Source organism: Anopheles moucheti, chromosome 3 (assembly GCF_943734755.1).
Source record: "Anopheles moucheti chromosome 3, idAnoMoucSN_F20_07, whole genome shotgun sequence".
In the NCBI taxonomy this organism is placed as follows: domain Eukaryota; kingdom Metazoa; phylum Arthropoda; class Insecta; order Diptera; family Culicidae; genus Anopheles; species Anopheles moucheti.
This window is the reverse complement of record NC_069141.1, coordinates 45,154,591-45,218,121: the sequence shown is the minus strand read 5'-3', so window position 1 is coordinate 45,218,121 and position 63,531 is coordinate 45,154,591. Positions and strand designations below refer to the sequence as shown.

The 63,531-nt window shown below is 39.2% G+C and overlaps 5 protein-coding genes across 5 annotated transcripts; 2 read left to right on the top strand and 3 right to left on the bottom strand.

Annotated features, from left to right (window-relative positions):
• Positions 1-4,299: 4,299 nt before the first annotated feature.
• Positions 4,300-10,450, bottom strand: LOC128302747 (uncharacterized). The gene is made up of 7 exons (XM_053039606.1): positions 10,446-10,450; positions 9,491-10,228; positions 8,990-9,415; positions 8,437-8,924; positions 5,404-6,121; positions 4,903-5,328; positions 4,300-4,837 (listed from the first exon to the last, which is right to left on the bottom strand). Exons 1-7 carry the CDS (start codon positions 10,448-10,450, stop codon positions 4,300-4,302), a joined length of 3,339 nt encoding a protein of 1,112 aa, XP_052895566.1.
• Positions 10,451-32,825: 22,375 nt separating this feature from the next.
• On the top strand, positions 32,826-33,892 carry LOC128305469 (brachyurin-like). Its single transcript, XM_053042929.1, has 2 exons — positions 32,826-32,890; positions 32,963-33,892. The coding sequence occupies exons 1-2, from the start codon at positions 32,843-32,845 to the stop codon at positions 33,725-33,727; spliced, it is 813 nt and encodes a 270-aa protein (XP_052898889.1). The 5' UTR covers positions 32,826-32,842; the 3' UTR covers positions 33,728-33,892.
• Positions 33,893-33,948: 56 nt separating this feature from the next.
• On the bottom strand, positions 33,949-47,782 carry LOC128305468 (dnaJ protein homolog 1). Its single transcript, XM_053042927.1, has 6 exons — positions 47,680-47,782; positions 46,875-47,095; positions 36,917-37,263; positions 36,614-36,836; positions 36,177-36,534; positions 33,949-34,895 (listed from the first exon to the last, which is right to left on the bottom strand). The coding sequence occupies exons 3-6, from the start codon at positions 37,137-37,139 to the stop codon at positions 34,659-34,661; spliced, it is 1,041 nt and encodes a 346-aa protein (XP_052898887.1). The 5' UTR covers positions 37,140-37,263; positions 46,875-47,095; positions 47,680-47,782; the 3' UTR covers positions 33,949-34,658.
• Positions 47,783-54,861: 7,079 nt separating this feature from the next.
• Positions 54,862-62,235, top strand: LOC128301257 (uncharacterized). Its single transcript, XM_053037640.1, has 6 exons — positions 54,862-54,912; positions 57,425-57,825; positions 58,727-59,075; positions 59,148-59,542; positions 59,613-59,734; positions 59,829-62,235. Exons 2-6 carry the CDS (start codon positions 57,540-57,542, stop codon positions 60,600-60,602), a joined length of 1,926 nt encoding a protein of 641 aa, XP_052893600.1. The 5' UTR covers positions 54,862-54,912; positions 57,425-57,539; the 3' UTR covers positions 60,603-62,235.
• Positions 62,236-62,434: 199 nt separating this feature from the next.
• Positions 62,435-63,319, bottom strand: LOC128304199 (PITH domain-containing protein GA19395). Its single transcript, XM_053041360.1, has 3 exons — positions 63,074-63,319; positions 62,777-63,003; positions 62,435-62,691 (listed from the first exon to the last, which is right to left on the bottom strand). The coding sequence occupies exons 1-3, from the start codon at positions 63,266-63,268 to the stop codon at positions 62,481-62,483; spliced, it is 633 nt and encodes a 210-aa protein (XP_052897320.1). The 5' UTR covers positions 63,269-63,319; the 3' UTR covers positions 62,435-62,480.
• Positions 63,320-63,531: the final 212 nt, after the last annotated feature.

Sequence of the window (63,531 nt, the reverse complement as noted above, 5' to 3'; positions counted from 1 at the left end):
AAAATATTCCACGCCATATTTTTCCTATTAACAATTGTTGCGCCCCTCACGATAAATCGTTTTCATCGCATGAGCAAAACTGGAAGGTAGAATTTGTGAAAGGAGCTAAAGAGACCTGGGCGTCTCCGCGTCCTTTGAAGCCTACACATTTGCCATTCATAATCTTTTGCTGAAGTGAGGAAGCTGAACAGATCCGAAAATCCATTGCTACGGTTTATTGGAGAAGCAGTAGCAGCAAAAAAAAAACACCACCGCAGGAGATGATGCTGTACTCAAAACAGGCTTTCGATCGTTTTTATTTTTCTTCTGCTGCCCGCTAGCTGTTACAGCGCTGAACAACTTACGAATTTCGCTGAAAGGACTAGCTACGTCAGGAGTTTCCGCCAAAGCACGCGTAGACATGGGGCCGCGAATACCATAGTCATCTGTATTCATCACGCCCTGCACCATTATCATTATCGTCACCATCGCCGCCATCCCTGTTGATGTGTGGTGGAAGAGCAGCAAGAAAAGGACTTGAACCATCGCTACTACTCACTTCGTCGACCGTGTGTCATAAACTTTAGCGCTCCTTGCCTCAATCTGTATCAAACATCGGTATCGCATATTCATGTTCGCATATGAGATTTACCATGCGTATGTGGGTAGATAAGGTTTTGCTTATGCTTATGCCCAAAACCGTCGTCCCAGCCATTCTATTTTCTTGATTCCCATTTTACGCCTCCAAAAGGACATCACGCAGAGAGACACATCAATTGCAGCGCATTAAAGAAACTCCTTGGCCCAAACGAAGGATACCGTAGAATGTCAAAAGACGACTAACTTCCCTACACAACCACCAAGCTACTATTCGCCTTCCCCATACTACCTGCTACACCTACAACATTACCTTTTGCGCACGGATCGAAAATGTGCGCGGTAAGCGAAGCGCACGGAACCATCAAGACGATAATATTTCCCCACGTTAGACGGATATACTCATGGACAGGGTTTCGTATGATAAATTGTGGAGTGTAACAGCTTTCCACTCGTACTATATTGAATTATGCTTGGTGGTTTTTTCGTCCCCTCGCCGGGCCGGTTGCCTTTCTACCATTAGTGCGCAACACCAATCTGCTAACGGCAGGGTGAAGAAGAAAAGATACGTTATGAACGCTGGAAAAGACGAACAAAACCATACATCACATTGTGCAATTGTGTTTATCGCACGTGGCCAATGATACGCTATGTTGTTCGCTAGAATAACTAAAAGCTGTTTAAAAGCTTCTGAATCTGATTTTTGTGTTGTGTTGAATATTTATTTTCAAATTGAAACATCTCCGACAGGCAAATGATTTGCAATCATTTTAACGGTTCTTGGGTAGGTCTTGATTGATAATTAACTTTGTCTCCGTAGTTTGGTATGCTCTGAAAAAATGTAATAATGTAATTCATCTAGTAAGTATACGATCCTTATTTTTAACCAAAAAAGTAAAAAGTTCGGCTGTTCAGTTTTCATCTTCTAGTTTGCGTGGTATTACATGTCGCTCATCGTATGGTGGCAGTCGGGAGTCACATGTGTTGGATAATAATCCCTATAATAACACGCACCCCATGTGTTCTTGCTGCTTGAACATCAACAACCCGGAGGGAAGAAACTCATAAGGTACAGAAAACAACATAGCCTCGAGTAAAAGTCGGTGGGAGAAGAAAAACAAAAAATGAAACCGGAATGCCACAACATGCCGGCAGACGCACAATAACTACAACCTTCAAGACTCTACAAAAATGCCTTTGAGCTGCTGCTATCAGTTTGAAATCACATGAAAAAATCCCAAACGCACATCATCCCCGCCATGATAAGCCCTGAGACAGTGAGCAAAATATATAAATAAAAAAAACGTTAAAGGACAGCGAATTGCTGCTGCTCGGCGCTGGTTGGTGCACTGTCGCATGTGTCAACCTGTTTCATCTACCGTACCACCGCTGTCAAGGGTGAGCCAGCGAGGCACGGAATCTGAAGCATCACGGAAATTTTTTTGTAAATATTTTATTAAAGCTAAAACACGCCAACATCAGACCATGAAAATGTGCAGAATCTCCCCGGGTTTGTGTGCTGGCAAAAAGCAGAAAATATGCCTGGCCTGTATGGGAGTGACACGGTAAGCGACAAGACAATGGCACAACAAAACACTAACAGCACCGGTACAATAACAAAAACCTTTTAAAGCTTGTGTGCTGTGAATATTTCTGAGTGTTTGCAATACGGGCAGGTGTTTAGCGTCGTAAATTCCTAAACTTGAGAAAATACTCGACAACGCTTTTAGGAGTTTAACATGTAATTTATGACATTTGCGAAAAAGGTAATGTTGCAGTATAAAGCAATTCTTTACCAGCTTTCCTTTTAATAACGACATTGATCTCGTAAAAGAAAGTTAATTTGCAAGAAATAATGCATCCCCATTCGAACTTGTGCATCGCAATTAGCTACGCATTGCATAAACAATTTAACAAATAAAAGCACAATATAACTTAAGTGTTTCCCGACAAAACCGACATTTTCAGCAAACGGTAAGGTAAACAGTGCCATCTGCTTATGTACAAGTATTTTTCCCCTTGAAATATTCTCGCAGAACGTCTCCACCACACTGATGGGATTAGATCGTTACAGTTCCGATGGTTTGTATGCCACGGGGACCCTAATTCGTATCCCGCTGTGAATTCGCAGCTTGTTTTCTGGCCATCGAAAGATAAACCCCGTGGATGATACCGTTTGCAGTGCGGCATGAATTTAGAGAGCCATAAATATGAGTAACAAAGAAGATTAAAAAAGGGAGAATTTACGCGTGAAATTTTATATGCTGCGTACTATATTCCACCCTCCTGTCTGCGTTGGTGTTAAGGTGTGAAACAACTCATTACCTTGATTAAACGGAAAGGTAGCTGTATAAGGCTGAGAAGTGGTTTAAAAGCGTAAGCAGATAAACGAGGGGTTGAAATCTGTATGGGTGGGATCTCCTTTAAGTAGTGCAAATTTCATGGAATAATATATTTCAAACCAGATATAAAATGAGTTCACTTTAAAATGTCTTACTATTCTAAAATGGTACAATATCACAATGTACGCAGCATACATACGAGATTACGACAAATCTCACACGGATAAATCTCACAGGCTCATATGTACGAAACAAAATTTAAACTTCAGTTTGAGCAATTCGATATAAACCGTTCAACACAATCATCGTTCTATTGCACCATGGCATTGTGTAGGATCTCCACCACTTTATGGCTCAGTAATTGAACATACCACATTGAAGTGTAGTATTTCAAGACGCAAAAGAAAATGAAACAACACTCAACCCCAATGTGATGTATTTTACACCAGCACGGAAACGACGACGTCACGCCACATTATTCATTATTCGCTGCACTCCAATACCAAACATCACATCACTGGTTTTGTTTTTCAAAGTCGACTAAATTTATTGCTTAAATTAATTTCATTACTTACCCCTCTTGAATTAAAACACTGCATACCATTGCACTTGGGATGGGATGCACTGCGAAAGTGCACAAAAATAAAACCAAAATACACAACCCTCGTCTGACAGCTGCGATCATGATTCACAGACACGTTTCAACATAACAAGTGCGATTCAGACCTGTCGTATCAAACCCACCATGGCAACGTGGTGCTTTCCCTTTCGTAGACCAAACTGTCATACTTTGTAATCAGTCGGGGTAATGTGCCTATGGTAACCATTTCTCTTTTATTCTACCGCCACAGTGGCGAGATAGGTAGAGAGATCGGGCTTTTAAAATTTATGATCTAGTTGAGTTTGATGAATTGCATGTCGCATGTGTTGTCATAAAACAAATTACATCAAAACCTTTTGGTTGAATCGTCCAACAGGGTACAACATGGCGTTTGGGTGAAAATTTCTCCAAACATACCCCATTCTGCCCTTTCGTACTGGAGGATATCGGGCCATCGAATTTGGTGAGAAGCAAGCAGCAATTTTGCTTATCCCACTAGGTAGAGGCTGACTTGGGAGATTAATGAAATAAAATATGAGCGCAAATTAATTTGACCGTGATTTTAATTAGGGGCGCAAATGTTCAAGCGCATATTAAATAGTTGGTGTAATTAGTGCTTGTTAAGTGATGATTTTTATGTTCATGGCTGTAACGTTTTGGATTCGTAGCACGAACTCTTTGAATCTGATTTCTAATATATATACCTGGCGGAACTCTTTTCGTGATAATAATTATTGTAAGCCAATAAAACAGTTCGTTTGTAAAACTTAAATCTTAAACTTATCTACAATGGTTTAACTCAGTTTTGTCCAGTCGCACTGACACACTACCACCTCGTCGTCTGTCAAAAGCAGCTGAAACTGTGTCTCCCTTTTTCACAATCGCTGTCAAGGCCGCAAAACCTAAATCTGGCTTAGCCTCTTGAATCTTGTGTCCGCGAGATGCGAGCTCCGCTAGCACATTTGAATCGAACCCTTTCTCATATTCAACCTGCATCGGTGCTAATTGATGATGAATTCGTGGTGCGTTCATGGCGTCACAGAGACTTTGTTCGAAGTACAGATGCCGAAGAATTAGCAAAGCCGTAGCGGTGGTAATCCTGGAACCTCCTGCTCCTCCGACTACCATCCGCACATCACCCCGACGATCAATTATGATCGTTGGAGACATAGACGAAAGGGGTCGTTTTCCTGGCACGATGAAGTTGGCTGGAGAAGGGGACAGACCATAAGAGTTCACAACACCGGGCGTGGAAAAATCGTCCATTTCGTCATTCAGGATGATACCGGTCGAGGGTGAAACTATTAACGACCCAAACCTGAAGAGGTAAAGCGGCGTGATTAGTTCACAAGCTAGCATCAAGCTTTGATTTGTATTACTCACAGATAGTTGATCGTACTTGTTACAGCTATGGCATCACCATTGGCTGCTAGTACCGAGATGTGTGCGGTGCCTTGATCTTGTATACCAGCAAAATCTGCTCCGTAATAGTCATAACTGTCGAATGTCATGTTGCTCACTATCGTGTCACGAATGTAGGCAATGTAATTTTTGTTTGTCATCTTTTGAAGCACCGCGTTCACAGAGGTGACAAAACGCGGATCTCCCACCTTTGTACGTAATCCGTACCCGTGCTTAAAACTCTCGATGATCCGATGCCACGTTAGTGGATCATTCAACGCAAGGTCCTTGTATCCGTCCAGAATCGATAACATATAGCTGAGTATCGGTCCACTGCCTGGGAGTGGCATGGAATGAAGATAGTAATGATTGCGTAGCTTAGCTCGCGCTGACTTCAGCCATTCGGGTCTAAAACGAATAGGGACAAACAAACAATATTATCAAACTCCAATTTCTCCATCAGATCTCTGGAAACACTATTACTTGTAATTGTAGAAATCATTCTCCGTTAAGATGCTGCCAACAGCTTTTAAATCTTTCATCAGTTTGGGTAACAGTGTACCGTTTTTACCGTACAACGCGTTCGCTCCTTCCACGGCAATCACCTTCAGGGATTCTCCCAATGCTAATCGCTTGATGCGATCTCCCACCTTCCAGGTATCATTAGTGGCGGGATTGATGAAAATTTTCGCCAGCGCTGGGTACGTCAATATAAGCGATTTCTCTGAGGATAGTATTTTCGCCAAATAATCCGTCACGAGGGACCCCTTGATGCATAAGTCTATCGTTGGATACACTAGCGTTTTCCAGGGAAGTTTGCCATACTTCTGGTGCAACTCCCAGTAGCCCTTAACTTCTCCTGGAACGGCAATCGATAGGCCACCTGCGATGGCGGCTTTACCGTTTCCGACGTACATATTTTTGGTAGCAGCTGCCGGTGCGACCTCCCTCGAGTCCAAGGACTCTACGATGCCCGATGCTTTGTTATAGACGGTCAATACAAATCCACCTCCGATTCCCATACAATTCGGGATCGAAACACCTTCACAGAACAGAGTTGCGATAGCCGCATCGGCGGCGGAACCCCCTTGATCAAGCATTTTCATCCCGATATCGGCGCATTCTACCGCGTTTGATGCCACTGCAGCATGCATATTGTCTGCGCCCTGCGATCGAACCGTGTGCCATGTCGTACTCATGACTAGTAGAAATGATAGCAATCTGAAGGTATGTTTCGCAAATATATTAATTTCTTCTAATAATCATCATAACTGAATCAACTAAACTCACTGTTTTACTGCTTCGCTATTCATATTCTTCAACTCTTACTTTCTGATAAATCAGACATACACTGCACTACACCAACTTCAATTGAACACTAATGAACGTACATTGGTCTGCGAATGTTATATACTTCTGACTAAAATCGTAAACGTACCGCTCGAACACAAACATGTCTGATGTTTTTAACATAATTTATGTACTGAACAAAATGATACCTGCCCAGTACAAAGTCTCTATAAAAATAAAAAACAATAACAAAATGATACCTTGCATCAAATAAAAGTTCAAATTTCGTATCATTATCAAAAAATAATTCTTTAAAAGGCATGGTCACCAAATATACGCAGTAGAGTTCTCTGGTTCTGTGACTGTATTTCACGCACTTCGTTATCACATTTTGAGAAGTTATAAAAAAAACATTCCATTAAAAAAATCCATTTTAAATTCGGTGCTATCGTCCTCTTAAAACTTTTTTTTTTTGCAATAACAAAATTCATGTCTAGTAACAATACCCTGTATAGTTGACAACTGTTGACATAATTTTTGCTCCAGTGAACATGAGTATCAGAGTTGCCATTCGTAAAAAAACAACTTCACTGCTGATATTTCTTGTTTAAAGATTGATGGCATTCATTTAACCTTAATTACATCGGGTGTTTTCTTGCGCAGTTTTTTACATTTTTGCAATGTGTAAGCGTTCTTAAAATTCCGTTGCCTTTTCGTTCATAAATTTAGTTCACAGTCAACCTTCTACCTGTTTGAACGTACTTTTAATCGTGGGATAACATTCTCTACGAAACGAATACGAGTGAAATGAGACATAAAACGTTTAAAGAACCAATATCGTTCGGAAATTGTAATCGGCACTCAGAGATAAACCGAAGCAAGAACAGAATACCTAAACCAAGAACAACAAAATTAACGCTGACTCAATATCATCAAACACTTGATGAAAAAATAACCACTATTGTAAGACCACCGAGCTGCTCAATAGTTAAGAGGACGTTCCTGATTAAATATTGTAAAAATTCCTCGTGCATCGGGTACTTCCGATGGTGTTATTATTCACAAAAAAAAATATAACCATGAAGATGACTCATTCGGCCGACTTCAAAACATTAGTCAAGGTGTTGTTTAACAAAAACAATCATGATTTTTCACATTACTCATACCGTGTCGTGAGAATGCAAGCAATCATATAAATCTAATAAGTGCCCTTTGAGCAAATCTAGAACGAGTCTGGTTTGTAAAATGGCACTAGTGATTGTTCAATGCGCAAGTTTCGAACGGTTATGGGTAAAATAAGTCAATATGGCCGGGACGTATATAAGGGGGAAAAATCTCTAGCGATCACCATACTTTCCGTACTTCCAAAGGTAAGTCACAACATCATGAATACTAACACCACTAATTTTTGTTTCTAACCTAAGGATTTTTTAGTGTAACTACGGTGTTCACTACGCCCGAATACAAATTATCATCATTAAGTAGGGCTCCGGGATTTGAAACCTCTTGTTTTTGTTTTTTGTCCTACATGTTGTCAAAGCTGAACAAATACAATATCAGCACCGTGGACGATGAAAGCTGGGACGAAATTCCAGTGCTGTTCGAGCGTTTAACTAGCGACGTGTTGGAGAAACGTTTGAAATTAATGAAAACCAAAGAACGGTCAGTACAGTCCGGAGAAACAATCAATTGAGGAACTTGAGACAATATACAGTTATTTTATTTGCGTTACGATTTAGTTTGGCTAACATTTTAAGGGGTTTTCAGGTAATCATTTGCTAATTAACACGAAAATCTTACATGCTAATTCAAAATTATTCCAAAACTGCTAAAGGAATCTGACAGTATCTATTAAACTCTTTTGTGCCGGCAGAACAGACGAGGCATTAATGATATACACCAAGAATGACAGCTGACTACAAAATTATTTTCGGATATATGGCAGCGAAAGCAAACGCATTGTTTGGTATAATTCAATAAAAGTTTTGCTTGCTTATCTATGACACATCATTTCGGAAGCGCAACAAAAGTACTCTGAACTTTTTGATTCTTGTAAATGCTTTTTTCCACTAATATAATAATGGTTGTACGCTGGTAATACAGTATAAAACATTAACTATTTTTAAGACGTTAAGTATATATTTTATCGTATCAACCGTGAATTACTATGCAGCATCTAGTAACAATTGCCTAGCCCTGCTTTGTGCGGTCGCACTGACACACTACCACTCCGCCGTCTGTCAAAAGCAGCTGAAACTGTGTCTCCCTTTTTCACAATCGCTGTTAAGGCCGCAAAACCAAAATCTGCTTTAGTCTCTTGAATCTTGTGTCCGCGAGCAGCGAGCTGTGCTACCACATTTGAATCGAACCCCTTCTCATATTCAACCTGCATCGGTGCTAATTGATGATGAATTCGTGGTGCGTTCATGGCGTCACAAAGACTTTGTTCGAAGTACAGATGCCGAAGAATTAGCAAAGCCGTAGCGGTGGTAATCCTGGAACCTCCTGCTCCTCCGACTACCATCCGCACATCACCCCGACGATCAATTATGATCGTTGGAGACATAGACGAAAGGGGTCGTTTTCCTGGCACGATGAAGTTGGCTGGAGAAGGGGACAGACCATAAGAGTTCACAACACCGGGCGTGGAAAAATCGTCCATTTCGTCATTTAGGATGATACCGGTCGAGGGTGAAACTATTAACGACCCAAACCTGAAGAGGTAAAGCGGCGTGATTAGTTCACAAGCTAGCATCAAGCTTTGATTTGTATTACTCACAGATAGTTGATCGTACTTGTTACAGCTATGGCATCACCATTGGCTGCTAGTACCGAGATGTGTGCGGTGCCTTGATCTTGTATACCAGCAAAATCTGCTCCGTAATAGTCATAACTGTCGAATGTCATGTTGCTCACTATCGTGTCACGAATGTAGGCAATGTAATTTTTGTTTGTCATCTTTTGAAGCACCGCGTTCACAGAGGTGACAAAACGCGGATCTCCCACCTTTGTACGTAATCCGTACCCGTGCTTAAAACTCTCGATGATCCGATGCCACGTTAGTGGATCATTCAACGACAGGTCCTTGTAACCGTCCAGAATCGATAACATATAGCTGAGTATCGGTCCACTGCCTGGGAGTGGCATGGAATGAAGATAGTAATGATTGCGTAGCTTAGCTCGCGCTGACTTCAGCCATTCGGGTCTAAAACGAATAGGGACAAACAAACAATATTATCAAACTCCAATTTCTCCATCAGATCTCTGGAAACACTATTACTTGTAATTGTAGAAATCATTCTCCGTTAAGATGCTGCCAACAGCTTTTAAATCTTTCATCAGTTTGGGTAACAGTGTACCGTTTTTACCGTACAACGCGTTCGCTCCTTCCACGGCAATCACCTTCAGGGATTCTCCCAATGCTAATCGCTTGATGCGATCTCCCACCTTCCAGGTATCATTAGTGGCGGGATTGATGAAAATTTTCGCCAGCGCTGGGTACGTCAATATAAGCGATTTCTCTGAGGATAGTATTTTCGCCAAATAATCCGTCACGAGGGACCCCTTGATGCATAAGTCTATCGTTGGATACACTAGCGTTTTCCAGGGAAGTTTGCCATACTTCTGGTGCAACTCCCAGTAGCCCTTAACTTCTCCTGGAACGGCAATCGATAGGCCACCTTCGAAGGCGGCTTTACCATTTCCGACGTACATATTTTTGGTAGCAGCTGCCGGTGCGACCTCCCTCGAGTCCAAGGACTCTACGATGCCCGATGCCTTATTATAGACGGTCAATACAAATCCACCTCCGATACCCATACTCTGCGGGATCGAAACACCTTCACAGAACAGGGTTGCGATAGCCGCATCGGCGGCAGAACCACCTTGATCAAGCATTTTCATCCCAATATCGGCGCATTCGGCCGCGTTCGAGGTTACCGCAGCGCGCGCATTGTTTGTATACTGTGATCGAGCCGTATGCCATGCCAGACACGATACTATTAGCAATGAACGCCAGCTATAAAAGTAATATAACGCATATGATTAGATGGTTAGATCACTACTTAACATAATTTAAATCATCATTCTGCTGCTTGATTTGTATCCATTATTATTCATTTCACAAAGAACTGGTTTTAGAAATTGAATTTTGATTTGGCACTAGCTTCGTTTAAGCTGAATTAGCATCTGTTTAAGCAGTGTACACAATCATCAACACAACAGAATAAACTCACTTCATCACGTTTTTGCTGTTCATTTCCTTCAATGTGTGCCTTTCTTCTATATCAGACAAGCTCTACACTACAGCAGCTTCAACTGAATACTGAAAAGCGTACAGTGGTCCGCAACCTTTTTATACTTTTTACTAAATACGAATCTGTGTCCAAACAAAAACAATTTTTCGTGTTTTACCCCGTCAACAAAAACTAATCCATACCATGAAGTTGTTTTTATCTACACCAAATGGATGGTAGTGTTCATCGAACCGGTAATTTTGTTACACACCTTCCTATCATATTGGGCATAGTAAATTCTGCGAAATCGTCTTTTCATTCGATGACTTCGGATACCGTTCTCTTAGAACGGGATTTTTTATATGTACAATGGTACGTCTGCTGACGACGAAACTCTATATAACTGACTTTTTGTTTGTTTGGCACAACAACCTCCAGAGATCTAGAGCTGCCATCATTTCTGGCTTTTTTTAGCTATATTTTTACCCGTAGCTGGATCGTTAGTTCTGCGTACGGGATATAACTGACACCTGTTTAAATAATGAATTTGTTTGCACACATTGAAGAGGGAATGAATTTTCTGCAATTCTTGGTCAAATTTAACGCTCCTACTGGTACAAGTCTATGGCAATCTTTTTACCTCAATAACATTTTGAGAAACAAAACTTCACAACCACATTTGTTTACAACTTTTGCGATGAAACACAAACTTGAACCGTTGCATAAATTAATACTTTCTAGCCATCCCTAATATGTTCTATGGGATTGATACGAATAGCCCTGTTGCTATAAAACACGAAGGATTTCAATTACTTCCTCTCTTGAACCCACAACAACTAGCACTGACTGAGCCGGATCCATCCAACGAACGTGGAAGGTATCACAATCCGACGTCGTGTTGACCCGCTTCTCCTTGCAGGTACGTATGTGGTACTAAATGTCACTGGAGTTGGCAGTATCAAGGTCTACTACACGTCCAACCCTTCCCACCTGAAAATCATGTAGAGGTCAGTGCGCCCCAAAAGTGCGAAAGTGGGGTTTTGACCGCACTGATGCATAACCATACATTTGCTGATCGGTTGCTGATTGTTGTGGTAGGTTTTTGAAGGTTGCATCACCATCACGTCGATACAACTGGTACTCTCTCGTGGAAGTTGAAAGTTGATTTCTGTTTTCTCCGGTACGCAAATTGAGTAAAATAAACTTGGAAGATATTTTATAGCCAGCCACCCGGATGTTAAATTGTTATGATAAAATGGTTGCTACTTCGATTTTTTTTCTTTGGTCAAGCGTGGAGAAGAATTCGACACATCTTTTACGATTTTGTTTATTGTATATGTTAATACCAATTTCTTCTCGGTATATGTAAAAAATCAGCTAACTGATTATAATTTATTCATCAGCACCTTTCCGAAGAAATGTTAACATCTTCCAATTAATACCTTTTGTTTTATTTTTTTGTTGTTCCAGATTCCCAATCCCTTTTTTTGTAAAATTTATGGCAAATCGAAATTGAAATACTACATTTGGCTTATGAAAATGTGGCATCCATCACTTAAAGTTATTAAGTAACGAGTTTCATACTAAATCATATTAAATTTGAGATATCTAATCTTGTCAATAATAGCTAGCTAGGACACACCACTCGTAAAAGAGTAGCAAAGCAATTTTAATGTATTCTAGGTAACGAAATATTGAAGTACATAAATTAAGCATAGAGAGAAAAGTTATCATTATTCGAGAAGAAAACACAGTAAAAAACAGGAAATGTCAGTATAATAGTCACAATAACAAATAGCGGAAATATTTTATAAAAAGTAATCTTATAAATCTCTATGTACCTTCAGTTACTCGGAAGAGAAACAACAGCAAGTCTTTTTTTCACGCAGGACAGGTAACATTATAATTGAAGATTGAAGATTTCAACTGAGGTGTTGGCAAAAAAATACCAACCATCCATCGGACGTATCTAAAAGACTTGTAATGTTGAACAGCTCAAATTTGCAGTACTTAAAAGACAAAGTAAACTCAGCAACCATAGCATGAGGGCAATTGTTATCTTTTTCTAAAAAATCGGTGGGCTAAGAAATAAGATTATAGTTAGTTCGCTCTGCGACAAAAAGATCATCGGATTCTATACGATTGCTATAGCACTTACACTTACTATACACTTACTTAGGCTATATCGCATGAAGTTGGCATATAGTTACAGAACTGGACCTAATAACATAAGCACGAGTGCGTGAGTAAAGAGACAAGTCGTGAGCGAGCTGCGACCCAAGGATCTTTTTCTTTTTTTTCTGCAAACTAATAAATCACGATAAAAACAATAAAGTGCGATTCATCTTGTAATTATATAATGGGTAGAGATATTAATATTTATCAAAAAATATCAATAGCACACATGTTAACTTCGACTAGGTACTGAAAATAAACAACAAACTTTTGGGGAATAATACGTCCAGTTTCTTATTCTGTAGGTTTTTACGTCCTCCCCAGTAGCATTCACCGAAAGACGTAAGCATGTCTTCATGAGGAGCTGTTTAGATTGTTTAGATTGGATAGTTAATTTTTCACACATCGGTCAACAGGCCTGATTCGGATTTTGAAACCGTTCACGTTGAGTGAGATCGAAATTGCTACCAAATAGACAACCACCAACCTGAAGATCTTTAAGCTTTTGTTGAATGTTTTTAATACATGTTATATATTTCATGGTCAGGCTGATGAGTCAATGGGTATTTGTATTTCGAATTTAAACTTTATTCCTGTGTCATGTTTTTGTTGGCTAACAAAACGCATACTTCTTTGTTCGAACTTACTTTTGTCGAATCTTGATGATTTCGATTTAATTTCGCCTGTGTAAATTTCATTCAACTCTATACAAAAAATAACAAATAACCGTTATTTGTATGTTGCGAGTGCACACAGCATTTTTGTTCTGTTATTGAATATTGAGCGCAATGTGCGTGAATATTAGTGCTGAATTTTTTAGAGTATGGTACGGTACGGTAATGTATTTTGTATTTCATTCGCGCCTATTCACAAGTACGTATTCAGCTTCCTGAACGAGTTATGAAATATGTAAAGAGCAAATGAGCTCTTTGCCTTTCGCTAAGAATGGATAATTTATATTTAGATTATATTGGGCTTCCTTTTGAACTCATGCACACGTTAGTTTACCCTTTATAAAATTATTTCATTGCATATTTTCATCAAAATGTTTCTTAAAGTTAACCAACTTCGAACATGATTTTAATCATTATGCATGGGAGCATGTATAAATTCGACCACTTGATAATTAAATTATTACATCCAAACCGTGATTCCAAACCAAAACAGAATGTTTATTTAATTTCACATCAATCCTTCTTCGTACAGCAAATTCGGCAACTTTCAAAATTGAAAAAGTATGCGACATACAACTTTGCATTCCGTTCCATTTTTATCCAACACCCTTTTTCCATTACTTCACTTCACAGACTTTCACCTCCGACAATAATGGATGTTGAAAGCACATCATGGGGATGGATATACGCACTGAACACAAAAAGTTTTCAATGGCCTTATCATACAGCCGAGTTGTTCACCGAGATGTAACTGTAACGTCATCCTGATTTTTTTCTATTAAACTGTTGGCAAAACGCAAATGCTCCAGTTGTTGAAAAGCCTTCATTGCCGCATTATGATGAATTTCTTCAGGATCGAGGTCATGAATTTTTCATGAGTTTCAATTAAGAATGTTACTTCAAAGCCGGATACAATTTAGTTTTTAATCAATTCAATTTATAAATTTTTCAATAAGTGATGTTATATCAAAAAACAACAATAAACAAACTCATGTTATAATTTCCTATTTCAAATTCAAGCTATTCATAGGTACACTCTAAATAAATCAAGTCTGATGGATGAACAACGCTAAGAAGAAAAAACATCGTTTCCTAGTGGCGATCCTTTTCCCGGATGGAGCATTGCTTAAGCTATTTTTCATGCAAAGCTGAATTCAATTCGATGAGTTAAGTGCTTACTTTCATTGAAAAACGATGAATGATTACCCATTCATCAGTTGAAATCATTCTTATGCACTTCCTAAGTACAAGTTCTTACCTAACGGATCCTTTCAGTGCGGTAGTGTGTTGTTCTGCTGTTGGCTTTCCTATATTTTTTATCACCAATTCGGTACCACAAGCAAGCTATAAATTTTTATGATTTACGCGGCCATCGTCCATAATTTTTCTCGCCGCTTTCTGCTTTCTATTTCACCGTATTACTCTTGGTCATTCTGGGCTTGGTAGGCACCACACCTGCTGCTATTGCTCATTTTTCATGCTTACCTTCGAGGAAAGGGACATGATATTTTCACTGTTTACGTTTGCTGTAGTTAAAATCGCAGCCGTGTTAAATCCTGCTGTGGAAGTCTTCTTCACCATTTTTCCACGATCATATTGATTTTGGGTTGCTCTATTTCACTGAACGCTCTAGGTCCCAACATCGGAAATCGAATGAGATGATATTTGAAACGATGCAATATTCCACCATATCAACATTTTTCATAACTATGTATGATACGTAAAATACGATTTATAGTTGTATAATTTTGTAATTGAATTGGTCAAATTGTAAAATTTAATCGATGGACCGTAAATTATTTCGAAAAATAGGTATATGTCAAGAAATATTGCTTACCATTGATTGTTTCATCCTGGGGTAATTCAACTAGTGTAGCACATAAGTATGTATAAGTAAATGTTTTAAATCAGAATGATCTTTGCATGGTGTGGTATGGTGCTCACATGACTTTCTTTTAATTAATCTATGTAAATAAACTTGTTCTCTGAGTCTTGTTTGTTTTTTAACACATTATATTCAACAACCGCATGGTCATTCCACTAAATACAAAGAATCTTTCGGTAGATTCTTCGCAAGGATATTTAGTTATCGCAAGCTTTCTTAATTGAATTTATGGAACTGACTGTTTATATTAATTTATTTTAAGAAGATTTTTCGGATGGATGAATCATGGACAACTTACCCGCTCAGTGGTTGGAAGGTAAGATGGTAATTTGTTTTCTCCATCTATTATTTCTACATCCAACGGGATCCAACGGGACACGATGTCTGTTGCCGTTTATACGTAAGGCACGGCTACTCTATTAAATTACGCAGTACACTACAGGCAAATATTCACTGCTGTTTTCAGATAGTGTAATGAATATCGGAAATTAGTGCAATCTGAACACCGCTGACTAAAAGCAATAGGATAGAAATACTTTCGATAGTTCACCAACACTTTCGTTGTGTTACCGTGCTTTAAACCTCATCCTCACTAAAACCTTTTCCTTGTTTTCGCAAAACAACAAAACTGCCTTTACGTTATAACTTCTCCCACATGGCACAGCAACACAGCAACCAGGTTTCTTACATAACGTGAATACCTTTCAACATTATCTACTTTTCTCATTCAGAAATAGCTACTTTACATCAATAGTCAGCTGCTACCACAAAAATGCTTCCTTGCTTACTTTTTTCTCTCCTTTTATTTTGGTTTCTATAACCGTGCGCTTCTGCACAAAACGGCAAACCCAAGATTGCACCAAACAGCCCAACAGAAGCAGGGAGTCGAAACGTAACTGATGCAAAGTTTACAACTTCCGCGAAAGAATCATATAAAAAGAACAAGCTGTTTCCCGGACTCTTTTTTCGTGGATAGCTGGTGCACTTTAAAAAGTTGTCATTTTTCTTATAATTTTATGATTATGGAATTTTGCTCTTCCGGTTTCATATCTGAGAGTGGTGAAGTTGACATACTGCAAGCAGCCCATAAAATCGCGTGAAACTTTCTAAAAGACACTCTGCACAAGCACAATAAATGGGTTTTAAAACAAATTTGGACTAGTGCTTAGTGTGGCATAATAAATCACTTACATTACAATTGAATGTGTGTGTGTTTTGAGTGTAAAGGAAGATAAACCACATAAGATCAACTTTTGTAAAAAAAACTAACACATCACTATATTTTGTGGCCTTTGACTTAAATATATTTGCATGAGTTGTTCAGTTACGCATTACAATATCAGGTATATAATAAGATTTTCAAAAAGTATTAGGTAGAATTCTATGTAAATCGGATTCACACCAAAAACTGTCACTTCAACTTCTTTTCAGTCAAATTGGAAGAGTTATTTTTTCTATGATCTTCTATGAAATTTACAATATTAATGTTTCAAATCTTCATTTATGATTTGAGCTTAAGTTCTATACTTACAATAACCCCAAAATATTAAGAAATGGTTGATTTTTCTGCAATTTGGCAATGAAATGCAGATTTTTATATTTTTTTATGGTTTTTGTGTCCCCAATAAAACATTCTGAAAGGACGTTCTGGGGCATGAAAAATGAATAAAGCCGATTTTTTATGCCGATACTTACAACGATTTTATGCTCTGTCTGTATAATTAAACCTGAATAAATGTTCTTATTATGTTAAATGTTGTTATTAACAAATATCTCACTAACCTATTTTTAACAACATTGGCAATGTCTGAACAGATGGTATAGACGATTTATTTAAATCAACCAATAAATTTATAATCGATAACCAACAAACACCGTTAGGTGAGTCCTACGCTGGGAAAATGGTAATTTTATTTACAGCCCTGATTTTTTATTCAGTCACTTCTATGGTACGACGGTGAATTTTCCTTCCAAACCACAGACCAAGATGGTTCCAAGATCAGACGACCAACAAAGAAGTTGAACTTTCGATTCCCCGCATCCAACCTTGACGCTGCGTGAAACCATCACGGCACACATCTATTCTAGTTCCTTTACCAGCATCAAGTTTTCCCCAACGCTTCCGAACGACTATTGCAAAAAGGAAGAAGTGGAAAAAGGCGAAAATTCATCGACCCCGAGAAAACCGGCTACCGGAATGATAGTAAAAGCAACCCCAAAACCTTTCGAAAAATCACTCCTCCAAAAGGAAAAATCTACCTAGGCCATATGGCGAAGTGGTTCGCATCGGTCGGTAAGTTAGGATGGCATTTACAACAAACGCAGGTCGGAAAAGTTATCAAAGTTATCATCAAGCATCCCTCACATTACAGTGCCGTGAAACTGTAAGAAGGAGAATATATATATACGCATATAAAAAACATACCCACAAATAGGCACACAGATGGCAAGAACGAACAGGACCAATCCCCTGTAGAATAAATCTTAAGAGCTTTTGGTAGTTTAAAGTTTTCCCTTTTTTGCTTTTACTCCGAAATTGCATTCAAAACCATTGCCGCTGCCGATCGTATTCATCGGTCGTAATCTGTCGAATATTTTATGGTTCTTCGAAGTCTAACTTTTCTCTCACGAAGCATTACATTTGGCACAATTTTAATCGTCATCAACGCTTGCAGATAAAATTTACCTGTAAGTTAAGTTTTCTATATGATTCCGTAAAAAAACAAATAGCAAACTGCGTTTAAATTCGATAGCTTTATAAAAATTACAATGAATCTTTCTGCATCCACTACAAAAGCTGCATTAGAAATATGTACCAAATGAATTAACCAAATTTGCAATGCATGTAACGCGTAAAGTGAATTATTCGTTTCAAGCCCAATAGATCTTCCATAGAACTGTTAAGATTTTTTTAATTCATTGTTTTTTTGCGCTTTTCTGGTAATTGTCTCTTATGAACTTTTGTTTCTTATTCTGTATCATGGTTTATTTTGATCTTATCAAGCATAAAATGTTTAGTTCAATTTAATCATGCATTCATTATTGTATACATCAGCATAATTTATCAAGGGCTACGAGATATCTTATGAATTGATTGACAAAGATGATAGATCAAACGGTTTAAAAGCGTTAAATTTAAACGTTTAATTTATTTTATATATAAAGCGTTTATTGTTACTTTAATACTTAATTCAAACTACTTGTCTCTATAATGTTCGAGAGTTACTTAATCTTCTATAATAGTTCGAGTAAAAATTGAAAAAAAAATACGAATTTAATTAAAAATTTCCAAATCATTGCACGAACGAATGCAGTTACTAATTTAACAGGAAACACACTTATTAGCTCTCAGACCTGTTGACCAAGATCGTACCATTGTGCGGAATAAATAATTAAAACATAGATTTAGTAATCTTTGTAACAGATTTAATCAGAGCAATATCATGATCATCCTTTGTGCCCCTGTCTTAACAACGCAAGGGTTTCTTTTTGCTTCAACATCAATCTTAATCGAACATGTCTTGAGCTTGCCTTTAATTACGAATTCCCTCACTACACTTTATCGTCATGTTCTGCTCAAGAGCAACCCTATTTACGTGAAGCTATAACAACACTAATGTTGCTGAACGAACTCATTTCACTGCTATGGTACGCTCGTTATCGACAACTTACCCTAGCTGTTTGCTACGGCTAGTGCTTGAGAGCATCGTGAAACCTCCGCTGCCCAGCCAGATCGTTTGATTTCGCACATTACCCACATATAAGTCTGGTGCAAAATTTTGGCTGCACCACAACAGGGTTTACAACTTTTGTTCTCTTATTATCAACCCTAAGCTAGAACATTTCATCAGCGTTTCGATGCGAAGGAATCCCCGATCCCCGAAACACACATGCAGGGAAGTTGTAACTTTAAGAGCACCCTCAGTAGGTGTGCCTATTGCTACGACTGCCGCCAATTCTACCGCCACATGATGTTCAAGAAGACGGTGGGGATTAGTGCGCAAAAACACCTTCCTTCGTTGTATGCCGTCGTTGATTCGCACCAGGGCGTACTTGAATGGCCTATTTACAACCTCTCCGAGGTGCCCAAATGGCACACCTTTGCCGACCCCGGCAAAAATGAGAGATTCCGTAAAAGCATAAATTTTCTTATGAACGAGCAAGCATCGCAAGTGGGGACCATGAATTGATCGAGGAACCGTCCTGCTATTCTTCGCCCAGATCTACCGGGAGCTGAAGTGAGCTTGCAAAAACCCGACGAGTAAACTCCAATACGATTTGCTATTTTCGGACAATGATTTACTGTTATGAGCTTAAGGCTTCGCTCTGCCTTCATAAATACTGTTGAATCGTTTCGGGCGTTCTGGCAACGTTCTTTTGCGGGTTTTGGCTCAACTGTCTAACAGGCAGGACACGCGAAACCGTAACAAAAGCACGGACAAACACCTTGGATCATAAGTAGCACTCGTAATTGTTGCATTGGACGATGATAGTGTAGTTGTTCCGGTGGGAACCAACGGTAAGAGCAAATAGTGACCACCAGGTGCAAAACCGGCGAACAGTGGCGAATAGCTGTAGTGCTGTTATGTACTAGCGACATGAATTACTCTCTTGATGGCCTCTTCCAGGTCTTATACCGTGATCAGCAGACCGTTCATTGAATGAAACAAGCGGTGCTGTAAACGAAGAAATTGCAAAACATTCTCCCAATGAAAGTTGTGTTTTTTTATTATACCCGTATGCGAGCAAAACTAATCATCACTGTACTTTTTTGTTAGGATAAAAGCAGGAACAAACATCATATCCTGCAAAAATACATAATGTAGCTAAATGACATAACGAAAAATACTATTTTACAGCATCCTTACAGCTTATTTTGAAATCAGAATAATGCATAAGATATCCGATAAATTAATTCAGATTATTGTGTACGTAATCTGGTCAACAACGAACTCAAAAGCGTTATCGATCGTCTGTTCGCCAACCAATGAAGAACACAATAGAAAACAAATCCTTTAACGTCTTCTTTCAGTACTGTCAGCGAGTGTTCAAAGAAAGCAAACATTTAGCTGATATCTATTGTTCGACAAGTTAAGAAGTTATGCTACGAATGGTTGATCGAAAAGGTCATCGTGGTGTAAAAGAGATTAAATAAAATGTTCCAATTTCAAGCATCCATTCTCCACCTACAGCGTAAACGGATGGATGCGCCATTTGGCATCATCATAAATGGCCCCTTCTATTTTTTTTTTGCTGTAACGTCCCATCCCTTCTAAATAATCGTTTTGGTAAAAAATAGCAGCAAACACAACGAAGATGCTCTACGGAAAGAAAATGGTCTCATAGAGTTGCCGTATAAAACTTGCTCCAGCAGACTACGTTTTTCCACTGTTTTCCACGGCATTCTCTTCATGCGGTGCCTTCCACGTAGCAGAAAATGGTTCCCCCCTGTTATCTGCTGAAAGCAAAACATTACAGGCTATAATGCTCCCGAGAAGGAGTGCTTTAACAGGAACGAATCAAGAAAAACATTAAAAACATCTGCTCTTTATTATTTTAAAATTTTCCACTGAGAAAACGAGATGAAGTGTTCTTAACAACGGTTCGTCTGAAATGGGTACGGGCAGCAAGGGATTTGTCTAGCCAGACCTTTTCTACCCACTTGCAGCAACCGAATTCCTCGCAAAATTTACCAGGAAACAGGATTCCCTTTTATCAGATAACATTCGTGAATGGGTATGGTATGGTTAGGGCAACTGGGAACGGAATTGTGATCTAAAGTGATCAGACACGTGGAAAAAGTAAATGAACAAGCCAGCAGTTACAATACCTCCTTTCTTCGTTACTAGCAGTGCAACTATCTTTTATTTCACAGTCTATGTGGCATAAAACAAATCAGTATTAATCAACTTTTATTACTAACAATGCACATGCTAACATTGTGTTTCTAAATAAAATGATCAGATCTGTTGCCAGTATGGTCGGGGTGAATGCTATTCAGTTTGTTTGAATACATTCTTAACCACAACTATTCCCAAGGTAACAATGTAATATAACAACAATTCAACTATTTAAGACCAATCTACCCAACACAATGCTTCAAAACATGGTACAGAAATAGTCTTAAAAGTAAGACAAAAACATAATTCTTTCATAAAGCTCTCGCAAGAAATATGACAGAAAAAAGGGCACGGAACCATCTTCATCAAGATTACCACTGTCGCGAAGCTGTTCTACCAGTGCAGCATCAACAGCTCGCAAGAAGTACATCTAAACTTCGGAAAGTCAAGTGAAAATGATTTAATTAAAATTTTCCACCACGTATAACCGGGTGGAAAATTTAATAATTTCCTACAATCACGAAACTATTATGACATTAACGCTTTGCTGGGAGACACGGCAAACGTAGTGCACATTCCGAGATGGTTGGCGGGATGGTTGGATATCTTATGTCGCCGGTGGAATAACTTTTATCATATAAAACGTATCCTTCTACGTACAGCTGTAGCCACCCGAACCGGGAAGGAAGGAAATGCGCACAAAAGATACCATCATATGTCTTTAATCGTGGAACCACGATAAATCAGGAATTTGCTGTAGATCTGTTGAAACGTTGAAAAACTTTTCCCTCCGACTTCGGTGAGCAAGGAAAAATTGCGATAAACCGAAGTACTCCCAAGCCATGCCAAGCACGGTTTTTGAACAGTTGTTTGACAAAGTCTTTACTACGTGTTTCGACTCTTTAAAACGGGTGAAGAAATACCTATAGAAGTTGTTGAAGAAGATGCATACCGTATTAAGATGGATGTGGCTTTTGAGTTTATAAGCAAGTTTTTAATCATTTTTAGGTTGAAATATCCTTGAATGTTGTTTTTTTGTTAATTAATTGATGCTACAGTTAGTTCACTTCGCATCACTAAACTTCTACCACTACTAACGTGTAAGCAAGAAACAAGCAAACATCCCTGCGGTGTGGTTTGTGTGGTTTAGTTTCAGCTATACATGCGTTACGAAATCCTTCCAAGGCTATACCACACCTCACATAGAACTACGGGAATTCTGTACACTCCTGTGCAGACTTACACAATGGTTATACCTATAGCAAGTTTCCGTTGGAGATAATCTACATCTTGTATCTGCATGTGTGCCGGCATGTGAGTTGTTCCTGCGAGATCTAAAATCCTTTGCCGCACGCATAACTCAGTCCGCTGTGCAAATCATCTGCCTTTTACACCAGCGGAGAGATCAACACAATGGGTTCACTAATTAAAGCTGACTTTGTTTATTGTTAGTCTAATGGTGGATGTTCGCTTTCCCATGGTTGTACCGGTTCGGCTCGACATGGGCTAACAACATGCGTCAGAAATGAAATCATCCACAATCTTGCCCACTCTTTCGCCGAACCCACAACCGAGCTAGATGTGGTTTTGACATTTCAGCTGGCGTTAAATCCTTCATCACCAGTCCCGATAGCAAGCTCGGCCGGTGCAGAGAGAACAAGAACTGTCCAGGGTGTCAATAAATTGTCCGTGTACGGCATCGTCATATCAAAAATAGGTGCTAGAGAAATAGAAGGAAAAATTGATTAATGGCTTCCAGCGTCCCATCGAGCGAAGGTTCGAAATCAAGAGGGTACAACCATACTCCCACATGTGCTAACATTGGCAAACATGGTCACATTGTTCAGTTCATTTTGTTCTCGTTTTCATCGCCTGCCAGCGCCCTCCCAGTACGCTTTTCAAACTCCATAAAATTGATGATGATGAAATCCTCGGAAGCCGTGCTATGGCTGTGCGCCGTGTGCCCATCGTACAGCTCATTGTTGATTAGGCTTCATATTAACGAAAACACTGAACTGCACTTGATCTATGCTTGTCTCTCTGCAGGGCGTGTATTGGTAGAACGAAGCAAGCATGGAGCATATTACAGCCCACAGCGGTAATTAGAACACTTCACGTAATGTTCGGTAAATTTCATTTTTCAATGATCATTTATGATCTTGTAGGAGATACTAGCCTAGTTTCAGCTGTGTTGTACAGGATCTGTGTTTTTGTGATTTTTGGCAAAACTTCCAATTCAAAAGATATCCATTCCCATAGTTTCTTGAAATTCTTCCACAGTTCCAACCATCATGCATTTTATTGCTTTTGTTGCCAAGTTCGTGGCATCCACTGCGGTAGTACATACCTATCTCCGTCCAATACTTACTCAACCCAAAGCAAATATCGAACTCATTCAACTGTAAGCGATTCGAATGTTTGTTACTGCTAACTACGTCATTTTACATGGAATACGGAACACAAAACCACCATAACTTGAAAATTAACTTATTAACAAAATCTCATTAAAGGCAACCACCAAAACCAAAAAGTTTCCATTCTCCCATCACATACCGAACATTCTTTCGTTCGTTTCAAACATTGGGCAGACTTCGGCGAGCTGAAACCATTTTTAATTTCATGCTTCAAATCAAATCATTTCGTTTGCGTACACACTATCAGGCTCATTTCATTCTCCGCCCGTTTGTGTGCGACAAAGTTTTGGCCAGCCCCATTTTGCTCCACAACCTTTGCAAATACACCACTGTGGCAGAAGGAAATCTTCCGTCTTGCACAGCTGGCGATATTTTGCCGGTAACTTTGGCCATTGTTGTTGCTGCTCTTTTGCGGCTAATCGACTATGCATCGTCCCTTCGACAATTGTAACACCAACCAAGCGTATCTTTCTTCTGCGCAATCGATGCTATATTTCATGTGGTATAATTTTCGCCAGTGTTGTTCGGTGGAAGTAAGCCAGAATCATTAAAGACGGTCAAAATGTAGCTTTACTGCCACAACAACAAGATAATGTAATCAGCGCTTCTCCGCACTGGAGGGATACTACACCCAAGGGACGAAACCGGGGCATCGATGTTGGTTAAGTTCGCAATACGAGGCTTTCTTCCATGGTTTGACATTAGAAATGATATCCATCTATCCTCTTTATTGTTTCAAGAAAAGTTATATTCTGTGCATATGTTGTGAAATTATCGATTTATTGATTTACTTGTATGGAAGAGTGTAAGTATTGAATTCCCGTTTCCCATTATTTCAACCAGAGAGGAACCTATCAATTACATCAGCAGATATTGATTTTGAATTATTTTCATTCATTTCTTTGACACTATCGCAACATCGATCCTTTTGTCGGAGAGATAATGCATCAAAAGGGCGTTTTATTGTTGTGATCCTGGTTTGTTATTGTTTAATCAAAATATGAACATGAGCTTGTTCCCTCATTGCCTCATTACCCACCCTCTCCTCTTGACTTTTGGCTTGATATTGCTGTACATAGCCCACCAATATACGCTACTCAATATGTACTACATGTACTCATCATGATCAATCAATGCGTGTAAATTTCTGTTCTGCGAATGTTTCTCATGAATAGTTCATGCGAGCTACAAGACCTAGCAAAGAAGGGACTTACAATACGCAAAAATGTTAGTAATAATTTAGAATTAGTATTAATGATAGATTAGAGTTGGGGTGTTACTAATCAAGTTATTCCGTATTAGAATTACCTATAGATTAGAATTAGGGCACGATTAAGCATGTTAGAAAGCAGTTTGATCTCATATGTGTAGGAAGGTATATTGAAAAAATTTGAAAGATTGCTAGCCTAAATGGAAATCAACATACCATTTATCATTCAGTAGTATAATGGCTAGCGGGAATATAGGAGAACCTTGTAAGGTAGAATATGTTATAGTATGATATAATTGTATGACAAAACGAGCCTAGGATCTTTCAAACTATGAAGAGGGGGTTTATTTGCGTATGAATATGAAACTGCGAAATTCATCAGGTTTTTATGGGCCCTTAGTGAAATTTAAATGCTATCAAACGTACCCAAATATGCAGGACATTTGATACAACATAAAACAGAATAAACATTCGATTGAATGGTTTGAATTTATGATGGTTCTCAAACCTACAGCACTAAACTGTTATACATCTTAAGCATGGCTGCCACAAATGAGGATTGTGAAATGATAGGGCTTCCAAATGAACATTAAATATGGCGACAGATCATAAAGCTTTTTACTCGGTAATTTATTATACAGCATACCCATGCATAGCCATCCCAACTGTGCGTTTGAGTATTAACATTCTCAATAATACATTCAATAAAACGATTGCGAACGCTTTAATAGAAAATTTGTGAACAAAGATTCCTTTTCCGAAGCGCCAAAAGTCCTGCTTGCGATTAAATTTAAGTCTGTATATAACCTCAACAACAACCGCTTTTGTTTCAACCTCCACGATTAACAGCAACGTCCCAAATCCTTTATGTTTGTGGGATCAAGAACACCCGCTTCAAACAAAACAATCTCCCGTTGCCAGCGTTTATGGTACAACGACTCTACGCCAACCCCTCTGCGTTGTTGTTTACGCATCAAACCGACTAGGGAAGCTCATCTGCATATTTTACCTATCTTCTGGCGAATAACGGCACCGATGAGCCAGGCAACCGGGATACACAATACGAAAAGGGGATGATGTTGAACAAGCAAAGCGAGAACAATATCGGTTAGAAGCAAAATAACTGGCTCAAAATAAGTAATGCAAACGATGGAGCGCAACCATATGGAAGCTGCCATGGGGTATGGTAAAGAAGGAATTTAAATACAACTGCCCATTTAGTTAGCTCCCAAGTGCGGACAGTCAGGCGGAGACCGAACGATTGGGTGGAATTTTTAGCAATCAAAATAATCGTAAAAAAGCATATGCCAAAATTCTGCCCTGATTAGATCTTTATTGATTCTATGTTTCATGAAACATGAATAAATTATTTTATTAGCCATTTTACCAACATTCTCAGTCCATCTTTGGCTTAGTGCAGCTACCGCTATGCCGATTGTGTGATGGGAAAATTGACTGCTGCTGCATGCACAAATATTGTTCTGTTACAGTGAAAACTTACACTTCTTAAAGAAATCATTTATTCTGTAATGTTACGCTGGTGTTTTTATTGTTTACTTTGCATACGTTATTCTACATCAGTAACACGTCAGACCTTCCGTAGTATGTAATGCAAAACCATGGAGTGGTAACAATTACTATGCAATTTCCAAAAGTTGTAAACGCACTCATTTGCTTTTTAAACAACATTAACTTAAATAGCTGCGTAATTCTGCACTCATGAACTCTGCACGAAGCTCAAAGTCATAGCCATTACTATGCTCGTCCAGCTACTATGCAGACAAACACATCTCGCTTTTGCTTCTAAAATTCTGTGTTTTTTTCTTCTAACAACCATCACCGGGAAATACTAATGGTATCGGAAAACGTAACGCACTGCCGATGTACCGATGGTGTCATCAGAGGAAGGCTAATTACTGACACCGGTTGTGTGCATGTTTAGGGAGAGAAAATCGTTTAAAAATACAATAAAATTTGAATAATCTTCGCATCAATTTTAATTTTGCCTGAGCGTGACTGGAATGCTGTTTCGCTAAAAAAATACGATCGCGGCTGCTAGGGGATCCGCAAAAACTTTCAACAAACATCATGCAAATGATGTATAACATAGATAAGCTATTAAAAAAATGATGTTAAACAGTGATTATAGATAACAATACTCATAGTTAGATGTCTGTCTAGTTGATGTAATATAGCGGCCAGATAATTATTTGCTTGTTCATCTCCTATAACAGTTAAATGAAGAGATATACAACCCGATCGTTCGTAAATGAAATTAAAAAAGAGTGTAGTTTTTTGGACTAACCGAACTATGCATAACTAACCATTACCATTCAACAAACAATTCTGTGACTCAGTGTGGCGTTACTCGTCTGGCGTATTTATTACAGCTGCCAATGCCTTTGCTGATACGATACCATTCGCGCCGCATGAGTCAAACAATCGTCAAATGGAGTATAGATTAGGCTACACATTTGTATGGTCACGATATCTGTCAATGAAATTAATGGCATCCTGATGGCGGTAGTGTTCACGGAAACACATTGGTGACGATAAGCAAAAGAAGCAACCACTTTATTACCTAGATTTACAATTCAGGGATTTACCTTGTTTATTGTTAAATTCACTCGTTACGTATTGGTGTTCAAACTTCACGGCTCCATAATGTTTGCTAATCATTAGGTCTAACGCGCGATACAACACTAGTACGAATATGTTACTGCAAGCTGCTATCGGGCTGCTTAAATTTGAATCTTTATCAATTCATTACATAACCCATTACAACTCAGTGTATTAAATTACATACGCAGAAAAGCACTTTTTAGAGCTGTATTTATCAAACTAAAGTGTCCAGAAACTAGAAAACGATACCAGATGGTAATTGAAGAATGTCTATGTAGGAAGAATGTCTATGTACAAGAATGCCACTATGTAGGTCCATTTTTTTCGTTATAGTGTGCAAAGTCTGGGTAACATCAAATGGAAACAGAGAGCTTCAAAAATGTAAAAAATTGCTGGATATCTCTACTTTTGAAGATTTTTAAACGACAATAATGTTCCCATTTTTAATCATTTACAAAGTTTACAAAGATTCATACCATTTGCATGAAGATTCCATACCCCTGGAATCTACTACTGTTGCTTTCTTTGGGAAAGCATTATTTATTTATGAAATAATAAAGTAAATGAAGCTGCGATAGGATCAAGCTGTCAAGTAGTGCGTTGGAAAACTGGCTGTCACTTAGCGTTTCTAAGCTGAGAGGGAGAGAGAGACGGGGAAACCGAACATTTTTCAGAAACATGAATTTCTATATATTAAAACCATGTCATGTTACAGGCATAAAGCCAAATAACTGTGTTACAAACTCTAGACCATACAACATTCATTTCCTAGCAGCCATATACCCGGAGTATGAACCCATCCGAGCCACAATCTTCAGCAGTACTGAACCATTGCCGAAGCATGTCTCCTGAGTATGACGACGAGGGACACATTTGCTCGTACCCATGTTGAAGCGTTTGCTTAATTAATTGTAAATGGTCGGCTATAAATGGTTTAACATGTAGGAAAATTCAATTGTACATGTACTCACGTGGAAGGCTACGCCAGCCTCATCTTCATGGCATCGTTCAGTAACAGGAGCTCATCCGGATGTTTGTGTTTATCAGAGCCCATTAAATAAAACTTTAATGATATAGGCTGCAAATCTAATGAGTTCGTTGCAGCAGAAGCATACAGGATACTGGTAGATTGTGTTGAAACTTAAGCGCAAAATGAACAATATCTCATAACAGCACTACAATAGAAATTATAAATAAATGATTTTATATATTCGTTACATGCTTTTCTGGAAGTTGAATGCAAATCCTCGTGCCTTTCGTGCTTCACTGTTCTTGTGTTTTCAAGCAATCAGCAATTTGCATACTTTTGTGCAAAAATACCTCATCTGATTTGTCTGCTTATTTTCTGGCTGTTACCATACAACTGTTCAAGCTCTTTCACTTTTGTATGCGCAGCAATTCCCAATTCGCTGCAATTCATAAAATACCAATTTTCCGCTTGAAGCTATAAATAAAGAGCAATAAAATATTTACGTTCAACAGCACAATTCGATTGAGCAGATTCAGTCTTTCTCAAGTGTTTCCCTGAATAGTGCAGTTGATTGAAACATGTCTCCTGTGCACGACACGGCTAACAATCGGTCCGAATCGCTCGAATGGCTCGTAATGTTCGATATGGTTTTATTTTGCTGATTGTTGATGCTGTCGCTTAGGATTGTTTGTGCATTTGTATTATTTTCAACATGGAAGTTGAATGATTTTAAATAATCGTGATTCGTTTGTTAAGGTGCTATATTAAAGTTTTCACTTGTTTTACTACGTTTACATAAAAATACTTTTTTTATTCCTTTATTGTTATAAATGGATTCATTTCGCACGTACCCTAATCTCGATATTTAACTCTGGCTACCAAAACCACAATAGCGTTTTTAACTTACGCTACTTCGAATATACTTAACAAATTTAAGGCTGTTCTGTATCACCACTAAAACAAGAACATTTAAGTATTCTGTGGACAAGCTTGTGCCTAAATTACCCTCTATTATCTAGCACAGGCTATCACAAGGCAGCATCAACAGTGTAAGTGTGTCGTCATATTTTAACACCCGTTGTGGCCTGGGTTTTGGCGTCCCTTAAGGCAGAAGAAGCGGCCCATCTTTAAGAAAATGCTAAAGAAAGGCTGATCCTTGGCTCTCCCAAAAATCTGCAGTCATTTGCATTCATCCACGTTTTGGCCATAAGTTTTATCGTTCTGTCGATGTGTCCTTCCTGCCCATTTTTTTCCTGCCCAAAACCTTTTGCCAAGATCTTATTACCGTTGTCATCAGTGGTGCTCCCACACTGATACCTTTTCACCGAACCGTACAGTTGTGGCCTGGTGCCCTCTGCTGATGGGACCGAGGGTGTAAAGGCATTCGGGCATTCCTCGCCGCCCCTGGCCGTCTCTCGACAGCAAATCAGCAGCTGGGAAAAGGGCCAAACGTTATCCCAACGCTTAGCGTCTGATCGAATCCATATTTTTCTGATAGCCATCCCCGCCCGTCCCCGGCAATCCGCCACGCAGTGCCGTAGTCATTTTTATTATACCGTTAGCGGTGGGATACCAACGTGTTAGCATATTCTTTTGCACCACCATCACCACCACTAGAGGAAACAAGATTCTAACAAGACGCAGCACAGACGGCACTTGGTGAATTTTAAGTACCACGCAGGATGTGGCTCGAAATCAAAATCGAATGTACTTTTACAACGGATGCGATATCGATGATCCCTTTCCGCTGGAGCCGGTTATTGTACGAACGTGTGTAAGAAGAGGAAGTGGAGGAAGTGGGAAGATCGGGCATGATTTTCTCTTGATTTTCAAAATGGGCGAATCTGTCGAAACCTGTATCAAATCACTACTGATACACCAGGGAACACAGCGGGCAAATGTTGGCCCTCGAAAACCTCTTTTTTCGGATGTATCTTTTTAAAGCCTTTTGCAGCCACATCCCACAGTTATTGAGTGTGTTATAGTAGAAGTAAGGCGTCATGTTCGACATCGTTGCAAGTTGCTAGAAAATTGGTTGAAACATGTAGTTTTATTTGCATCTGCATACGTTTTCAATGTAACCCCAACGTAAACCATGCTACGATCAATATTTATAAAAATGTAATACAAATCCTATCCTATCCGTTGTAATATTAATCCAACTTTTAATACAAAAATAAGAAAGGTACCGGATCCTCTCTTTCCATCTCTGTTTCATTTTTTCAATTCTCTGAACCATCAAAGACTTTCCCTGATACACAGACTGCTGTTTGCAGGCGTTTCGTCTTGTATTGAGAAGGTGGAATGAAACGGTGCGTCCCTTATATTTCAGTCATCGACATTTCACAGCAATGAAAAAGGGAACCCCGCTGCGTCGGGACGTCTAAATTGTCATTCAAATTAATGTGTAATGAATATATATATCACAAGCCACTTATCAAATCAAAAGTAAGCAAACCGAAACAGAGTCGATCTGATGAAGGTAAGGAGAAGCCATAAGGTACAACTGCGGACCGAATCTAATTGAATAAACGTAAATACAGCGCTCAATTGTAGTTCCTTCATGGGGGATTCCTGTTTTTATTTTGCTATGGTTCAAGCACAAAACCTTTGAGATTTTGCATGAATGTTAAGAACTTTTGCTACAACAAAATGGAAGTGTACGATCAATTTTAATGGACAACTTGTAATAAGTTGAAACATAATTTGCTAACATAAACCATTTAATTAAAGATTTTCGTATCAATTTATGTTGTGTAATATTTACGAAATGAATTTTGTGTAAAAATGTAACCAACCTCCATATGTTGGATAATTTGTGCTGAAAAACGATTTACTTGAATTACCCGCTTTCCACTGTACCTCTGAACACCTTACACCAACGACCTATGTGCAATCAAAGAAAAACCTCTCATAGCGGCATAGCATTTCCTTCATGGGCAACAATCTCAAGCATCCGACTCCGATGCATCAAACCTATACGCGTGCTGGCGGTTGCTCTTTGGTCGCGGATCAACACCGAAATTCAATAAAAATCCCGTCACCAACTCAATATTTCCCTCATTCGCTCACCCACTTTTACAAATTAATGCATAATACATGAGCACCGAACGACTTCGACAAGAGCATGTCTCGGCCGGTTCGTATCTCATGCGAGCGTATTCTGCCTATCGGAATAAGTTCGTCCAATCGCCCCTTGATCCGGCGATTTCCCCATTTCTCTTTCATTTCTGCAATCTTTGCAGCGTGCTGCAATGTAGCGCGCAACAGACCGAATAAGGGTGCTAGAATCTTTATATATTCTTTCGATATTCGTTGGGTCCAACCCCCATCAACCCCCCCTCGTTACTTCTGGTCCTTGACAGCGACGAAGAGATTGTTTCAGCAGAAAGGGAAGAGAGAAAAAAGCATGAGATTGGCATAAATTATACATTTTTCAATGTTTTAGTCCCAAAGCACTCTGAAGGAGGAACGCGCATGGATGGATGGACCGGTGGAACGACGATTCTGTGACGCGTTTCAAAGGGACCTTTGTTTTCGGAGGGTGAACGGTGACGCGACAATGCGAAAATCAATAATTGCCCAACTGAAGAAGGATCGCATTCCACTGAAGTCATTTGAAAATATCAGTTAATACATTGACAAATAAAGCTGCACTAAAGCTGGTATTCACCGAAATTTACTTCACTAGATTTCAGTTACACGTTGCTTGTTCGTATGTACTTGTAGCTACGAATGAGATATTATATGATCGAAGGCGCACAACTGTACCAGCAGCCTTATAAAACAAATTAGAAATTCAGTGAACTGTGTGGTGGTTCGATTGTCGCATTCCACCTTAGTGAATCGTTACAGTGTAACGTACTTACATTACTAATCATTACACTAATTTAGTATACCAAATCTTACAAAACTCTCTGCAAAAATATATAAAATCTAAAACATCGATGAAAATAGGTCAGGTTCAAGAAGTGCAAGTAAGCACGTAAGTACACTAGCACTTTGGCAGTGCGTTATCAGATATTAGTGAACTCATGTAAATTCAGTAATAAAACAAGCGTAAAGTTTTGTGATTTAATTACCCCTTTGCCGAAATTTACTTTCGCACAGACGACTCAGTTAATAATAATTGTCCCTCAGATTTATTTTCGTTGCATTTATTGCGTTACTTCAACCTACATCATCGCTCACTACACCTGCACCAGCGATAATTCGGCTACCGTAAAATGACACACAGCATTCTTGCAATCTACCCGGAATCGGTAATCGGGCTCTGTGTTTTCCCACTGTAGACGCTTTTATATGACATCTCACGGAATAATGTCCGATAAGGAACGAGACCTTACAAAATACTCTTAGAATCGTAAATATCAATAGATTTACGCACCACATCTGCCTGGTCATGTAACAGCAGGCCGTATGCAGTGGTTTAATATCTTATCTAACGAACAAAAAGTTCACCCTGATATCAAACCGATATCACAGGCTGCTCTTACAAAACGTAATTTAGCAATCATTCAAGTGTGTGACGCACTGTTGATGCAGTATATATAAAAGCAAACTCTGTAGCACATTGACTCAATTGTTCGGAGTGGTCAGTACTAATCATGAAACTGTTTATCGCCGTCGTTTTGGCCTGCTTGGCTGCGGCCCAGGTAAGAACCTTTTCCTACACCTTCAGCTAAAGTGTGAACAATCAGTTAGTATTGACTCGTACTTAACTTTAGGCTCGGGAGATCAGCTACAATTCGATCGTGCCCATGCGTGACGCTCCTCGCAGTGCACGCATTGTGAACGGTTTCCCAGCATCGCTCGGCCAGTTCCCGTACCAAGTGTTCCTGAGTGGTCAGACCGCAGGAGGCAATCTTGCATGCGGTGGCTCGATCATTGCGGCCCAATGGGTCCTTACGGCTGCTCACTGTCAAGTGGGTGTCATCCAGTTCACTGTCCGTGCTGGAACGATCAACATTAACGAAGGTACCGTGCGCACTTCCGACCTGATCGTCATCCATCCTGCATACAACGCGGCCAACCTCAACAACGACATCGGTCTGATCCGCGTGAGCGAACCGTTCCCACTGGGTGGCAATATTCAGCCCATTGCCCTGCCTGGAGCTGATCTGTCCGAAACGTTCCTGAACCGTGAGGCCACCGTATCTGGATTCGGACGTACCAGTGACGCGAATCCCGGTATCTCGCAAACGCTCAACTTCGTCCACTTGAACATTATCTCCAATATCCAGTGCATGGGAGTCTACGGTGCGGCAACCATCATTGACTCTACCGTGTGCGGTGTCGGTCGTGATGCTGCCAACCAAGGAACGTGCAACGGTGACTCCGGTGGCCCACTGGCCATTAACGAAAATGGTCAATCCGTACAAATCGGTGTGGTGTCTTTCGTCGCCGCCGCTGGCTGTGAAGCTGGTTTCCCGTCCGGCTATGTACGCACCACTCATTTCCGCGACTGGATTCGGGATCAAACTGGCGTCTAAGTAATTTAACGCCATACCGCACTGACATCAAATTACTATTTATGCCCGTTTAGAAGCTTTCACTAAACGTGTCACATAAATACTCCTTACAAGACTATATTTGGAATAAAAAAATACCATTCCGTACATCTTTTACAAAAGGCCTGCGAATACTTTACGGCAAAGAACACAAAAACACACCTGACTATATTTTAAATCTTTTATTTCTATTATTAAGTTGCCGCGAGTTCGTAGTCATATATTAGTTGTTTCATGAATATCTCTCAGCGAACAAGGATTATTAACATAACTGCTCAGAAAAGGATGCATGTTATAGCATTCTTGCATTTTCTACAACTTTTGAAAAAGCAATTGTTAAAGTATCAACAGGATTCTTTCTTACTATCGCTGAGAAATTTTTCATTCAAAACACGTTCTTCTAGCCCAATGCACAGTCACGTCCATTAGTATATTATAATGAAAACAAAGAATCTAGCTCCTGGTTTTAATCGTCAACAAGCAGAAGTGCAGAATTCCATCAAGTATTTTGCTACCATTTCTGAACATTTAAAAATATGCAGCAGCCGTCATACTCTGTAATTCATCAAATTGGAAGTTTCACGCGCGAAAAAACTTCTTGTTTTTCTACCATAAGAAAATGTTTTAGCAGTTTTTATACTCACTTTAGTAACGCTAAATTACAGTTCCAAATTTCGCTTTGCTGTTCGTTCACAATGAACAAATTATGGTGATTGCTCCGCATTAGAATGGCACTATATACAAATGCGTCGGATGGCCTGTCGGTTATGTCGATGGTATGCTACGCATGCTCTAGTACATCACATCACATGCACGATTGGTTGATATGATTGATGCACATTTAGTCTACATAGTATGCAAAAGAAAGAGAAATCAAACGAACAAAAGTGTAGCGCCGGAATGCCGGTCAACACTACGAATTGGGAAGCATATTGTTAAGCATTTCCTTTTCCGACGTACTAAGCTTATCGGGGAACTTAATATCGAACGCTACGAGTAGATCGCCTTTTCGCGACGGTTCCTTCGGAAACGGTAGCCCATAGCCTTGGATGCGCTTTACCGTATTAGGTTTAATGATTTCCTGTTTTGTACTGATACGTAACTTTTCTCCAGTCATAGTGGGTACCTCAAAAATTACACCACAGAGAGCCTGAAATGGATAAGAGGGGAAAGATAACCGAATTTTACACATTATGTTAAAGTCCAAGGTTCATATATGCATATAAATAAATGATGATGGATGAATTTTTGTGTATGTCAGCAAATAGCATCTCCGAACCGGCTAGCTTAAATGTACATCCAGGATGGACATTAAAATAACACCAAACATTTGATGGTTAATATTTAACTTAACTTCAAACTACTTCTACACTACACCTTTTCATCTTTTAATGATGTAATCTATTCTATTATTAATTTCCATCTATGAACCATAGTTTACTTTTAAAATATGCGGGTCAAGTAGCAGATTTTTTTAGTTATTTAATAAATAAATAGGCTAATAGTGAAGTTTTAGACGTTACTAAGTAACAAACAAACTAACGAGTTTTGCTAATTGCATTTATCTTTTTTTTTAAACTAATCAAATTTCTAACCAACGGCGGAGTACATCCGGTAACATTTCACTGCTTGGAAAAGGAACTTCAAATGAATCTGAATTGTATCGTAGTTTAAGTTACCTTTAGTTATAAGCAATACAGCCTGTCCGTTTTTCTTGAATAAAAAAATCCTACTCAAACACACGTTGAGCGATGTGTCTAAACTTAACTACCTTGATTACAATGAAACCAGTTTAGCAAAAAATTACCATTTGAACATGAAAAAATGAAAACTAAGTATAATATTATTTTTAAAAAAAAGTTTGGTTTCAATAGTTCAACACCAAAAAATACTAGTGTTAAATTACAAATTACTTTGCCTTTACACTGCTTCGTTAGAAGTAATGTTACTGTAAAAGAATAATTAAATGATTAGTAATTAATAAATAATAAAAATTTAAAGAATATAAAGAAAAATAGTCCTCTAACACATCAACATATTCTTGTGCTAATTCTGAATCAAAATCCTTGCGTTTTTTTTATCGGAGCAAATCAATTAAACTTGAAAGACGCTAGCGTCCGGCAGAGGGCGTTAAAAGCCCGTTTTCATCCGAAAACGAAATAATAAGATGGAATCGAAAGACTTCATTAGCGTGTAAGGAGTTTCTTAAAAATAAGAAAATAAGCATAACCTACTCTTCTCTTTAAACCCATTCAAATGCCGTATTTTTTAATCGGGCCAGAGGTTACGTATTCAACAAGCATCGCAGCTACTTTAGTATTAGTTCACAAATCATGTAGATTATTACGATCGTTTTTTCATTGCATGAGAATAAGCGCTACAAGCCGGAAGTATTCTAATCCAATAATAAATCATAATACTTTGCACTTACCTGTTTTAACGTCAATCGAGCAGTATATCGAAGATCACTTCCTTCGCGCCGAAACCATACGTGGGGTTTGTCGCGCACGATAAATACAATGTCAGCAGGTATTTTTCCCTTTGTTTGGTCACCTTCCTTCTGGAAGGTAACTTTCGTACCAGACTTCCATCCAGGCTTAATGGATATTGTCACGCATTTGTCCTCTTTTTTCGATGTACCGTCTGTTTGTAGAACACGGCGTGAAATCTTCATCTTCTTTACACAGCCATGATAGATCTCTTCTAGCGTAACGTACAGATCGTGCTCAATCGGGGGATCCTGTACTTTCTCCTTTTTGAGCGGCGAGTGAACGTTGAATGAGTGCGACCTTAAATCAAGGAAATAGATAGATATGTGTTTTACGTACTGCCTGCTTCCTGCTCTCGAGTTATCGATTTGTGGTATACCTAAAGGCGCCTCCTAGACCGTGCCGATTGCCCAAACCGCTGAAGGGAGTGAAGAAATCGTCATCGTTGAAAATACTGCTATTGAATAAACTATCGTTGTGCATATCGAAGAACGATCCGAACGGGTTGTTTGAGCCGAAAAATTGTGCAAACGTAGCTCTGGGATCTCCGTGGAATTCGTAAGTAAAATTCTGGGAAGAGTTTGACGTGCCGTTCGAAGCTCCTGTGAAAAACAAACAACAGAGAGATAGGGATATTTGTAGCAATTTCGCATTTCGTACCATTCCAACCATTAAAACTTACGTCCTTTTAATCCTTCCTCGCCAAACTTGTCATACATTTCTCGCTTCTTCTTGTCCGACAACACTTCGTACGCTTCCGCAACTTCCTTAAACTTTTCCTCTGCGCCAGGTGATTTGTTTTTGTCCGGATGATATTTCAGCGCTAGTTTTCGATAGGCCTTTTTTATATCTTCATCCGTGGATCCTCTCGGTATACCGAGAGTTTTGTAATAATCTTTCCCCATGGCACCTATTTTGGCTAGATGTGCCGGTACAGTAGTTTATAACAGCACTTCAATTTTCAGAGCGAGACGGTACGGTTTATTGTACTCAATGTATACTACGAGCATACAACGTTGTTTCCTGAAACTAAATCGGTACACAGAAAAAGGTAACACAATTTTAAATTAACATTCTACATATGTATAGTATTTTTATAATATTTTGTAACAGTACACAATACAGTAAAGACAAAAATCTCAGTACCACTATGTGTAGATAAATGCATGACTAAAACGTAGAATGAATATCAAACAGAGTATAAACACAATTTTTTTATTGAAACGTATTACAAATATAATGCCTCTAGTTAGATACATAGGATTATCGAGTGTACCACAACATTTGCGTCTCCATGCTCCTGTTGTAGCGGGTTTGAGCGTGTTCAATTTCTACCAATTTCGCGTTCAGTTGGGTACCTGTTGCACTCATTTAGCTCCCTAATACCAATAGTCACACACTACACTTTAAACCATAACTACTAAAAAATAGTTAGTATAGTCAATGTAATTTCTGTTTTAGAACATGAGTTCACTTGGTTTTGTTGGACACACAGCAGACAAGACCGAGCCTATCATCAAAATCTCAGCATCAATTCAACGAAACGAAAACTAGCAATCACAAACTCACTCTCAAGGGTTTAGGAACCGACTGATAAGTTCATATGTCTGAACAAATTATTTCCTCTTAACACTACACAATCATTGTATTAATTATGGCACACAATGAATGGAACGAATGTACATTGTCTGTTTATATTGTGTACTATAAATAAAAACGCTCAAAAATATATTTTCCACGTGCGTTTCTTTTCAGCCAGAGTGCATTTTTAATGACGCACCTTTTAAATAAATAGACAACATCAAAATCACAATCACTTACACGTTGCTATAACACACTATACGCTTCCGCCCGTAACCAAATACTGTTTGGCGATTTGCTTTTAAATGACAGGCATTTAAAAACTATTCCCCATTGTTCTGCTGTAGAGTAAAGATATTTACAGAATTTTGTGGACACTTGTGTATGTAAGACTTCGCTGCAGAAATACTACATTCGTTCTGTGTGCACATGCCGTACGTATCGGTTTATAAACAGATTAAACTTTTTCATCGCATCGAAGTTAACGGCCACACACTAACAAACTCTTGTTACACTTTGTACGCGAGTCAGATGTACTAAACTACTAACACCTTAATGTGCGAGCTCACACAATCGTGCGTGTGAAGCTTACATACGTTCTGCGCATGTTATAAAGATATCACGAGACTGAAACGTATTTCTCATTCTGTACAACGTTCAACCTTTTGCTGTAATAAAGTGTGCGAAACAACAATGCCGCTCAGTCGGCGTCTGAAAGATGAGTTGAATTCTGAAACCCCATTCTCCACTGCCATGGTCAACAGATTCGGTGTCACACAGTCCTCGAAAGTGTTCATCCAACTCACAGTTATTTTATTCGCACCTCGGCTGGGTTCGGTCGGTGATTCAGGGTTACTTGAAACAAACTGTGTTCTGTCCATGGTTTTGAGCTGGATTGCAGTGAAAAGCAATTTGATTCCCCTTGATTGTACGAACCGGCACGAACTTCATGGTTCAGTCAGTGCAGCAGGTTCAAGATCAAGACGAAACGTTCCTCTCCGGAAAAAGAAGCGCATTTGTTTGTTTTTATTGCCTGAAAGTCTCACCTTATTTTAAAATCGCACCAGCGGCCAATCTTTTGTTAACGATGTAGACACATTGCCATTCACTGTACAAACGGAGGCGAAGGTTATGATTCGACTTGTCATCACTTGCTGTACGTTGTGAATGATCCACAAGCTGCAGTGAGTTGCTCCTGAATAATTATCCGGCATTGAAATGTTCAATACAATCAATATCTTCTGACAAATTTACTATAAATTGATACGCTAATTCTGATATTTTCAATTTATTTGTTCAATGCCTAATGTACGCCAATTTCTATGTACTCGTGACTTACATTGCAATACAAACATTTTTTTATCTTCTCTGGTTTTAATCAAAATCGGTCAAGTGTGCATATGTCTAATATATGTGCTCCTAATAAATGAAATACTAAATTTTAAACTGGAACTGGACAGTAACGGTTCACATGAGATTTGAACCCAAATTGGTAATATTACCAAGTTAGTTGAGTTAGTTGAGTTACCGACCTAGTTGTTGAACGGATCGTAAATTATTTGCAGCTCACTTGGATAGTAAACTGGGACAATAAACTGAACCGAATATCATTTGCCATGGTGCAAAGTGTACATGAAATGTATTAATGTACTTAATGTACGAACTAGAATGATAACCATTGAACATATCATTCCTTTGCTCATGAATGCATATTCTATTTATGATCCGTTTATATCCGGTTTTATATTTATCATAATAAGTTTTAATTAGAAAAAAACACATGCCAAATGGTGATTGGAACAATAGTAAATAACGATAACATTTACTTTTGGTAATGACTTTGCACCCTTTAATCTTCTTTCGTATTCTGTATCATTTGCGGCAACCCAGCAATTATTTATAAATAATTGTGCTTTCTGTTCTGGCAGTCAACAAACAGTGTTACGAAGAGTGTAAATTTGATTTTACACCATTCGTGGCATCTCTCATACCATAAGAAGATCTTGTAGTTGCGCTTCGGGCCAGGGCATCTGTCTTCCACCGCTCAATCGGGCACTGGTCCGATATTGTTTGCTCGGCAATATGTCATAAGTTATTGCCATATGGCACTGCTTCGCCATGGGGTGACGAGTTGCTTTTACCATATCAGTCAATAGATATGAATGATAATCCAACACATTCTTCCATATAAGTACATAGTCCGAAGCCGGTCAGTTGGGTAGCTGGTAAGTCGATTTAGCAGAAATTCGTTTTTCCTGCCAGACTTTATAACGTTCGCGCGAACGTGTCAGCCGTCGTGGTGAATTTAGTGAAACAAGTTTCATGTCGATGCGATACAAACCGCCAGGAAAGGACCACTGAGCAATTCGCGAGATAATTTTGATTGCTGCAAAGAGTGAGGACAATCTGTTAGCGCCAATAGTTTCAACCATACGGACACAGCCACCGGCTGAGAGTTGTTAATTAAACCAAGGCATCCACCTTGTCTTTCAAATCTTGGAATGTAGCTACTACTGTTAAGTCACCTGATAAAGTTGCTATGCAACCCAATTCTCACGGATGCCGTGTGCTCTAGCATGGAAACAAATTCGTTCATACGCTTGTGAGCATAGCTGAAGCTTGTATGAAGCTTTAAAAAATCCTTACAAAGCCTTGTCACACACACTTTAATACGATATATTGAAGGTAAATGTCACAAACTAATTTCAAGATACCAAATCCAGCAATTAAACGTCGTTAAACGCATGCAATTTTCTTTAAACGCATGCAGTTATACAATATTGATACTACTACACTATTAGACCTACGACTATTGTGAAAGTTTTAAAACCAACATTGTATCGATGTCCAGGATATTTAGTAAAAAAAGATGATTTCATCAATTGTGATATAAATATTCCATTTCAGATTCTTCTGATACTTTGCACCAGTGCAATATGCATTGAATTATTGTCACATAACAATCAAACACCAATGCGGCTCGCAAGGATCCGTTAATAAAATCCTTAATCGCTTTCCAATATAATCCATAGAAGTTTTTAATAATCAATATAAAAATCCGAAGCGAAATCATAGCCATCATAGCTGTTGAATGTGTAGCTGTCCATGATACATTGTTGAACAAGCTGGTTCCGACGAATCCTGCGATATCAACTGGTTAGGTTGCAATTTTGCAAATTTTCATTGCTTTATACGTCTACAAACACGTCAATTATCAACATCATTTCATCGCCAGACTGCAGCAATTGCTCAAGAGCGCATATCAACCCTCGGGAAAGGCAATAATTGAAGATCATCTACTAAAACAGCTTTTAAAATTGACCATCAACCATCACCAACCTAAGGCCGACAAGCTGCCACTACAACGTAGCGGGACGTCGCGGGAACTGATGCCCTGAATCATCGAAAGAACACAGACTGTCCCAAAGCCGGCTGGCGGAAAGCACCAAAACTTCTTTCGGTTTGGTTTCCCCCAAAAAGGAAACCAATCACACCTCCCCAAAAAGACTCAACGTGCCCCAACGGCGCAACGCAGATCCCCACGCTACCTTCATGATCGTGATATGCCTGCCATACAGTAACTGGAACGCGACGGAAAACGACACACAACGGCAGATCGGAGATCGAGCGATCGAACAGCATGACTACATGTCTCGCCATTTCGAGTAGACCCGTTTTTGTTCCCTTTCGCCTATGACTCCAAGTCGACCGGTTAAAAAGATGCTAGTCGAACCGAAGCGACCGCTGGATTTGAGCACTATGGTTACCCGAACGCACATCGACCGATGGTGGCGGCACGCATAAGCGTGTGGAACATATCTACATGCAATTATCATGTGTTTGTGCATGTCTGTATGCGAATTGTGCTGTTTGACACAACATCGATTGTGAAGATGTTGACCATAAATGGTAACGGAATTTTTAGTATTGCATCGCGTCACCCTGGCCTCTTCTCGCACCATGGCCGTAACGCTTGCGCAGACCAAAAACTCGTTCACCACCTTTTACCACACTGCGCAGCGTTAACGCCGTGAGTTACCCCGCATAAAGGTGTAGTAGGTTCCACAGCGCAAACACAGCATATCAGTGCATCCGACGCAGATGCGATGTAAGCAAACGAGCCAAACGGCCAGACGAAGAAATCAACAAGGTTTTGATCGCTATCGCTACGCTACTACAAGTGCGAATACATATCAATTAGCAAAAGGGCTTCGGTCACTGCATACCAACGCACCCTTTTAGATGCATCGCTTAAGGACGTGCACAGGGCACGCGGGCTCGAGACATTCACGCTATACTAGGTGTGCAATACTGCCATTAATGATCGATGATATGTTGCAGCAAACAAGCATATCTCTCTCGTCGCGACACCGCCCCTTCGCTAACCAACAGATGTGCAAACAAATCTGATCTACGGACAATTTGTTGCATCGTCTTATAGGTCCGATTCGACTGCATCGCATTTACTCTAAAACGACACACAAAACCAATGTCGTTCGATTTAAACTGGAAATAGAAAATGGCCCAGCCAGCAATGCTATGTACAACTATCAGGTCTTCTTGCTTTGGCCTTCTCTCATGCCCATGTACAAAAGTGACATAATTCGATATTAATTTCACACATTTCGCTGATTGAAAATGTTTAACTGCTTCGTAAATACATTCATGAATAATTGCAAGATTAATCGTCACTGTAGCTCACCTTATTTATCCCGTAACAGTATGCATAAAATCAGTAAATATAGCTTTAAAAATCGTCATTTTGTCGCTTACTTGTAATATATTTGATAATGCACTCAGTTAGAAAACAATCTCTCAAAAAACATTAAATGACATAGTCTAGTCTACAAAACTACAACGATGTGCGAATGAAAGTTAGTATTTTCGTCACATGTTACCTTTTGCATTGATTGTGCTAGAAAAGTTAAGAGGATAGTTTAATGACGGTACCATATTTCTATATTGCTTTGCTATATACCGCCTAAAATGCGCATATGAATGTGAGAAGGAGTTTTTTTTATTTTCAATTGTTTGAAAACGTACTGTAAGCAATCGTACAAAATGTACTGGACCACTTATCCGTTCTCACGTATACCAAAGGTTAATCCATCCATGACGTTACGGTACGAAAAACATCGCACTGCTTCGCTGCTATTCTGCCAAGCGCCGGCACCAAATACACTGGTAGCATCACTGCCGCCGTCATTTGGTCAGTGCTTTATCCATCCTTTTTTACGTTCGTTTCCATTATATTTTTTGTCCATTCTTGCACGCTCAAGTGTCTTCCATTACGAGCGAATCGGTTGTACTTTCAGTAAATTTTACAGATGATATTAGCCCGGGGATGCATTGCGATCCGACGAATGTGGTGCATTTCACCGCCAGAACGAGCGGCACACAACTCTGCCATCTGCATGCCATGGAATAAAACAGTAGCTATTTGCTATCCATTAGCCAGTAAGTATCATACGTACGCTTAAACATCCACAGATATATTTCACATGGCTATTGAGCATGTGGACTGAACACAGAATCAATAAACTGCCCTATTAGCGCTCCTGATCCAACACGACATTTGCATGAAGGATTCAAGAATGAAATGTACGATCGAAGCGATAAACCGTGTATTTAACTTTGAAACAGCCATGTTTTATTATTGTAAAGGCTAAACTGGCTTTCAAAACCGAAGCTACACGTTAGATAATTGATTTATTATGTTCATAAGTTAACACCTATTTATAACGCAAATCAGACACCACATCGACAACATATCAGTGCTTATCGCATTGTATTTTGCTTTCAGATCTAACTGATCTAGCCATTTATAAATTACTATCTTTCAACATGACATGCACGATTCTTCGATTATGTGCCTGGTTCCACAGGTAATTCACCAATCTTTGATGCATCATAAAGCTTATTGTCCTGTGACATGCTACATTTGTAACATCAATTAGCGAAACATGAGTATAAGTCGGTAACATTGGTAAGGCATGTCAAGCGTGTCAATTGAAACTCGAATATCAACAGCGGACTGATAAACCTAATAGCTAGCTAAACAGTTTGAGACACACTAGTTAGCTTTTTTATGGTTTGTGTATAGTAATTGGAGGTGGCCCCGGAGGTGTATTTGGTAGCGGTGCCGGACCTCGGACACGATAGGACTGGGCCTAATTCCAATCCGGCGTACGCGGGACTGTCTCTCAAGCTAACGGGTAAATAAAGTCAAAAAAAGCTAAAACTGGCAGGCCCAGACCTCTTGATGTTGTGTCGATAAAAAATAAGTACTTTTTAAAATCTATATTTGATTATTTAAACATATTTTCTATGCATTTATCTAACTATTGCTCATTCATGGCTCAATAAAAATATTGTGTATGCAAAAGAAAGCATATATAAATAATAAAAACAAAGCAATATCTACATAACAATGATAAAATCAGTTATGACTAACTTTTAATGCAAGATAACAAACCGTGAGAAAAAATACTTATCATAAAACCTATTTTTATTGCATTGCAGTTACACGCAGTTAAAGTTAACTTGCATCAAATTAGAGGTACAAAACAATATATTTTTAACCACGCAAATTTACCACCTAACCGTGCACTCCATTCTCCCAGCATCATGTACTGTAAAAAGGCCGTTTGGGGTGAGAAGAAGGAAAGCACATTCGGGTCAAGGTTATCAAGAATGCATATTTTTCTCACAGTGTCCTACAGACACAATATTCCCCTTCTCTAGCAACGTGTTTCCATTGCATCGATGGGCAATCGTTACAAAGTTCATAAAGTTATTTTGTAGCTAGATGTACCCAACATTGAATTTTGGTTTTATAGAGAACAACTAGAACCAAACGTTTTGCAACATTTCTTTAATTGTTTTATTTTCTCAGTTTCTCATGTGTACGATGACAAAAAAATAAAATATTAAAAAAAAAACAAATTCCAATTCTAAAGACTTTCTAACTAAAGGCTATCATAACTTAACTTTCACGTCATATCTACCTTCTTTAACATTACATTTATTATATTCCCATATTTGCTTGAACAGATTAACCAACTGCTGAAATTATCAACAGCGGAAAAGAATTATGTTTTGAATATTTAGACTTCGCGTGGTTTTCACGGCCATAAAAAAGTCTGGTGGACAATATTTTGGAGCAGACCGGGAAATTGGCGTTTTTGTGTAGAGGCGTCGGTCTTTACACGACGGGACCGGTCCACAATCCCATATGGATCAATCTCCCGTACGCAGAACTGACTATCTAGATAGGAATGCATAAAGTTAAAGAAAACCAGAAATGGTAGGACTAGACCTCTTGAGGTTGTTATGCCGGTAAAGAAGAAGATGCAATATTTCAATAAATTCTTAGACTGTATGATAAACCAACAAAAATGTACTTTACTCTAGGTATGTTCTAGTCATCGCACATGAACAATTATCCATTCCATGTATTCTCATATCAAAATATATTGCAATTCTTCCAACGTTTAATGATCATGTCTTTGATAGGTATTGTAATTATCGTCATTTTTACTAGCGATTAACGTGTAACATATGTCGCATTTAAAAATATATATCCATGCATGCCAAAAAAGAGATTTGCAACTGAAAACTGGAAGCATGCGCCAACACACATCGTGGATAAGCGTTTCTCATTATTACGATCTAAGATTCTTACCCATGTTACGCATTTGCCTTTACTATTACTATGACTGCCGGATCCAACATTAGCATCGCATTACTGACTCTTGCGCTCCACAAACACCATCACCGGTCATTTGCCCGCGTTGTAGAGTGTTGTGCGAGAGAAAATGAACGATTTCCAAAAATAAAACTCGCCCTGAATTGTAAGGTTACCTTTGGTCTGGTCATAATTTTTAAGTTTTTTTTCTGTTGTATTTTTTCCCCATTTTGTTGCTTGGCTGTTCAAAATTTGCTTGGAAACAGCCTATAGTCGAGCGTCAATACAACCTCACAGTGTATCTTTTCAAGATGCTGTGAGTTTCGATTCCTCCGTGTGGGAGTACACAGACACACACGCAGACGGAGCAAACCAAACCGAATGACGAAAAAGGTTGAAATCACCAGCTTGTTTGGCGGTCAGCCCGATCGCCAGAATGCTAAGCAGCCAATAAGCCGCGGAACGCAAACCCTCATCATGCCCGCGAGTCGTGGATTGCTTTCCACGCACACTGACTAGTACGAATGCGAATCAATAACCATCGTCCCAAAATCGGAAGAAAGCAAGTGAAGCGTTTCGCCACATAGAGAATCAGATCGATTGTTAGTGGAGATCGCTGATGCGTACGCATACACGATCATTCCACTTGACACGAATCATCTGGACGTGCCGCCTCAACGCAATTGAGATCGCTGTGAAGATCATCGGCACACAAATGTTATCACCTTCAATGAAAGAGTCTGCTTCAGATAGACAAACACGTTTCCCAGTGGCTCGTATGATAAAGATGGGATTGGTTCTAAATTTAGATCCGTCGCTTGGTTTCGCGGTACCTAAAAATAAAATTATGCCTAACTTTAGCGTGAATCACATCGATTAGGGTCAACCCACCATGACCTGAGAACGCCCCTGAAATTCTCTGTCATAACAAATTGAAGGCAAGTCGTAGTGGAAGCATTTAAGCGATTTTCCAGCGGTGTATCGTTTATTTTCAACATGATCGTACCACTGCTAGAAGCAATTTGCTGCACCAGTCTCGAAATAGAGTGTAGCTGCTAATATTTACATTGGATTAGTTTCACCAATGCAGAGGCAACTTCCGTTGAAGTTCAAATGTTCACTCAACTACAGTCACTACATGACATCATCGTGTTCAACGTTGTTATCAATCGCTTAGCAGACTTCAATAATACCGTCTTTCGTTTTCGACTCGCTCAACATTCCGTTTCAACTAACCATACCAATGAAGTAACAGGCAAAAGAGTAACACTAGGCCGTAATGTAAAACATAATGCATCCTTGGAACGAAAGACACTTCAGTGCGACAATCTTGACTGGCGGTGAAACGATCTGTCTGGGCGTAGTATGTTACCTTTTTTGAAGTCGAAAGTGACGTAGGCTTTTTGACTCGCGTCACGGAAGAGCGTACCGCTGCGCTATCCCTTCTGTAGCGGCTTCGAAGCAGGTTTTGGCAAGGCCAAACGATCACGTCACACTGCGAACCAGGCGACCCGATCCATAATGCCTTGGAGCGTAAACTCTTTTTCTGCGTGGACACAGTGTTGATTTGAAAATTTCCTGTTCGGATGAGTGCTGCGGGTTAAAGATTCCCGGTTAATCTTCCTCCTTTGTATTAATTCTACAAACGTTCGTTATTGATGCGAATCTTTGGCACCAACATTCAGCATAACTTAAAACTAGCAGCTTTAAATTGACAATCACATCGCACTCCGGCGCAACCTCAACACTGGAACATGGCGCATAACATCACCGCACACTTAAGCCACTCCGGTACGGTCGGCCTCCCTGTATCGCATCATTCGTATCACTGATACAGTAGCCGATTGTATTTACGACCAAGGTCTTGAGAGACAGCCAGTATTTAAACAGCACAACCAAAGAGAGCTCCTCGCACTTTAAACACTCTATCACGACAGATTTTTCTTCTGGAGATGCAACGATCCGCGCCGATACAATAAGCTGCGCCGCCAACCTTCGCACAAAAACGACGTGGGTAAATGTGTTTGTGAACGTACGACGAATGCTGTCAGCGCATATTTTGTTACACAATTGTAGAATGCTTCGCAAATTTTCGCCTAAAGAAAAGCACAACACCGTTCGATTGAACTAACAAAAAAAATCAATTACATGCTAGAACATAAACAAAACCAACCCACCGTCAGCCGACAACTCTCTCCGTGGTGCGGTAAACTAAGGCACTAAACACTGTTGATTAACCCGCCACCAATAGACGCTGGAAGATGGAGCATTCGAAATCTCTCAAACCGCAACCGCACACGAAGAGAGTGAGTGAAACACTAAATGTGAAACACGCATTTTGACTAAGGCTGTTTGCGAGCTTCAGACTTGAATCTGCACTCGAACGCGGCCAATGTTGCGGTACGAATACAGGTTCCGATTTGATTCACGACGATCGTTCGTTCGAAAAGATGAACATTCATTTCGACGTTGCTACGGTAACGCGTTCATTTTACAGCAGCGATCAGTGTCGTTTGCAAGAATGGCCACGAATTTGCTATCATGTTCATTTTTTCAAAATACACCATCCCTTACTAAGTGTTAATTAAATAAGTGTTAGTCAATTACTACCTACGAAAGAAAACTTTCAGAAATATGCTTTGGAAAACCACAATTTCATATCAAGTCGCATAGGAAACAATACTAAGTGTTTTAGAAAACTATACACTTTTTTCGAAACATATTACTTAATAATATAAAAACTCGGACCTTATACTTTCCGGGATAATAGGTCCTTTCACTTTCCTCACTGTTGGAAACTGTTAGACTTTACCACGAGTTGCAATTATGCTTGTTGAGTCGTTGGAGACATCTAAGTCTTACTCTGTGCAAAGCGACTATCAATGATTTTGATTAGAACAACTTACATGAACTCCACTGTGGCAATCGATATATTTTCCGTATTCCGTTGCTTTTATTACTATTATTAATAAATACTCTGCAATAATAATATATTTTAATTTCTGCAGCTGAATTAACATCTGAAGTATCGTCCTTTTCTGGCAGTTCTAGATGTCCTGTTGCATATTTGTATTTATTTTGTTAGGATATCGATTGTTGCGTTAAGTTTTAACCTGATTCCGCTCACTTTGGGTTTTATTATTCCTGACCTATGTTGCCTGCTTTTCTATTCTTATTCTTAGTTTACCATTTCGGGCTTTAGTTCTAGTTGGCTTCTATTATCTGCTTCTATTGGCCTCAGGCACTTCGCCAAGTGATAAATCTATTATGAACTTTATATTTTACGAAATAGATGTTTAGCTGATGTGCTACAGATTATTGAGAAATAAAGCAACTGCATGTTACCTTCAAGACTTCAAATTATCGGATTCTACAGCTAGCATTCATGAGGATTGTCCGTTCGATCCAACGATGAACATTTAGCTGATGAACAACAGCTGTCTTTCGTTTGTGTCAGCTAATCGGGGAAAATGCCACCATTCGACCAGAGCATGTGTGCGTACATACTGAGTGTACGATTATACATAAAAAAATCAATCCGGACAGACAAGGAGAGCAATTCCAGTGCACAACGTGAACATTAGTCATCCCTTACGGGGTGTAGTACATTGAAAAAAGAGAACATGTGTGGTAGATTCCGAAGAGGAAAATATTACAGGGGTTTTCAAGGATTGTTTTAAAAGAAGATTTCTAGTTCAACAGAAAATGGTAACAGTACATGGTTCCTTCCTTAATATTTCAAAATATATTCATTCATTAGAACAATTCAGAAGCAAAATAAATAAATGGACAAATAAAAAAAAATAAATAAATTATTAAATAAATAAATAAATAAATCCTTTAGTAAATAAGTAACTAAATGAATAAATAAATGTACTGTAACTGTTATGAAGTACAATTGATCAGTGCAGCTGTTTTATAAATGTTTCTGCTCAATCTAGGTACAGACATTAACTAAATAGTCAATTTATTTTCTTGTTTGTTGTTTTATTCTTAAACATAATAATAAATATTATGTACAGTTAGCAGTCATGGAAGTTGCCCCATTGTCATTCGAAACGGTATTTGATAAATACTTCCAAATACTTCGATTATATTATCGGATGTATTATTACATTATTACATCTAACACAACATTTTTTTTCCATTTGCATAGATAACAACCCAGTTCGAAACGGTATTTAATAAACACTTCCAAATACTTCGATTATATTATCGGATGTGTTATTACATTATTACATCTAACACAACATTTTTCACATTTGCATAGATAACAACCCAGTAACACAGTAAACTACAGTAAGTAAGCAAGGAAGAGACAAACTCTCACAAGTCTTGTGATATATTCGCAGTTGCACCATTGTGGTTTGCTTATACTCGCTCTCACTAGACGCAATGTGCCAGCGAGCGGTCGAGAAAAAACGAGATTGCTTTCAACGTGTACTCTCGCCTCACCTGCTCAAATAACCGGTTGCGCACGGCGCATCTAAATGGCTTCGTTTGCGCGCATTGCATCGAAACGTTGAAACGACCACCAATTGCTTTCTGTCTGTAGAATCTTACGCGTACATAGGTCCTGGGATAAAATAAAAATACAAAATATGACGTATTGTTGAATGGGTGGTATTTTTAGAAACATTTCACCTTTGCGTTTCCAGTGCGTTCTACTTTATTTTAACACCAGGTAGTAAACAAATAATCCACCCATGTTTGAAGTAATATTACAATTGAAAATTCCAATACTGACTACGAGTTTTGAAGATCGACCAACATACCATTCTTATTTGCTAATTCATTTTACCATACATATGGTAGGCATAATTGTATGAATTGTCGTAACACCCCGAGATCGTTCTTCTACATAAATTCGATACTCATGACATGAGCCTGACATTCATAATGAATAAAACAGTCCATGTAACTAACAATGAAGATATCTAATACAGTAGGTAGGAAACTATTCTTAGCTCACAAAAATTCGAATACATGTCACTCATCGTATCGTTGTCTTGATTCTTGATACGAGGAATTGAACAGAACATGAAGGCATGACAATTCAAGACCCCGCTCTACAACACTAATCCTTCTTTTTGTTCTTTTTCTTTGTTCCGTTATTTTTTGTTCCGTTCCGTTTTTTTATTACTGAAGATTATATGAAATTTTGTAACTATATTGTATAGATATCGGGCTAAGCTTTTACTCCGTTTTATGCTACTTTATCGCTAGCAGTTCAGGGGCTCTCAATATCTTCAATATCTTGAGTAACCTGTTAGATGAAACAATTTTTATGCTCTTAGTTTTTAAGTTGTTTAGGTTGTTAATTTTCAGCTACTTATCCTTTTATGTTTAAACTCAAAAGACTCTTCCGAATCCCTTGTTTTGGTAATACCTTAAGTTAGCTTAACATTAAATTACTAGTACAGTCGTAAGATCCTTGTGGCGTACGTTTGAAAAATATTAATGTACAGCTGCTCCCCGCTTTACGCTAATGTTTGGAACCGACCGCTTTAGCGCATATCAAGTTTTCTAATACATCCAATGTCCTTTGAAATATCGTTTATACTTTGTAATGTTGTATTGAAGAGTAGAAAAATTATCATGAGTAAGGGGTCTTAGAAAATTTCGCAATTAAAATGCATTGAAGTAAGAGGAATTTGAATGTTTATCAAATTTTGTACCCAATTATCTGAAAACTTTTCCATTTATTCAATTTTTCATTGCGTCTCCAAGTTATGAGAACTGACTTTCGCAAAATTCATTTGATTAACTATGAACTTTCATTTTGCCAAAACATCGCGAATCCCGGAATCGCGCTGTAATTGCTGTAATGTTATCTGTTTTGGCAGTATTCGAGACAGAATGATTGGCCCTGCAATCAAAGCCCTCAGTACATCTTTAGGACCTCGTGACAGTTCAGATTAGCGACAGGTTGTAACCCCGATACACAGGTAGCCCACAAAGCATCCGCAGAACAGGTAGACTAGCCCACCTTAGTTAAGCTTGGATATATGGTGACACAGGCTTCCGCTGTGCACGGCGAATACGTGACTGAGTAGCAGTTGGGTAGGAAAGCCTACAGGATCTTCAAGATCCTAGCGTATTACAGAGGAGTCCGTACACAGACAGAGGACAGAGGAGGCATGGTAGGCCCAAATTGAAACGGCGTTGCTGCGTCTGCCAGAAATGCTGGGATACTGGATTGACAAACGAAGGCGTTAAACCGTGGTTAACTGTTTCGTTACTGCTGCAGTAGACCAAGAACAAGAAGCGACTGTAGCGTCGGATAAATAAGCAAGCACTTTAAATGAAATGAAATATCCAACAGAAGCACCAAGTAACTACTGAAGGATTGAAAATGCTTAAGCAATCTAAACAAGCGTAAATAATATCTAAAACATATGAAATATGTATAAAACCGGATTCCAACATTGTCCTAATATAACTATTTATCATTATTTATTTTCCATTTTCTGACACAGGTGGAATTTTTGAATTGTGTTTCATTATAAAATTCTGAACCAATCTAAAAAAAGACTGCCTTTGAAAAAGATTGTGAACGTGTATTAGGTGCTTAAGCTGTTACCAATTCGCTTTTCAGATATAGATGGCGCTACAACTCTCAACGTTAGTGATGGGCAGCACCGAGAGATTAATTGATTTCAAAAATCAAAATACTGTTCCAGACGGACACCTGCTCTTACACAGTCTTTCCCGAGTTACGCGAATAATGCACAACTCGATTTCCCTTTATAATATCGTTTCTATTAATTATTCAGGGATCGATTTCTTCCTTTCACGTAATGAAGTACATTAATAATTGATATTATCACGTTTGTTTCGACAATTAGTTTAAATTTCTATCAAAACTTTTGTTAATAACAATGAATGGTAACGTGTTTTTGGGAAAATTTTAAGTTTGACAAATAAAAAATTTTTATTCTACATACAAAATTAGGCGAACTGGCAAAATTTTATGATTCGCGTATATTGAATTCGCGTAACTAGAGTGTCGCGTAACTCGGGAAATGATTGCGTAATGCCACCGGGATATCTCTAATGTTTGAATTAGTTTCGATAGCTAATTTAAACTACATTTATGTACTAAATGTTACATAAAAATCATATTTACATAAAAATCATAATTGAGTAAAATCATCCCCGTGAAACGTTGTTATAGCGGACCTATTATTAGCGGTTATTATAACCTGGGAAAAATCCGCGTATCTCGAATTTCCGCGTAAGTCGAATCCTGGTACAATTTCGTTTATGCTTCAAAATCACAGAGTCAACTTCCTTCTCTGCACTTAATTTAATCAGCGAATTAAGTTATTTTTGGAAAGAAAATTAGTTAAAAACAAATGATTTATATGACACGCAATAGTATTTTCGAACCATTTTCGCCTTTTTGCTTAGATTTTGTGCCATAAACTTGCTCAGCTGTAAAATTTTCAAGAACCGCGTATATCGCGTATACAATAGGAACCGCTTATCTCGGGGACTGCCTGTATTTGGTTATGTGACGCCACAACTCCACAACAATTGTGACCTCATGCATGAATTCTTTTAACTGATTACGGTCGAGAATCGTGAGGCCTTTGTGGTGCACGCATCAACGCCGTCACAGCCTCTGGACTTAAGCTTATACGCCTTCTCTGTCCACGTGCGTGGTTTAAAAAGACTTGACGAGTTGAATTGTTCGATGATTTTCTACTGACGACCTCCTACTATTTATATTTTAGCCGACCTCATCGGATGTACATAACGCATATAGTATTATTTTTTCGGTGTTTTCTTTATATCTGTTTTTTGTGTCTCGTGTAACGTGTAGATTGAACAATTACTATAATTATATGTACTAACTTTTTTATTGTTTCATTGGAACGGTTTGGCCGTATCGACTTATTTTACTACGTAGCCGGATAGTCAGTCCTTGCTACGGGGAATTGGTCCGGATGGGATTTTGGTCCGGCCCGTTCGTGTGAAGACCGGCTCCGCTGCCATCATGCCACCGGGCCGCCCCGTATTATGTGTACTAACTAACGAACCATAAATAAGAATTGTAATTTAATATGTACTGCAAGGAACCATTAGTTTAAAAGTTGATGTAAAAATGAAAATTTGGCGGCGCCGATTTTCACACGACAGGACTGGCAGCAAATATCAGCCGGACCGTTTTTTTTTTTGTTAAAATCACTGACTTTTCTCCATTAGAAATTACACACGGTTGGATATCGGCACATTAAAACAAAAAAATGTACATCCTCAAAAAATATTATTCATTCAATATACATTTAGTTTAGTAGATAAACTTAAAAGTGCTACGTTACTATAAAAGGAAAATCCTGGACACTTGTATCACGAAGGTTCTAAATATGAAATCCTCTCGCAGATTCATACTCTCTGTAATAGCACCATCTTCGCACATAACCATTTTTGTTGTTAGCTTTCCTACAAACAAGACCTCGTTCGATCATGCGCACGTGCAACAATGCTCAGATTCTCGACCGGATGGTCGTAATGATAAAAGCTGCTACAAGTCCCTACATTCACAGCTTATAACGCATCTGTGAGGTAATTCGTGGGTTCAAAGTTGCACAAAAACATTCCTGAAAAATAGATGTACTTTGTGAAATGTTAATGGAAAACCTAACCAAACCAAATGTAACGAGCTGTGGTTTCAGCTCCCGTTTGACAATGTGTTCGTGTGGTATGTGCTTCGATACAATCAACTTCCATTGCAATGTGGTGCAAAGTTAGGCAGAAAATTGCAATGTTCACTACTTTGCTAGATGTTTAACAACATTGAGGTTTGGGCAATCTTGTGTATAAAAAACGCATGGAAAAGTGGATGTAGACGAAATGTTTAAATAGTTAACGTACTTTTGATAACGCTCTGTGAATATTTCAGAAGTTCACACTTTAACACGAAAAGTATCGTTTAAAGGGATATGGTAGAAGATAACTTTGAGGAAACATCCCCTAAACATGTCATAAATATGCACATTAGGACGTTAACAGGAAAACTCCTCCTCTAAATGTCCTAATGCCAGTGCTTTTAGTTGGAGGGCACGAAACTGCACCGTAAATTCTGCTCACCTGCACGCCGGTAAGGTGCAATTCAAAGTGTAGGATGAATGGAGGAACCGGCGGCAGCACGACAGCGCAATGAATGAAACTGCTTCCAACAGTTCTCTCCAGCGAGGCTCCCAGAGCGTAGACGGATGCTCTCAGTCATTGTCTTACAAAGTGCGAGAAGAATCGCATCGCTGAAAGTTGTAAGCATTTTGCAAGTAAACGTATCTGCTGCCAACCAAAACACAACGCCTCCAGTTGCGGTGCAATATTTACAATCAAAATGTGGTCTGCTGGTTAGTGAGCTGGGATTGTTGCCAAAACTTTATAGCATTTTGGTAGGTGCAAATGTGAGAGTGCAGTTTTGCAGTCGCAAATTATCAATGGAAGAAAACTTAATTACTTAAACCGTGGCCAGTCGACTGTCGTGAAATATGCGATAAGTTTACCACCAATCGAAACCCGTGCGTAATACCACCGAGTTCTTAAAATCTTCACATAACTGTATATAATTTTCAGATTAGTTCTGAAATTCCGCCGGTCATTACCGAGGATCCGGTTTCGGCAAATCCGGTTTGTAGGAGTCCCCATCAAACCGGTGTACATTATTATTAGATCATCATCACCTTCCATTTCACTGCGGGAGCACGAGGGAGGGTTGTGATGCTGCAACTGTGACGTTCACATACTGTGACTAAGATTCTACTGCACGCGTTGCAGCTCGTGGTGAACAATTAATTAGTCGATTCTTAGTATCTGTCAGTGTAATGTTGCTGTTGAGTTACTGAACCGATTAACATAGCATCTTACATCTGAGCGTTAATTACATCAGTGTGTTCACATTCACATTCACTTTCAGATACTTCCTCAGAAAGTGCAATTGTAAGTGTTTGAAACAAATGGATAAACAAAATCTTTCCTTTATTGTAACTGATATCGATTTATGCAACCTTGTGTTGTTATGTGCTCATTTATGCAACATGAAATTATATTGTTTTTTACCCTGAAAATTTCACTGAACTTTGTCTGTACTTTAGTAAAACTATAAATCTTTTCTAAAATCCCCCATGTAAGAAAACTCATTAAAAGAAATATTGCTAACACGAAATCTTCATTCCATTACGATCCAACTAACTCCGATTCGATACGTTAGTCGATAAACAATTTACTTGAGTTGTTGTAAAGTTCTGATCATCAGTTCAATCGTAAAACTGTTTGCAAAACTCATTACGATTTCATTCACCCAATGAACGAAGGAGTAGATTGGATGCACAGATTATAACTACAAAGCATGCTTGTCGACCTACCATCGAGACAAGGTAAATGCTAGAAAGTTTCAAGGTTAACTTTCTTTGCGGTGATACAATGCAATCGAGCCTGTGATTGTACTTGCATTGAGTCACCGCACACACCACATCCAACGTGTGAATGTACTCGCTCGAATTTCCTAGCTTTTTACCACGAACGATTAGTACGATTCGCTGTACCACGTGCCATCATTTTGTCCAAAAATTCGCACTTTCGCTGCCAGTGTACTACAGTTACGTTGCCGTTGTCTGTGACGACACGCATCGACACATTTTGCTGTGTGCTAGCCCGTGCGAGAATCCACGCACGGTGTATAAAATCCAGCGCGCACTTGCAACAACTTTTCAGTCCAGTTTTAAACGTGATCGCAGGCAGACACGCATGCCGCTTGTTCTCGGAGTGATAGGCCAGTGTCGACAGTATGGTATAAAGTAAGCAGATATGCTAAGGAGCTACCAGCTCAGTACTGCGTAACATTCTATGCTCTGCTTAGAACGCGCACCCTAGTGAATTGAAAGCATAGCGAGTTTGGTGACTAATTTATGGTAGTGTAGAATGTCCGTCTATTAATTAATTCACTCAAATAGTTGCACCAAATGGACGTGTGCTCTTTTTATACATCCCTGATGCGTGATAGTGCAACACTACTTGTAAAAACAACCTTCAGAGAAGTAGTAGAAGGACTTTGCTTAGCGTATATGGTACAAGTGAATATTTCAAACAGTTGAATTGGCGAACGTACCGTCCCCTTGAGCCTACACCAATAGTGGATATTCGTTAAGTGATTCTAAGCGATATTATCGGTGAGGTACGCAAGGTACTAGTGATAACGTATATATTTAAAATTCGACGAGTGCACCTAATGTACAGCGCCACATAAAGTATAGCTAGAACCTACATCTTCAATTATAGTTTTTTTCGCAAACTGTAGGAATAAACGATCTCAGACTACTCTCGCAATTTTGCCGGTTCTCCCGGAGATATTGCCGACCAGGCGACAACGGTTGCAGTGCAGGCACAATATCGTACATTCCCACTAAACCGGGCGCGCTCATCGTTCGCTATTATTCAATTGAAGTTCATAATCAAAGCCCTGCTTCCACCGCTAACAGGCGCTGCTCATCGAGGATCGGTGATCGTCGCACCAGACACGTCTTGCGTCTTGCGAAGCTCACCGTAGTACCTTCAGCATAAGTCCGTAAATGAAATACACACTACGCACTTCCTCGCATCTTTGGTGCGGACCTACAAAGAGTTGCATCACCAACATAGCATGATCACCAGCAATATGGTCGTTTATGCTAATGGTTAATGTGATGGAGGTCGCCCTGACAGGAAAACTTGTTTCTTCTGTCGCTTGAAAAATTATTAACGTTTGCCGGTCCTTTCCGACTGAGATTCTGGCAACATGCGTCACAGGATGGAATGTTTTACCGTTTGATGTTGTGGCATAGTAAAAGTAGCATGTGATCAACCATAATGCAGGACCTTATTCTTAATGTAGACACTTTATAGAATAATTGTAACTCTTCAACCTTCCAGTGCATTGCTAGACACCGTACAACAACCATTCAATACAAAAGTGACACTCCCATCGTAGTGCCAATCGTTCGTCGTAACAACCACCAAAATAAAAACTATACACGAAGAAAAGACCATGGCCAGCAGTGCCAGACGGAAAGTCGCCGCCAGGTTACGTGTTACCGTGGCCATCGCGTTCTTCCTTGCAGCTCAACTTGCAACAAATGTGCAAGCGAGCGAAGATGAATTACCGGTCGTCAGTTACATCAATCGTGAAGCGTCAGGAAAGAAAATTTTGCCCGATTTTACATCGATCCAGCTCGGCGAAAGTGTTCCCGAACAATACCGTGCAGCGGCAAACAGATTCGCACGACTGTGGAAGGAACATGTGACCGGAATCAAAGGATACGACGCGGTTAAAGGTGAGTAGTTCTGGAATATTATCTATAGTTACTATCAGCATTACCATTTCCAATCAATTGAGTTTAACATTTCCGTTATTAAAGTTATATATATCATCGCTTAAAAATAGAAACAAATTACTACACTTCCACGCCGCTTGTTTTTCAGTTTCTGTGTTGATGTGTTCCGTGTGTTGATGTACGAATTCAACCAGCTAAATCGAGGTACACAAGTTTCAACCAACCATTCTTGATTAATTATTCTTTACACGATTTCTGCATTGAATCGCTTCCACCCCAACACGTTACATTCAACAGTACGGGAAACAACGATTGGCGCAGATGCCGAGTGGTTGGGTCACCTTTAAGACCAGATAACGTGATCACACAATAATGTAGGCCAGTGGTGTAACGCTACGCCTTGATTTGGTGACGTAGAATACTCGTTTTTGGCGTTATGAGCAAGCGAATGGTTTAAATTCTAATGCGCCTTCCGTTAACGCATTCGAACAGCGGCAGTTCTTTTTGAATGATTTGATATTGCTATCGAGAAATCAAATAGAAGTCGCTTAAGATATGTTCAATGTCTAGGGTGAGGAAAAATCAATAAACAGCACTTCATCACAATTCCAAAACCTTCCAAGCTGTAATGCATTCATCAAGGAAAGCAAGTCTTAGAAAGGACAACGGCTTTTGCCAGCACGACTTGCTTTATGCAGTCATATATTAGAATGCTGCAAAACGCATGTAGGACGGTATGCAGGGAAACCATGAAATCACTCAAAATTACCTGACCGTCTCGAGTATAATATCTGTTCATATCTCCGATCGTATTTTTCGTATATAAAGATGCAACCAGAGTAATCTTTAATATGTACCCCGAACGTTATTACTATCATTTCCATATTTTTTCTATTCACAGATGTTCCATTTACATTAATAGTACCGGATAAAATAGACGAGACAGTTTTCGGTGGAAATGAACCAAAAATACGAGAATTCCTGCTTGAGCACGTTGTTCCTGGTGCACTGGTAGAGGTGAAAGATCAAAACACTTATCTCAATCTAAACCAGCATCCTGTGCATGTGAATCTGTCCTGCTTCGATATGCTGATGGCGTATGAAATTAACCAAAGCGCTAAGGTACTCACCAAGCGCAACATTACCGAGCATCTCAGTTTGGTGTTCATAGTTGGCAACTTGACGGAATCGGACATTCAGAGTTCGTCCTCAAATAAATTCAACAAACGAAATATCCAAGAGACAAACCGGTAAGGATTGACATGCGTACCGGTCATAAAGATCCTCCCTCCTGATGATATTTCTGCTCTATCCCTTCCCAGCTACAACGAACCACAGAGGCTGGAAATGAAAAATGCCACCAAGGAACTTGCGTCAAGCAAAGAAAACAAAATTGGACAACATTTGATGAACTTTCTGGCTGGCATGAAATCGGGAACCAAGGTCTTCCAGCACTTTCTCTCCAGTTCCAACCTGAGCAACCTGATGGACGACAGCTCGTACATGGTTTTCATACCATCGGATACGGCCTTCCAACGGTGGCATCCCATCGACTGGGGCTTCTATCCGTTCAGTGTGCAAGAGTTTACGGAAATGGTGCTACGTAATCACTTCGTTCGTACCAAGCAACCATTGCGCATGGCGGATCTTCGGGTGATTCACGGTGATCAGCGCTATAAAACCCTTGGTGGAGAGTATATTGTACTTAAGAACAAACGTAAGTCGAATACGACCTGTTTTCTGTAACGAGTAAATGTAATTTTGGTTGTTAACCGCACATTTTCCAGCTTCTCCCAATGTGAACAATGTTACCATAGTATCCGATTATACCCTCTCGAATGGTATCGAAGTTTTCATACTATCCGAAGTGCTCTTCGTTTCGGAAGCGGTGGTCTCACGCTTGCATCAGGTAAATAGTTGAAAAAGCTGAATCATAATTTTCAATCCACAACCTATGTTATACACTTTCTTGGATTTTTCAACACGTACTCGACTTTTCACAGATGCATAAGGATAAAGAAACACCGCCCCTGTTGGCTTTCCCTTGGTTTGGAGCTCAGTTTCTGTCCCACTCATTCCTAGCCCTGGAGCGTGACACACGGTTCACACAAATCACCCGGTTTCTCAATACGGCAGAAATCGCACAGTTCATTTCTGGCTCCAATTACACCTTCTTCGTACCAACTGACGAGGCGTTTGAACGCTACAGTTTAGATTTGCTACCGGACAGTGTGCTCGCCTCCGAGAAGGGCATCAAAATGCTGCTGAACCATTTCATTCGGGGCAGATTGTATGATCGCGATCTAAAAGATGGAGAGCTGATTGACACGATTGGTGGTATGCCCGTCAAAATTCAACGATCGTTTGAAAACACTGTTCGGGTTAATACTGCACGCATTGTGGAGTCGGAAGTGTTTGTGTACAACCTGGGCACAATGTTCTACATCGACGATGTACTCTATCCCGATTTACTGAAGGATGAAGTTAAGGCAATTACAGATCTGAAGAACGTGGATAAAAATGTTCCGGACAATATCGGGGCAAGCGATGCTTATACAACCGAACAAAACCCACCAGTGACCGATCGACCGACAACCACCACCTTTCGATCGCTATACGGTCTGCTCACCACCAATGCCGACGTTGAGCTAGTGCCGTTGGAAGTTACTGAATCGAGCAAACGCAACAGCGACGAGGACAGCTCTCAGTTTCAGGATGATGAAATCATTACGCCTAAAGCGCTTCCTTTGAGATACTTCTACAACCCGAAGAAGTAGATATCATACATATCATACATTCACCCATTATTCATCGATTTGTGCACTCCCGTGACACAAGGTTTTATGTCCCGCGAGTAATGTTATCTTTCCTCACGCAGTGTACAATCTGCTGTAAGCAAATACTATTTAGTAGACGGACGACAAAGCTGTCCCGCTAATTGGAATGTTTGCTACATTCGTTTTAAGTTTCCTTAGAAATTCTCTGTGCGTTCTGTGTTTTTCTGCAGTTCATACTCCATACGCAAGCAAATAGAAGCCTATTAGTGGTGTTAGTATTTGAACTTTAAGCGGTGAAGAAAAGTCATTGAATTTGATCATTACTACAGTAAGCACACTTGAACGATAATTAGCAGTGACAGTTGCAAAGCTAAAACTTTAATGAACAATAGTGTAGAATATATTATCAAAAAACTATCAGCTAACAGTATCGGTTACTAATCTGTAGATCGTTCTGTAAAGTAATCCAAGAAGTTAGGTTCAAAAGGCCTATCGGTGGCAACCCTGAAGCATGGGGAACAGGTATGATAATATGAAATAGAGTAGAAATGAACAATAATCTGCTCGCCAGATAGATGAAGCCTTTTTTAGTAACGAGGCAGTAAACTGCTCATTCAATAAACAGTGCTATTCCAGTGCTTGCAACATTTCAACAACTGTAAATTGAACAGCAGACCCGCATCATATTGCATCGTTAAATCGTGCCAGGAGATCAGAATTTCCGTGAACTTCACATTCAGCTAGGTACTAGAAACAGGCATCTCATTAAGTTAAGTGCAATAATAATGCATTGTATCTTCTTCTGTAACAACGTTTTTCTCTATTTATTCTATTTATTTCTGTACAATTTGAATTCTTCGTTTCATGTTCGAGATGGATTTGTTCGGCACCTTTCTCTGGTATCATTTTCACACTGTGATTCTAAACAACCATTTTAGTGGATTGCATGAAATAACCTTTTTCTCGTTTAACATCAAAAACATATCAAAAGCTAAGTTACGGAATATCAATTACCATTAAGACGCATCATCATAATATGATGTGTGTTGTTATTAACAAATTTGGGAAACAACTCAAATATATCAGTAAACTTTCGTTACTTTGTACGTTTTTTAAACATTGGCAAGAAGAAATCAATAAACACTTCATAAAAATAATTATTAATGGCATTTTACTCTCAAGAAAAGAAGGCATTTGCATTGTTTAGTAGCGCATTACTTTTTCAAAAATTGTTATTTGGGGTCATACCCATTTTTTCGGACCCAATGCTCACTGGTAAAGCTTTTGATCTACCATTTGGAATGTTTAGAAGCTGTTAAGATCAATGACATCAAAGAACAAACCGTTAAAGACTTATGACACTGGTCAGTTTAGGATTGGCAATTTAATACAATAGCATCGAAGCTACTACCGGAAGAGCAGATGGCAGACCCATCCCTTCAAGAAGTTATGCACTATCAATGGCTACTACAATGGCATATGACCAGCACAAAATCCCATCAGGACTACTTTCCCATGACTGATTCCGAAGTCTCTGATCCGTGGACGGACTATCCAGCTACGTTATGAAATAAATAAAATCAAGAAAAGCCAGAAATGGCAGGCATAGACCTATGAAAGTTGTAGTGCCACTAAAGCAGATGATAACCTGGAAAATAAATTAATTACAATGAACAATAATGGAAAGAATTATTTTACTTTTTGTATTAGTGGGTTGTAAAGGAACGTTTTCTATACAGTAGTACCGATTAACTGTGTATACTGTAACTGTGATATCTTATCACAGTACTTAAATTGTCGTGCACCAACAAACAGACGTACATCTGCCAGATGCCATTTCATGTATTTCCCAACAGGTAACGATGCTTCGCATTTACATTATTGAATTTGATGATTCACGGAATCAAACACATTATTTTTATGATCCGAAACGTTGGGGCGTGACTCATAAGTGCAAATTGTCACACCGTGATGATGTGCTTCACTAAATTCTCCTTTCAATCCTATGTAATAAACGGTGGTACTATCGCCTCCATAATTGGTAGGAATATGCAATGAAAGGTGATGCACGTTTGCAAATGTTACCACTCTAAGGTACGAAAAGAGAGTAAAATTATTGCGATCATTGATATAGGCCGAACTTTGTCAACAAACTCCGTTGTAAATGTACTTACTTAGTGGAATATTCAATCACACCACTTGCATCTCTTTCCAATGCAAATTCTTGATCGGCTGTGGCAGCCGTATCATCGAAGGTCATTTTAGGGCGATTCTTGAATAGACGCATTTTCTTTGGATGTGATTCATCATCCGCCCCTATGATGATGATTCCTTTTAGTTTCACATTACCGGTGAATGGTATGTTGAATAACAGCTCCTCGTCAGCATCACTATTTACGAACTGGAAGTATAGTAACAAACAATTAGCCTCAATATACTATTTGTTTAACATCCATCTTGCGACTTTGTACCTTGTCATGGCTCAAACGTTCATTGTACGGCTTGAATACGGTTTTTCCGGATCCTTCCAGCTCCTCGTTCAAACATTCTACATTGTGCATATCAATTTTCTCGTACAAGCTGTAGTGTATACCTATTTCCAGTTCGTTTTCAATGCCCAATGCTTCATGCCCGCAATCACCACCATGCGAATGTCCATGCGACATTATTGACTAGCTCAAAAAATCTATTTTATCACAACAATTTAATCACGAAACTATGCAAGCTTGTCTCGAAACATAAACAACCACTTGAAGAATAGAAGATGACAGTTCAGAATGTAGACCTTTGTTTACATTTCCCGCTGTCACGGTGGATTTTCGTTTATGCTACGGATTGAGTTAACGTTGAAATGGTTTTCTCAGAATCCGAGTCAGACCAATCAAGGACGAAAAATCGCCATTGAAACATCAGTACGTGCCGGTTATCA

Excerpts from the sequence above, each read along its gene's own strand:
- LOC128304199 (XM_053041360.1), bottom strand. The coding sequence starts at position 63,268 with ATGTCGCATGGACATTCGCATGGTGGTGATTGCGGGCATGAAGCATTG. Across the intron at positions 63,004-63,073 it reads AACGTTTGAGCCATGACAAG|TTCGTAAATAGTGATGCTGA; the intron begins GTACAAAGTCGC and ends CTATACTTCCAG. Across the intron at positions 62,692-62,776 it reads GTGATTGAATATTCCACTAA|AGTGGTAACATTTGCAAACG; the intron begins GTAAGTACATTT and ends TTCGTACCTTAG.
- LOC128301257 (XM_053037640.1), top strand. The coding sequence starts at position 57,540 with ATGGCCAGCAGTGCCAGACGGAAAGTCGCCGCCAGGTTACGTGTTACC. Across the intron at positions 57,826-58,726 it reads AGGATACGACGCGGTTAAAG|ATGTTCCATTTACATTAATA; the intron begins GTGAGTAGTTCT and ends TTCTATTCACAG. Across the intron at positions 59,735-59,828 it reads TGGTCTCACGCTTGCATCAG|ATGCATAAGGATAAAGAAAC; the intron begins GTAAATAGTTGA and ends GACTTTTCACAG.
- LOC128305469 (XM_053042929.1), top strand. The coding sequence starts at position 32,843 with ATGAAACTGTTTATCGCCGTCGTTTTGGCCTGCTTGGCTGCGGCCCAG. Across the intron at positions 32,891-32,962 it reads CCTGCTTGGCTGCGGCCCAG|GCTCGGGAGATCAGCTACAA; the intron begins GTAAGAACCTTT and ends ACTTAACTTTAG.
- LOC128305468 (XM_053042927.1), bottom strand. The coding sequence starts at position 37,139 with ATGGGGAAAGATTATTACAAAACTCTCGGTATACCGAGAGGATCCACG. Across the intron at positions 36,535-36,613 it reads GGTCTAGGAGGCGCCTTTAG|GTCGCACTCATTCAACGTTC; the intron begins GTATACCACAAA and ends CCTTGATTTAAG. Across the intron at positions 34,896-36,176 it reads CTCGATTGACGTTAAAACAG|GCTCTCTGTGGTGTAATTTT; the intron begins GTAAGTGCAAAG and ends TATCCATTTCAG.
- LOC128302747 (XM_053039606.1), bottom strand. Across the intron at positions 8,925-8,989 it reads ACAAGTACGATCAACTATCT|GTTTGGGTCGTTAATAGTTT; the intron begins GTGAGTAATACA and ends TTACCTCTTCAG. Across the intron at positions 5,329-5,403 it reads AATGATTTCTACAATTACAA|ACCCGAATGGCTGAAGTCAG; the intron begins GTAATAGTGTTT and ends TATTCGTTTTAG.